We start from the raw sequence: 72,089 nt of genomic DNA, 5'->3' as shown, positions 1-72,089 counted from the left end.
AAACACTGAAAACTCATGCGATCGCATGAGCTACAGTAAATCGAAAAGTAATATAAATATGCCAGTTTTCTCGACGAACAACACACATATTTTTTTTTTTCTTCTTCTGTAACATATTTATATTTATATTATAAATATAATTTTAATTTTAAATTTAAGTTTAATAATAATAAGGTATATACGAGGGTGTTTTTAATTCGGGTTTCAAACCGCTTTAAGCTAAGGAAATATTGAGTATTATTTGGGGTATTGTTCTTGAATCCAAGGCCAACCATACAGTCGTCTACCATCATTACGTCTACGCAATTTGCCTACAATATTGAATCGCAATATTGAACTGTGAGTTTATAGTCTCCCTTTTTATATACTTTAAATATTTTTGGGCTGAGAATACATGCAATTTATTTTAAACGCGATAAGACACAAGTACATACTAAATTCTACACTGAGTTAAACTGAAAATCCCTTAGCTTTGGTAACTCGTAGCTGCCAGTACATAGGATATGGACTGGTGGGCGCGAATAATTGTATATGGATCCATAGGGCTTGACATCCCCGTCTGAGCTAGAGCGCTAGCCTTTTAACGGACGTATGTTATTTGAGTTTAAGACACGTTGGTTTACGTGTATTAAAACGAATAGGGTAATTATCACTATAGCGTTAAGTTTAGTTACCAGGGTGCTCTGTTACGTAGAATCTATTATAAACTTTTGATGAAATCTTGTGGTCTATCTTTATATATGTTTATGACTCGAGCAATTAAACCTATAACTCACCAACATTCGTGTTGACTTTTTAGCATGTTTTATTCTCAGGTCCTTAGAATGCTTCCGCTGTGATGTGCTTGTTGCCTGCATGGAGTCTCTCATGCTTTGTACAAAGTTTATTGCATTCAAAATAAAACTGCATTGTGTAATAAATAATTGGACTGTGATGTCAACCTGTAAATTAAAGACTTATGTATTTCGGGGTTTTGCTTATACCTAAGCACTCGCCCACATGTTTATAACTTTCTATGTTTAGAAATTCACTTATTTTAATGAATGCAATATTTTATCAAAACGTATCATATAGAGGTCAAAACCTCACTGTGGAATCAATGATTAACGTGCCGCGTCAATAGCGATTTTGACGGGTCGTTACAATGGACAACTTAATTTAGCACAAAAATCTCTACTCATATAGCTTCTATCCGCACCCGAATCAAATAAAACGTAAGCAGATTTATTGTCAATAAGAAACGTACCTGTAACAAGCTCCGGGTCTTCCTGTGCCTCTGCCGCATTAATATTGAAAACTCTTCCGTGGCCTTGTCCATTCGTGTTCTCCTGGTTCGGGCAATTTCTAATAATGTGGCCCGGTTTTCCACATTTATAACAAACTACATTGGCATAACTTGCTCCGACACTACTTGCTCCGCCATTACTCGTTCTGACACCATTTTTTCCTTTCGTTCTGTTAACCCCTTGTCCGTAGACCTCATACTTCGCCGCGCTATGACCATTTCTTTTACACTTGTTGCAAAATTTGGTGTAGAACTCCGAGTGATACTTTTCACACCTTTGGCATAGCTGCTTCTGATTGTTGTTGTTGCGGTTGTTATTGTTGTAGTTGTTGTTGTTGTTGTGCCGTTTGTTGTAGTTGCGATTGATGTTGCGATTGTTGGGATAGTTGTTGTTGTTTTGGTGACTCTTATCACCGTTTTCCTCCCACTTTCTTTTGACTAGCTTCAGGTTGGCCTCTTCGGCCGCCTGTTCTTTAATTCTTCCCTCAATATGGTTCACTAGTTTGTGAGCCATTCTACATGCCTTTTGTATGGAGGCAGGCTCGTGTGAACTTATATCTTCTTGAATTCTCTCCGGTAACCCTTTCACAAACGCGTCGATCTTCTCTTCCTCATCTTCGAACGCTCTCGGACACAATAGGCACAATTCTGTGAATCATCTTTCGTACGAAGTAATATCGAATCCCTGTGTTCGTAACCCTCTAAGTTCTGACTTGAGCTTATTGACCTCGGTTCTGGGACGGTACTTCTTGTTCATCAAGTGCTTGAATGCTGACCACGGTAGCGCGTAAGCAGCATCTTGGCCTACTTGCTCTAGATAGGTATTCCACCATGTTAACGCAATACCTGTGAAGGTATGCGTAGCGTACTTCACTTTGTCTCGTTCAGCACACTTAATTATGGCAAACACCGATTCAACTTTCTCGGTCCACCGTTTCAATCCGATTGGTCCTTCGGTCCCATCAAATTCTGAAGGTTTGCAGGCAGTGAATTTCTTGTAGGAGCATCCTACACGATTTCTTGCGCCGTTCGCTGTATTGCTAGATTCAGAGTTATTGTTGGTATGTAGCGTGGCCTGTACTGCGGCTATGTTTGAAGCAAGAAAGGCACGAAATTCCTCTTCGCTCATATTCAAGGTGTGTCGAGTAGTCGGTGCCATTTCCTTCAAAATAGTCAAATGAAACAAGTTAATCATACAGAATATTAAGAGTAGTCAATAGTATCTCGTAGCATAATATGAACTCATTTATAAAAGCTTTTTCTTCATATTAGCGTTTTATAAGTTTAAATTCGGGTACTACCTACCCGTTAAGTTCATACTTAGTAGCTAATATACAATTCAACTACTACAATTCCATATGAAAAACTGATTATAATAATATATCACATACAAATATTCTTCAAACTTACAACTTCGCTATATTACATATAACATGAAATATAGTACACTATGATACATGATAGTTTTGAAGATAAATCTAGTTAATATGCAAGTTGTTCAGCAAAGGAAATAAAGACACGTAATTCATAAGTCCAGAAACAAGTCATGCATTCTGGTTTTACTGAGACGACTTCCCATCCTTGGTCTTGTGGAAAATAACCGTTATGACCATTGGCTAGGCAGCATGATGTAATGTCGTCAAAAGGACGAGGGTTTCGTAATGTCCAACAGCCCCGTAATAATCTAAAAACCTTGTTTCTCACCCCAACTACTGAATCCGTAACTTGTGGGAAAGTTTTATTTAAAAGCTGCAATCCGATGTTCTTTTTCTCACTTTGGTAAGAAGCGAACATCACTAACCCGTAAGCATAACATGCTTCTTTATGTTGCATGTTAGAAGCTCTTTCTAATTCACGAAATCCTATGTTGGGATATGTTGAGTCAAAATAGGTTCTTAACCCGTAGCGTAAAATTGCATTTGGGTTCCCCGCATTTAACGCTTTAAATAAAACACGGCGTAACTTAAAGTCTCCCCAATGTGATATACCCCACCTATCAAAGGAAAGCCTTTTATAAACTAAGGCATTTCTGGAAAGTCTTTCAAATATTTGACAAGTTAATTTCGCCATAACTAAATGTGCTGATGAATTCTGACCGACTCTAGACAAGATTTCCTCAATCATATCCTCTGGTAGGTCTTCTAAAATATTCGGTTGTCTACCCTTAACGTCCATTTTGTTTCTATACTGTAAAATAGACAAGGATTAGATTCGTAATAACAAACAATACAAGCAATTTTTACATAGAACATAAAAGTACAAGTACACTACAATACATTTATTACACAACATGCTACACCCCTCTAATCTGAATCACTGGTTTCTTCTTCTTCGGACTTGGTTCTTTTTCCTAATCTTCTAGGGAAATATGATGTTCCTCTAATACGAGTCGTCATTTTCCACATTGGTTTAGAAAAACCTGGTGGTTTAGAGATTCCCGGGTTATTGTCACGATATTGAAAATACTGGTGTTGACGGTACATATAAAGTTCATCGGGGTCGGAATCAGATTTCCCTATTTTGATGCATTTTCCCTTATTATTTTCTTTTGCCTCATTAAATTGGGTCGGGGTAATTTCTATAACATCATCGGAATCCTCATCAGGATCCGATTCATCGGAAAATTGGTAATTTTCCCAATATTTTGCTTCCTTAGCGGAAACACCATTGACCATTATTAACTTTGGTCCATTGGTTGAGGATTTTCTTTTATTTGACCGGTTTTCTGTGGTTCCTACTATTCCCCCTCCGGAACCTCTTCTTCTTCCGGTTCCGTTTCCTCTTCTTCCGGTTCTTCGGGAACTTGTGAATCTTGCCAATATATATTCAACTCTTCGTTATTATTAGGTGAGTCAATGGGATTTGTGCTAGAGGTAGACATCTATCACACAATATCAAATATGTTAAGAGATTAATATATCACATAATATTTACATGTTAATAATATATAGTTTCCAAACATGGACTCCAAATCATGTCCTTATTTTAGTATGCAACAGCGGAAGCTCTTAGTATTCACCTGAGAATAAACATGCTTTAAACGTCAACAAAAATGTTGGTGAGTTATAGGTTTAACCTATGTATATCAAATCGTAACAATAGACCACAAGATTTCATATTTCAATACACATCCCATACATAGAGATAAAAATCATTCATATGGTGAACACCTGGTAACCGACATTAACAAGATGCATATATAAGAATATCCCCATCATTCCGGGACACCCTTCGGATATGATATAAATTTCGAAGTACTAAAGCATCCGGTACTTTGGATGGGGTTTGTTAGGCCCAATAGATCTATCTTTAGGATTCGCGTCAATTAGGGTGTCTGTTCCCTAATTCTTAGATTACCAGACTTAATAAAAAGGGGCATATTCGATTTCGATAATTCAACCACAGAATGTAGTTTCACGTACTTGTGTCTATTTTGTAAATCATTTATAAAACCTGCATGTATTCTCATCCCAAAAATATTAGATTTTAAAAGTGGGACTATAACTCACTTTCACAGATATTTCCTTCCTCGAAAATAAGATTTGGCCACGGATCGATTCACGAACCTATACAAATATGTACATATATATCAAAGTATGATCAAAATATAATTACAACCATTTTTATTATGTTTTAAATATTTGAGTGTATTAAGTCAGCTGTCCTCGTTAGTAACCTACAACTAGTTGTCCACAATTAGATGTACAGAAATAAATCGATATATATTATCTTGAATCAATCCACGACCGAGTGTATACACGTCTCAGGCTAAATCACAACTCAAAGTATATATATTTTTGGAATCAACCTCAACCCTGTATAGCTAACTCCAACATTATTGCATATAGAGTGTCTATGGTTGTTCCAAATAATATATATACATGGGTCGATATGATATGTCAAAACATTTGCATACGTGTCTATGGTATCCCAAGATTACATAATATATTAGAATACATGTATAATACAATATAAGTTAGCTAGGATATGATTTGTATAGATTTGTTAAACATTTCCCGTAGTTAAAAAGATCAAAAATATCCAATCTTGTTTTACCCATAACTTCTTCATTTTAAATCCGTTTTGAGTGAATCAAATTGCTATGGTTTCATATTGAACTCTAATTGAAGAATCCAAAAAGAAAAATTATAGGTTTATAGTCGGAAATTTAAGTTACATGTCCATTACTAAAGAGGTAGTCATTTCCGTCGAAAGAACGACATCTTGATGACCATTTTGAAAAACATACTTTCACTTTGAGTTTAACCAAGATTTTTGGATATAGTTTCATGTTCATATGAAAAATCATTTTCCCAGAAGAACAACTTTTAAATCAAAGTTTATCATAGTTTTTAATTATCCAAACCAAAACAGCCCCCGGTTTCACTACGACGGCGTATATCCGATTTTATGGTGTTCATCGTGTTTCTAGGTTTTAAATCATTAAGTTAGCATATCATATAGATATATAACATGTGTTTAGTTGATTTTAAAAGTCAAGTTAGAAGGATTAACTTTTGTTTGCGAACAAGTTTAGAATTAACTAAACTATGTTCTAGTGATTACAAGTTTAAACCTTCGAATAAGATAGCTTTATATGTATGAATCGAATGATGTTATGAACATCATTACTACCTCAAGTTTTCTGGATAAAACTACTGGAAATGAGAAAAATGGATCTAGCTTCAAAGGATCCTTGGATGGCTTGAAAGTTCTTGAAGCAGAATCATGACACGAAAACAGTTCAAGTAAGATTTTCACTCGAAATAAGATTGTTATAGTTGTAGAAATTGAATCAAAGTTTGAATATGAATATTACCTTGAATTAGAAAGATAACCTACTGTAAATAACAAAGGTTCCTTGATCTTAGATGATTACTTGGAATGGATTAGAAAGCTTGGAAGTAGACTTGCAAACTTGGAAGTATTCTTGATTTTTATGAAACTATACTTATGGAATTTATAAAGAACACTTAGAACTTGAAGATGGAACTTAAGAGAGATCAATTAGATGAAGAAAATTGAAGAATGAAAGTGTTTGTAGGTGTTTTTGGTCGTTGATATATGGATTAGATATAAAGGATATGTAATTTTGTTTTCATGTAAATAAGTCATGAATGATTACTAATATTTTTGTAATTTTATGAGATATTTCATGCTAGTTGCCAAATGATGGTTCCCACATGTGTTAGGTGACTCACATGGGCTGCTAAGAGCTAATCATTGGAGTGTATATACCAATATTACATACATCTAAAAGCTGTGTATTGTACGAGTACGAATACGGGTGCATACGAGTAGAATTGTTGATGAAACTGAACGAGGATGTAATTGTAAGCATTTTTGTTAAGTAGAAGTACTTTGATATGTGTCTTGAAGTCTTTCAAAAGTGTAAGAATACATATCAAAACACAACATGTATATACATTCTAATGGAGTCGTTAAGTCTTCGTTAGTCGTTACATGTAAGTGTTGTTTTGAAACCTTTAAGTTAACGATCTCAATTAATGTTGTTAACCCAATGTTTATTATATCAAATGAAATGTTAAATTATTATATTATCATGATATTATGATGTATGAATATCTCTTAATATGATATATATACATTAAAATATCGTTACAACGATAATCGTTACATATAAGTCTCGTTTCGTAATTCTTGGGTTAGTAGTCTTGTTTTTACATATGTAGTTCATTGTTAACACACTTAATGATATATTTAAATATCATTTTATCATGTTAAATATAGTGTATCAATATCTTAATATGATACATATGTATTTAGTAGACGTTATCATAACGATAATCGTTATATATATCATTTCGAGTTTCTTAACTTAGTAATCTCATTTCTTATGTATATCACACATTGTTAATATACTTAGTGCGATACTTACTCATCATAATCTTATGTCAACCATATATATATATATATATATATATATATATATATATATATATATATATATATATATATATATATATATATATATATATATATATATATATATATATATATATATATATATATATATATATATATATATGTCTATATATACCACAACATGTAGTTTTTACAATTTTGTAACGTTCGTGAATCGCCGGTCAACATGGGTGATCAATTGTCTATATGAAACTTGTTTCATTTAATCAAGTCTTAACAAGTTTGATTGCTTAACATGTTGGAAACATTTAGTCATGTAAATATCAATCTCAATTAATATATATAAACATGGAAGTTCGGGTCACTACAAAAGGATCCTTGGATGGCTTGAAAGTTCTTGAAGCATAATCATGACACGAAAACAAGTTCAAGTAAGATTTTCACTCGAAATAAGATTGTTATAGTTATAGAAATTGAATCAAAGTTTGAATATGAGTATTACCTTGTATTAGAAAGATATCTTACTGTAAATAAGAAAGATTTCTTGAGGTTGGATGATCACTTTACAAGATTGGAAGTAAGCTAGCAAACTTGGAAGTATTCTTGATTTTATGAAACTAGAACTTATAGAATTTATGAAGAACACTTAGAACTTGAAGACAGAACTTGAGAGAGATCAATTAGATGAAGAAAATTGAAGAATGAAAGTGTTTGTAGGTGTTTTTGGTCGTTGGTATATGGATTAGATATAAAGGATGTGTAATTTTGTTTACATGTAAATAAGTCATGAATGATTACTAATATTTTTGTAATTTTATGAGATATTTCATGCTAGTTGCCAAATGATGGTTCCCACATGTGTTAGGTGACTCACATGGGCTGCTAAGAGCTGATCATTGGAGTGTATATACCAATAGTACATACATCTAAAAGCTGTGTATTGTACGAATACGAATACGGGTGCATACGAGTAGAATTGTTGATGAAACTGAACGAGGATGTAATTGTAAGCATTTTTTTAAGCAGAAGTATTTTGATAAGTGTCTTGAAGTCTTTCAAAAGTGTATGAATACATATTAAAACACTACATGTATATACATTTTAACTGAGTCGTTAAGTCATCGTTAGTCGTTACATGTAAATGTTGTTTTGAAACCTTTAGGTTAACGATCTTGTTAAATGTTGTTAACCCATTGTTTATTATATCTAAAGAGATGTTAAATTATTACATTATCATGATATTATGATATATTAATATATCTTAGTATGATATATATACAGTTAAATGTTGTTACAATGATAATCGTTCCATATATGTCTCGTTTCGAAATCATTAAATTAGTAGTCTTGTTTTTACATATGTAGTTCATTGTTAATACACTTAATGACATGTTTACTTATCATTTATCATGATTAAACATAGTGTAACAATATCTTAATATGATTCATATGTATTTAGTAAGACGTTGTTATAACGATAATTGTTATATATATCGTTTCGAGTTTCTTAGTTCAATAAACTCAATTTTATGTATATAACTCATTGTTAAAATACCTAATGAGATACTTACTTATCATAATATCATGTTAACTATATATATAATCATATATATATATATATATATATATATATATATATATATATATATATATATATATATATATATATATATATATATATATATATATATATATATATGTCATCATATAGTTTTTACAAGTTTTAAAGTTCGTGAATCACCGGTCAACTTGGGTGGTCAATTGTCTATATGAAACCTATTTCAATTAATCAAGTCTTAACAAGTTTGATTGCTTAACATGTTGGAAACACTTAATCATGTAAATAACAATTTCATTTAATATATATAAACATGGAAAAGTTCGGGTCACTACAGATCAACTGGTGGTTAATGGTTTGGCCGAGCCGCCAGAGTCTCTGTAGACGGCATTTGGGTGATGTTTATGTGTTAGACTATGTGACATGATTAGTATGACAATTCCTGTATACTATTGCCTGTAGTTAGTTGTACTTACTTAGCTTCGTGCTAATTCCCCTCCATCCTCTCCCTGCAGGTCGTTAGCTTTTGTAAGTGATGCATTTTGTGGAAAAGACGGGCATGATGATGTTATGTTTGACAGAAGTTAACTCTGACGTGGTCTTGCTTTGTTTAAACAGTGATTTTTGTAAACATATTGTAAATACGTCTTCTCCGTATAAACATGTATTTTGTTGAAATGACACGTGACACTGGTCGTATTGTATGATCAATATTTAAAGTGTGTTCTGTAATTAATGAATAAATGCTTCCGCCACGTATTAAAAAAAGAAAATTTAGCAGTGTCACAACGCAGGACTTCTGTCACACATCTTCGAGAGTTGTGTGTCAAACATAGTGAGATCACACGTACCACTGTTATCCTGGACGATCATGTATATATGGTTCATGCTTTGATTAAGACTTTTATCGACTGCTTTTTGTATATTTGTATGCTCTAAACTACAGGAATTTAATTTTGTTATATGTGGTAAAGTGCTAATAGTTTTTGATAACAATGGATGGTTTCAACATTACTGTTTTCTTTGAGAAAAAACTTGTGGATACATACAATGTTGAGTTGAAAAATCCATCTTGTGGTGTGCATTTTGTGATGTTGAAATGCAGTGGGTTCCTAGGTAAATATAAAGGTTTTCTTCATATTTTTTTACACATTACTCAACAAACTATGTTTTTCAATATATACTACACAGCATCCGAACTACCAAGATCGTGTTGTTGACTTGTGGACCGACTATACAAATAAATAAGTAGGTCAGATATATATATGATTACTTGACATATTTGATGAATAAGTATGTTACATATGTTGGAAAATCGTGTGTACTTTTACCAAAACAGATTAACGCAGCGGATAGTTAAAATAATAATCTTTTATTATTTTATGAACAAAATTTAACAAGATTAAATTTTCACTTATTTAATGAAACATGCACATGATTAACGATCCCAAAAATCCAGTTACACCATAATAATTGTCATGAATATAAATCATAAGATGAGTAAACGATATACCTTTCTTGAAGAAACTGATTGAAGGAGAGAAACCTTTCTTGAAGAACCTGATTGAAGGAGAGAAACCTACGATCAAAAATATGACCGTCTCTTTGGATAGTCCACACTACACTTCAAACAACGTCAATGGATGCTAGTCCAAACCCAAGTAATAATCAATCAACCTTTGATTAATATTATGAACCCAAAATATGTAATATGTGTTTTTCCTTTTAGTTCATCGAAAGCATTAGAATGATTTAAAAATTACTTCGTAATATGATACACATATATGAATATATAATATATCCCATTTGTTTGGTAGCATAAAGTAAATCAAAAGAAATCAAGATTCGTTTGTTTGATAGCAAAAAGCAAATCAAAAGAAATCAAGATCATTTTCAAATACAATGCTATATTTTAAAAAGTCGTATTTCTCAAATACTTTAGGGGTAGTTTATGAAACTTATAATTAATAATTTCTATCATGTCACTTTCATGTGAATAGTAAATTAATTAATTTCATTTCATTTACTATTCACATGAATAGTAAATGAATTAATTTCGATTTACTATTTTGTTACTTGAGTAATATATATACATCATATATATATTTTATTTGACGTCTCGGTGTATATGTGTGTGACCCCGAAGGCTCAAATGAGGTTGGCCATATAGTTATATGTTGTACCTTGCACATTAATCCTACAGACTCCCACTTGTGCATGGCACAACACCAAGTAACTATACAAACAATGATAAGCGTCTAGCAACACGTCATTGTCCCCAAATTCACGTGAGGATAGTTTCTCGAAACTGTTTATGGTAAGTGTTAAATGTCATTCGTCCTTTTGTTTCAGATACTTTAGTTAAACTTGAGATATGGATCATCGGTCATTCTCATTTGTTTAACAATTTTATTTATCGATCTTAGAACTGAATTATATCACCAAATTAATTAAGTATTATCTTAATTACATCTGGGTGCGGCCACACAAATATCTTATTCATTCATCGAGGAGCTCAAAAAGTATCTAACTCCAAACATTTTAGAGGAACAAATCCTATATTGCATACACGTGTCTATCACGAGCTTTACATTATACCCAATAATGGCCTTTATAACAGCCTTATTCAGGACAGCGTTTAACCATATCAAAATACAATGCTACACTCATCAAGACGGGCGTGCATCTCAAGTCTAAGGACACAAAGACATAATCACTAAAAGATTCACTACTGACTACGATCCATGTAGTGACATCTCATGGTTGGGTCATTCCAATATTCATCATCAATGAATACATATGAATTTTGGTCTCAACAAGTTAACTATTCATCATCAATGAATATAACCAAAATTTCACATTAATCTTAATTCATGTTATTCCCATAACATGACCGATTATGGAGATTTTGAATAATCAACAATTATTCATGGATTAAACATGCTAATATAGAACACAGTGATATAAATGAAAACGACCATATCAAGTATGTCAGTTCATTAATATAAAACTGCTTAATGTTCCAAAAATATCCAAATATTAAATTACAAATGAAAAAGATCAGCAGCATAACGAAGTCCAATATTACTAGCATGATCATCATGCTTGTTGTGCATCATGGGCTTCGTGAACGGGTCAGCACATTATCATTTGTATGAACCTTTAAGAATACTAATATCATTCCTCTTAATGACTTAATGAATGTAGTCAAACTTTTGAAGAATGTGCCAGATACTTTTATGTACATGTGATTCTTTCAAAAGTATATTAACACTCAAACTATCACAGTACATATTATAGAAGGTTAAATGTTGTGTACTACTCTGAGTATAACAACAAACTTCCTTATCCAGACAGCTTTCTGAGCAGCTTCTCAATCAACAATGTATTCTGCTTTTGTTGTAGATTGTTCAATAGTGCTCTTCCTAGAGCTCTTCCAATCAACTGTCTTGCCCATCATGACAAAGAAACAACGTGACTGGATCGAGAATCATCTTGATCAGTTTGGAAACTAGAATCAGTATAAAAACTTAATACTTAACTCTTCTTCCAAACCACCGTAAACCAAGAACATATCATTAGTACTCTACAAATACTAAAGAATATTCTTAACAACAATCCAATGTACTTCACCCGGATTATGTTGACAATGACTCGTCAAACTCAAAACTAACGAAACATCGAGTATAGTACATATCATGGCATACATAATGGATCATATAGCCGAAGCATATGTGATACATTTCATTTGTCTCATCTCATCTACTGTGATAGGACTTTTGAGACTTTCTCAAGGTTATGCCCTTTTGCATTGGCAAAGCTCCATGCTTGGAGTTTTGCATGCTAAATCTCTGCAAGATAATGTATGTACTTTGATTCAAACCAATAAGCCAATTGGATCTATTGTATAGATCCTCATTCTAATAATATAAGTAGCTTCATCAAGATCCTTTATGGAAATACATTTTCCAAGCCAAGACTTGACATCTTGCAAGTTGGAATGTTATTTCTAATAAGTAATATGTCATCAACATATAAGATCAAGAAGACTACTCTGCTCCCACTAGCTCTAATGTAAACTCAGAGCTTATCTTGGTTTTGAGAATTGATTTTCTCATTAAACTTAAGATTCTAGCTCCTGGATGCTTGCTTTTATCCATAAATGGATTTTAGAAGCTTGCATACTTTATTAGGATGCTTAGGATTCATAAACCCTTCCGGCTGAACCATATATACGTCCTCGCTTAGGTCGCCATTTAGGAAAGCGGTTTTGACATCCATTAGCCATATTTTATTATCATGAAAAGTAACCATGGCAATAAGTATCCTAATTGTTTTAGGGCTCACGACTGGTGAAAAACTTTCATCATAACCTTTTGTCACCAATAGAGCTTTAAAAGTGTTTACATTACCGTCCATATCAGTCTTCCTTTGAAGACCCATTTTTACCTCATTGTCTTACAATTGGGTAGAAGATCAATCAAGTCTCATACTTGATTATCCTTCATGGACTGCATATCTGTATTCATAGAATCTAGTCATTTTCAGATTCAGAATCTGATATGGCCTCACACAGCTAGAGGGTTCATCATAATCCCTTAGTTGAGGTTTATCTGAATTAATCAGATAATTAAACCTCATAAGCCGATGAGCTCTACTAGATCTATAAAGTGCAGGTGTAACACGTTCTGGCTTACCAACAGTGTGCTCAGTTTCAACGTGTGGATTGCTAGTGCTTATTGAAGGTATGTTACTTTAAAGTACTTGAATTTCTTCAAGATCTACTTTACTCCCACTGACTTTTTGTAAGAGAAGATCTCTTTCTAGGAATTCAGCAGACCGAGCAGAAAACACGTTGTCTTCAGCTTGGTAGTAAAAGTAGTAACCTGTTGTTTCCTTTATGTATCGTACAAAGTAACATTGGATAGTTCTGGGTACTAATTTGTTTGAAGTGTCATGCTTCACATACGCTTCACAACCCCAGAATTTGAGATAAGACAACTTGGGATTCTTCCCATGCCATAACTCATATGGTGTCTTTTCTACCTTCATAGTTGGAATCACATTGAGTATGCCTGCAGCAGACTCTCATACATATCCCTAAAAGACGGTAGTAGAGAAATCAGACTCATCATAAATCAAACTATATCAAGTAAAGTTGATTCCTCTTACTCAGACACACCATCGTGTTGTGGTGTGTAAGGTAGAGTGAACCATGAGACAATCCCACAATTCTTTAGGTGGTCCAAAAACTCTTGACTCATAAACTCACTTACTCCATCGGAGCGAAGTGCTTTAATGGTCTTTCCAAGCTGATTATCTACTTCATTTTGGAATACTTTTGAATGGTAAAATAGTTGTATGTTTATGTTTCAGCAAGTGAACATAATCATAGCTACTATACTCATCAGTAAATGTAATGAAGTAAAATTAACTAAATCTATACATTGTTCTTAAAGGGCTACATACAACAGTATGTATTAGTCCTAAAAGATCTTTAGCTCTTTTACCTAAATCGGAGAAAGAAGCATTTGTCATCTTTTCACATAAACATGACTCGCATACATCAAATGACTCAGAGCCAATTGATTCCAAAAGTCCATTAGACTGGAGTTTTGAAATGCATTGTTTGTTTATATGACTCATATGACAATGTCATAGATAGGTCTTATTCAAGTCTTGCTTGAAGACTTTGGCGATGTAGGTATACACAGAATTCTCATTTGAAATTACACTATGCATATCAATTTCAAAAATACCATCACGTGGATAGGTATTAAGATAAATATATTATCCTTAGAAACTGAAATATCTAAGTGTGTAAATGCAAGTTCAAAACTAGCATCTTTCAAACTATGTCGCTCGCAGTATTGAGAGCATAATGCTATTGTTCCAACAAAACAATAAGACCACTTAGAGAAGTAAGTTCAGAGGTACCAATAGCTTTAACAAAAGCTTGATCCCCCTTGCCTACTTGCAAATCCAGTGTGCCTTTCTTTAGTCTATTACTTCTTCTCATTCCCTTCATATTGTTACAGGTGTGAAGGCCACAACCAGTTAACAAAGATATAGGAATCACTAGAAGAAGTATATAACTATTTATGGAATATACCTGATTTGCTAGTCTCACCAGCGTTGCCTTTTCTCAGCTCAGATTGGAAGATAGGACAACTTCCTTCTCCAATTGCCAACCTTTCCACAATGGAAACATTCGGCGTCTTTTGTTGGGCTTTCCTTCTTGGAAGGTGGAATATTTTTCCTAGCAAATGATTTGTCATTTTCCTTCCACAAAATATTCGGCTTATTCTTTTTCACCCTTCAATCATATTTCTTCCTGATCATCGAACAACATCCGATAGAAATTTTGCTGAGCAGCAGCAACTGCCACAACAGGAAGTATGAATAAGGGTTCTAAATTTTGTTCAACTTCCATGTATGCTTGAGAACAATTCTCAGGTTGCAGTGTCAGTCTAGGAAGTTTGAACATTGAGTTTATCCTTCTCCAACAAAGAAGGAAGTGTGTTTTGGTTTACGTCTTGATTATTTGACATCTACAATAGATATAAGATTTAATTTAGTATTTTCGATATTGAGCTTTAATAAATTAACTACCCAAGTTTTTATAATATTATAAAAAAAACAATTAATTTACGAAAGCCTAAGATCCACATAGAGGTTCCATAGCCACATCTGTTGATCAGCTAGCAGTTATGGAGTCTATTGGTAGGTAACGGGTACCAATTGCATTACAAGTGCAACTCTTAGATCTTTATGAGACCTTGAGATATGTGTAGTTCAACAAACCACTATTATCTACTAACATGTTTGTCTCATCCTTGCCTCGAACTCAGGTCTCACCGTGAATACGATTAAGTCGTCCAATTTGAAAACAGTGGAAATTCACGCTAGTCTCACTAGATCGAAAAATCCACCTCGTGGCTATAATTCAGCCTAGTCTCACTAGATCAGAAAAATAACGAGGAGTGTTTGCAAGCTCATTGGATGGCATGACTTAAATTTGACGGGTATTTTGTAAAAAGTTTGTGTCAACGAATAATGCATGCACACAAGATTCGCTACACTACTAGTTAAAAAAACATTTTAACCAATTGTATATGTCGATTATGTTTGTGATCTAATTTGTTATTTAATTTATAGGATATAAAAATAACAAATACACAAACGTGTATCGTTTTAAAACAGTTTTAAAAGATGTCGTCCATATATTTTATTTGACTTTCAAAATCATTTATCATTAAACTCGTTAGAGTTTAACTTATTTTAAAATCATCAATTTTAATCTTTGAAACTCGTTTAGAGTTTTAGTTAATGTTTTCATCAAAAAACATATATATATAATTTGAGTCTCAAAATTATTTAACTTTAAACTCGTTAGAATTTAACCTTTTAAAATCATCAATTTTAATATTTGAAACTCGTTACCGGTTTTATTTAATGTTTTCATCAAAAACATTTAGCATATATTATAATCAACCATTAAATATAAATGCGTAAAATAAAACACAACCATGCATCACACACACATAGCCTAGCCCAAAAAATCCTATGCTTAATCCCATGAGCCGACATGGGATCAAGAGGTCAAACTAAGGGTAATATCGTAGCTCCCACTTAATTCAAGAATCAAGTGAAAACTTGACAAACGCCATCGTTGTCTACTTGACCTGTTCGCCATCTTCTAAGTCAAACTTCGTGTTGCATCTTTATCTTCAATTTTCATCTTGTTACATTTATTTAAATTTGAAAATACAACTAAACTAGTACTTTTACAAATTAAAATAAACTGAAATACAATACTATGAAAATGAAAAATAAATACAATACAACTTTGGCTTCAAAATGGCCTTTCTAATAAAATAAATAATCAACATGATATAATATTGCCGTAATCAACAATCACATAGGTCGGGGCATTACGGGCTATGTATGCAATCACAATTTTAATAACTACATTATTAAAACCTATATATGGCTTGTCCATGGTTACAATGCATGTGTATAACCATGGAATATAACAATCAACAATTATAATAAATATTCAAGCCATAACAATTAAATCTACAATTTAAAATAGTGATATTCTTTCAATCATATTTGTGCGTCATGAGGTTATGTCTAAATCAACCGCGTTGACTTTAAAAACCAAAAAGGTTTCGACTTTTACCAATTCACCACAAAGCTAAATTTAAAGAAAATCACGCGACAATTAAGATGGTGTAAAAGCGGCTCGGATACCACTGTTGGAAAATCGTGTGTACTTTTACCAAAACAGATTAACGCAGCGGATAGTTAAAATAATAATCTTTTATTATTTTATGAACAAAATTTAACAAGATTAAATTTTCACTTATTTAATGAAACATGCACATGATTAACGATCCCAAAAATCCAGTTACACCATAATAATTGTCATGAATATAAATCATAAGATGAGTAAACGATATACCTTTCTTGAAGAAACTGATTGAAGGAGAGAAACCTTTCTTGAAGAACCTGATTGAAGGAGAGAAACCTACGATCAAAAATATGACCGTCTCTTTGGATAGTCCACACTACACTTCAAACAACGTCAATGGATGCTAGTCCAAACCCAAGTAATAATCAATCAACCTTTGATTAATATTATGAACCCAAAATATGTAATATGTGTTTTTCCTTTTAGTTCATCGAAAGCATTAGAATGATTTAAAAATTACTTCGTAATATGATACACATATATGAATATATAATATATCCCATTTGTTTGGTAGCATAAAGTAAATCAAAAGAAATCAAGATTCGTTTGTTTGATAGCAAAAAGCAAATCAAAAGAAATCAAGATCATTTTCAAATACAATGCTATATTTTAAAAAGTCGTATTTCTCAAATACTTTAGGGGTAGTTTATGAAACTTATAATTAATAATTTCTATCATGTCACTTTCATGTGAATAGTAAATTAATTAATTTCATTTCATTTACTATTCACATGAATAGTAAATGAATTAATTTCGATTTACTATTTTGTTACTTGAGTAATATATATACATCATATATATATTTTATTTGACGTCTCGGTGTATATGTGTGTGACCCCGAAGGCTCAAATGAGGTTGACCATATAGTTATATGTTGTACCTTGCACATTAATCCTACAACATATAATGAATTGTTACCATCCCAATCCTTGAGCATGCAATTATGGATCAGAGCTACGATTGAAGTGTTATCCACTGCATATTTATTCGCCAAATCAAGCAATTTGATGGTATGTTCTCCCCACAAAGCACATCGTATAGGCCTCCCACTTTAAGATTATATCAACAATAGTGTAATTGATGTATTAACATACTTAAAAATGCTATGTATATATGAATCAAGTTAATAAAGATGCAGTTGATATGATTCAAAAGTTAACATATTCAGTAACAAAAGCACATATATTTGACAATATTACCTATGACTAAGCAGTTGAAATTCCAAAATCTTCCTATCTCCAGTCTTTTCTTTGATTTGATTGTGCGAAACTTTGCCACGTTAACCACCCTTCCAGTTACATCTGTATTTATTAATCTTATTGTAAGTTATGATTTATAATATGTAAATTGATTGTTCAAAAAATTGTAACAGAGTAACTAACCCAATATTTCATCAGCTTTTAAGAACTATTGATTGATTGACTTGATCATACGTCACCACTCGATAAATGTCAGTTCCGATTTTAAAATCAGAACACTTCTGTACCTTAAGGGATTTATAAATCATAATCTTGAATAGAATAATGATAAACTAGTTATGGAGTACTCGCTTCGCGCCGGGGGCTCCGTTTTGAATGCGAGTTATAAAAAAAAGTCTTGATCTATTTTGTAAAAAGAATTTTTTTCGACATCTAACATTGAAGGGTTGTTCCTTTTGTGAAAGTTACTTCTTTTAGCGTTCGTTTATTTTTTCTTTTAAAGTTAGTTAATCTATTTTGTAAAAAAGAATGTTTTTCGACATCTTTTGATAGCATTGAAGGGTTTTTCCTTTTATGAAAGTTGTCTCCTTTATCGTTGAGGGAAAAAAAAAGTTAGTTGATTTTTTTGGTGAAAAAGAATTTTTTTCGACATCTTTTGGTAACATTGAAGAGTTGGTTTTATGAGAGTTGCTTCTTTTATCGTTGGAGACAAAAAAAAAGGTGAAATGACAAAAATACCCCTAATTACTAAGTGAAATGACAAAAATACCCCTGATTACTATTAACAAAAAAAATAGTGTATCTAAGATATATAGATAATTTGATGTAATCGTCTGTTGAATCGATGACCTTGAACCTAGTAAGGTATAAAAACAACGTCCCTCTTTAAAAGTGGCTTCATAATAATTGATTACAAAATGTGATGTAAATGCAGGTTTTTCTTCCGATTTCAGGAGACGTTTCCACCAACCTTTCTCATCTTTCTGAGCAGTGCACAGTATATTCCTCAAACCCAATTGAGTTTTGCAGCTCTGTCTCAAAAGAAGATCGATAATAAGAGGCAGTACACCTCAAGATCAAGCATCATAAGTGGATTAAAGAGTAGATACCAAAATTGATGTGCGAAGCTTCAAAACATAAGTCGGATTCACCGAATTTAAACATCCCATTAGAAATCAACTCGCCATCTGAAGGAAGAATCCGTTCTCGATTTTGATGTTAGGGGTGTGTTTTTTGAGAGGAAATTAGGGTTTATTTTTCCTGTTGTTTGATCGTGAATGAGTTTTATTTTGAAAATCCCAATTTTTTCATTTTGGTCCCGTATTTTTTTTAATCTTGAGGGTATTATAGTCTCGTTATTACTAAATATTGGGATTATGAGATCATAATCATGACATGAATTTTTAAAGCGTACAGATTTAGTAGATATAGCTAGGATTAAAAGTTAGAGATTTAGATAATCTATTTTTAACTTTGTTATTATAATATTGGTCGAACCAAAAATGTCTTATTCGAGTGCAAGTGAATTAAAAGGAGAGTTTAACCTTTGGAAGGGGTTCCTTCGGTTAAATGGGGTATGGATGTGGTGTCGTTGTTTGTATTTTGCCGAGCCTCCAAGGTAAGCTTTAAGAGAAGATTAGTGTGTGCGAGTTAATTAGCCTGAAAAGTGAGGCTTAGGAGCACTATTTATAGATAGATAATCGGCGGTTATACATGATAACCGCTATGTTAGTGCCCACTATCAATAACTGCCACTAGAATATTCTAATCATGCCTATAACCTACTTCACGTTCTCCATGTTCCTGAAATGTAGGGTTATAGTCCAGTTCAGCAACACCAAGTCAACTCCGTGGGTACGTCACGCTACCAGTCGCGTGAGGTTGACTTGAATACACAAGCCTAACCGTTTAGCTGGACATCACGTTGTTTCATGTGACGCAGCCTTAGGTTCCACAGGCTCGTGTACCGGACGTCATGTGTTACACATGACTACATGACTAGACACGTGACGGTGCATGGCGTGACCAGGGGCGTAAATGTTAAGGGGCAGAGGGGGGCAGTCGCCCCCAGTGAATTTGCAATTTTTAGTGCAAAAAATTTGAATTTTCGATTTTGCCCCCGGTGGAATATTTTTTTTGCCCCGAATAGTTTGTATTTTGCCCTAAAACCTTCATATTTTGCCCCCAAAACCTCCATATTTTGCTAAAAACTTCCAAATTTTGCCCAAAAACCTCCAAATTTTGTCCAAAAACCTCTATGTTTTGCCCCAAAGGCTCCATAATTCGCCCAAAAAAAAATTGATACCCTTTAACAAAATTTTCGCCCCTAGTGAAAAAAATTCCTGTATTCGCCACTGGGCGTGACGTACGTCATTAAATATAAACAGATAAAGAGATTGTTCCATCACGAAGGATGAACCCTTAAATTCATTATTGAAAGGGTCATCGTAATGCCGATAAGTCAATTATCATTTAATCAAATAAAAATGTGTTTTAAACCACACAATTTCATTTGTAGTGATAAATATTAAACAAAGTATCGTGTTAATTGTATAGAGTAACAACAATTACACCAAATTTTACGATATGACAAAGGAAGATATCATGTAATTATTGCTACTTAGTTTTGATTGTATTCTTTTTTGTGTGATTTTTTTTTTTTTTAAATATAGAGATATTGAAATTTTTTGTTGGAATTCACGGCTTTAAAAAATTTAGTAATCGTCTTTTATCGTCTTGTTAGGTAGTTTTTTTGTTGTTATAGAATATCATCGTCAATAAAAATAAAATAAAATATAGTGGACGTTCCCTTTATTAATTAGTAATAAAAAGGGTCTTTATCACTGTTAGTATATGGCCAAATGTTTTAAATCATTCATACAAAGTTACATTCTTATCCCTATGAATTTTATCATTAGCATATGGTACGATCAATTACCCCATATAAATAGAGTATGGTAGAGAGAGATCTAAAAGGTAACAAAAAAAATGGGTTTTAGTGAAAAACAAGAAGCCTTGGTTAAGGACTCGTGGGAGATTATGAGGGAAGACATTCCTGCCCTCAGTCTATATTTTTTTACACTAAGTTTTTCATGATAATATATGTTAGTAATTATTACTTGCCTGGTTTTGGTATGTTTTATATTTTAAAATATGTTGCATATGATCAATAAATGTAGTAATAGGAGTGTTAGTTCATCCATATCTTTCTAGATAAGTTTATCCATATTCAAGTTATATGAGGATTACGTATATTTTTAGTACACGTTCTAACAATTATTTTGTGATCATTCTTAACTATTTTCCTGATCATCTCAAGAGACGTTAATTACTAGGCTAATGATTAATTAACAAAGTATTGTTATTAATGATAAAAAGGGTAATTGTTCATGCATATTTTTTCCAAGGGAAAACCTACACACGAACAGCAATGCGAAAGGGTTTTTTTTAGGCGCCAACGTCGTTGATCTCCGGTCCGGTTACCGTGAATAACCCGTACCCGAGATGATGATCTCGGGAGGGTGGCCAACGAATTGCCCGCCGGTCGATAGTCGGACCCTATCGACGGCAAAGGGAGAAAAAACCCTACAAGACCCGTAGGTAAAAACCCTAGTGTTGCGATCGTGAAGACGATCGTGGAGAAGATCCGGCGAGAACTGCCGTATGCGTTGCGGACTTGCGGTGGTGGAGGAGTTGCGGTGTGATCGAATGACCGTATGAGATGTATGCGATTGGGAGCTTGTGAACTTGATGTAGGTTTTGCCCCATATTTATAGATGGGAATTAGGGTTAATTGACTTGGGGCCCAAGTTAATTGTGTAGACCCTAATTGGGCCAAACCCTACGTCATCAAGTCCCCCAAGTTCGGTATGATATTTTTGTCAAGTATCGTATCGAACTTCTCATTATGTTGCGGAAAATAAGTTCACAGGAGCCTGCGCAAACAACTGTGAGTAAACCCGCGAACATATGCGCAAAAAACCGCATGCAGAATGCGTGGGAAACCGCATGAACTAGCATGCGTAAAACCGCACGAAAATTGCGTCTAAAGTCGCGGACAACTGTGCGCAAAGCGTGCGTAACCTGGACAAAAGCGTGTGGACAGTTGCGCAAACGCGCGAACTTCTGCGCTAAATATTCATGTACTTAAACCGCATATAACTAATTAAAAGCTCAATAAGAAAAGACAAACCTTCTCAAACCGAACGATAGACGGTAGAAACACGAGACATAATGCATCGTGCCCCACGGTGGGCGCCAATTGTTCATGCATATTTTTTCCAAGGGAAAACCTACACACGAACAGCAATGCGAAAGGGTTTTTTTTAGGCGTCAACGTCGTTGATCTCCGGTCCGGTTACCGTGAATAACCCGTACCCGAGATGATGATCTCGGGAGGGTGGCCAACGAATTGCCCGCCGGTCGATAGTCGGACCCTATCGACGGCAAAGGGAGAAAAAACCCTACAAGACCCGTAGGTAAAAACCCTAGTGTTGCGATCGTGAAGACGATCGTGGAGAAGATCCGGCGAGAACTGCCGTATGCGTTGCGGACTTGCGGTGGTGAAGGAGTTGCGGTGTGATCGAATGACCGTATGAGATGTATGCGATTGGGAGCTTGTGAACTTGATGTAGGTTTTGCCCCATATTTATAGATGGGAATTAGGGTTAATTGACTTGGGGCCCAAGTTAATTGTGTAGACCCTAATTGGGCCAAACCCTACGTCATCAAATAGAGATGCAACCGACAGCAAAGAGATTGTTTTTGTTTATGAAGGATACAGATGAAGTTCCTCAAAATAATCCAAGAGTCAAGTCTCATGCTATCAAAGTTTTCAAGATGGTGAGAATATTCATATGAGAATTTTTTTTTTTTTTTTTTTTTTTGATTATGATAACAAAATAATATAACTATAATACGAATTTAATTATAATTTTAAATATAATTATAATTATAAAATAATTAAACATATAAATATAAATGTGATTGTATTGAAGACATGTGAGGCAGCAATTCAGCTAAGGGAAAAAGGAAAAGTTGTGGTCTCTGGTTCTACACTCAAGTATCTGGGATCTGTTCATTTTCAGAAAGGAATTGCTGATCGTCATTTTGTGGTATATTTTATTTATTTATTGGGGATGATATTTTAAAAACTTTTATAAAATCAAATTTTAAATTTTAGCAACTTATTTTTTTATAACAATAAAAAATTAATTTATAACTTACAACATCGCAGAATCAAAAAATTAACAATTACTGTACTAATAGTTATAATAATAAAATAAAATAAAAATAGCTGAATAGTTAATTGCCAAACAATGGTTCAAATTCAAATTAGATATTATATTATATCTATATCTATATATCTAAAAGACATATTGAAAATGAATAGTAACTTTTATAATTTTTACAAACCTACCTCAAACTTTTTATTTTTTTTATAATTCACACACTCTTTCTAATATTTAAGTTTATAATTTTTATAAACTTACCACAAACTTTTCTTATTTTATAAGTTAACCATTAAACTTCTCATTTATTATAAATCGATCACATAATTTTTCCTATCTAATAATCATTTATTATTATTATTATTATTATTATTATTATTATTATTATTATTATTATTACTCTATATACCTAAAAGACATAAGAGAAATGAATAGTGAACTTCATAAGGTTCACAAACTTACAACAATTTTTTTTTTTTAAATTCAACCACACCCTTTAAAATAGTTAACTTTAGAGCTTTTATAAACTTACCACAAAATTTTCACATTTTATAATTTAACCATAAAACCTCTCATTCATTATAAATCGACCACATAATTATACCTATATACTAAAATGTAAGACCTTATAAATAGTGAACTTTATGGTTTCTATAATTTTAAAACAAACTTTCAATCTTCCGTAATTCAACCACAATAATTATTATAGTTTAACTTTACGTTTATTAGAAATCAAACACATAACATTCCATTTACTAAGAATCAACCACATAACTTTTCACTTATTACAAATCGTTAATGTTGCTACTATTAATATAATTGTTATTGTTATGTTATTGTTATTATTTGATTTTTTTTTACTTTGAGTTTTTTTACACATTTCAGTTTATGTCATTTGCTTCTATTTTTTTTTTTTTTACTTTTCATAATCGAATTTAGCTAACGTTCTTCCGCCGCATCGCGAGGGCGCCACAACTAGTTGAAATTCAAATTAATAGGTGATTTAAACAGAGCAATGATATGACATCATGATACGAATCAAAAGTTGACCGTTATAATATTATTATATAGCCTTTAAAATAAAAATAAATAAATAAAATCATTATATATAATATTTTAAAGAAAATGATATAAAACTTATGAAAGTTATATATATATATATATATATATATATATATATATATATATATATATATATATATATATATATATATATATATATATATATATATATATATATATATATATATATATATATACTAGGTTTTAGAGCTCGTGCATTGCACGAGTGGATAAAATATCGTGCAAAAATTGATTTTTATAAAACAATTAGGTTTTAGAGTCCGTGCGATGTACGGTGGGTAAAATAATCGTGCAAAATTAATTGGTTTTTTTAAATAATTATTTTTTGAGTTTAAGAGCCATGGTGACAAATTTTAAAAGTGGTTTTGGGTGGTGTTAATAACTTAACTACTACAATTCTTATATTTCTCACCATTAATATCTTGTTAATTATATAAGAATTATATACTACGCAATATTTAGAGAAAATATGAGTTTATTGAAAATTTGTCATGAAAAGTTTCAAATGAAAACACTTTGGTAAGTATAAGTTATATTTGTTATGTGTTACTATTATATAATATAAATTCTCGATCATTACACGTATCATACCCCGAATTGCTGAAATTGTAAATCTCGATCAGATTGCATAGATTGTCAACCTCCCCGCTGGTCCTACCAGACGGTTACCTCGTCCAGTTGCTCGATAACCTGGGACCTGCATCAGTAAGTTCGACCCGTTCCCTTATTGCGGCTTCTTTATCTGCTTCCAGTCGAAAGAGACGCGGTCAAAGATCCGATTGTTTTGAACCTGTTACCCACTTCGATTTCCAGAAAGAAAGTTCCAAATTGCAGCTCACAATCTTCGAGAATGATTCTTTGAAGTTGATGTCAAGATCTTGAATATGCGTACATGTCAAGATAATGTTCCTCCAAGTAGTTGGTTTCAAAGAACGAATTGCTTCATTCTCCAATTCCAGACCACCACAAGGACCATATATACTACGAATAACGTTAGCCCAAAGTGACTCGACTTCGGTATTGAACCTCCACCAACACTTTCCCAATAAAGCGAGATTTTTTACTTTTTAAAAGCCCGATGTTTAACCCCCCATTTTCATAAGATGAAACAACCTTTTCCCATTTGACCCAAGGGATTTTAGAGTTTAAATCCGACCCGCTCCAAAAAACTCTCGTCTCACACTCTCAAGTATTTTTAACACACTAGACGGGAAACGAAAGATCGAGAAATAATACAATGGAAGGCTACTTAGGACCGATTTTATGAGGACCATTCTTCCCCCAAAAGACATCGACTGCATTTTCCACAAAGATAATCTTCCTTTAATCTTGTCGATAACCGAATTCTAACTACGTGATTTGTTCATTTTTGCACCAACCAGGAGATCAAGATATGTAAAAGGGAAGGACCCGACTTGACATCCCATACGACTAGCAAAGCATGATGTTTCGTTCTCACTTACCCCAATCCCATAAAGGCAACTTTTATGAAAGTTGACTGATGCCAACTCAAAGCACTTTAGGAGATGTTTTAAATTTTGTAAGTTTTCTCTACTCCATTCTCCCAAGAAGGATTGTCTACATCTCACCTCCCCCATACACCACTCATGTGGTATTGGGTTTGTTGTTGTTGTTGTTGTTGTTGTTGTATTCTCCCAAGAAGATAGTGTCATCCGCATATTGAAGATGCGAGATTTTCACATTGTCTTTTCCAATTTTCACCCCCTTAAAAAGCCCCTTTTCGGTTGCGCTTTCACTAAAATGTTAAGACCCTCCGCGACAAGGATAAAAAGAAAAGGAGATAACGGATCGCCTTGACATATACCTCGTTCCAATGTAAACTCACTTATGGGTAACCCATTAACAAGTATATAGATATTTGCCGATTTAAGACATGTAAGTATCCACTTTCTCCATTTTGAACCAAAACCCATACTATCCATGACTTCCAAAAGAAAGTTCCAATTTAGGCAATCAAAGGCTTTCTCAAATTCAACTTTAAAAAGAATACCTTTGCGTTTTGTAGTGACCCGAACTTTTCCATGTTTATATATATATTAAATAAAATTGTTATTTACATGATTAAGTGTTTCCAACATGTTAAGCAATCAAACTTGTTAAGACTTGATTAATTGAAATAGGTTTCATATAGACAATTGACCACCCAAGTTGACCGGTGATTCACGAACGTTAAAACTTGTAAAAACTATATGATGATATATATATGGATATATATATATAGTTAACATGATATTATGATAAGTAAACATATCATTAAGTATATTAACAATGAACTACATATGTAAAAACAAGACTACTAACTTAATGATTTTGAAACGAGACATATATGTAACGATTATCGTTGTAACGACATTTAATGTATATATATCATATTAAGAGATATTTATACATCATAATATAATAATAATATAATAATTTAAAATCTCATTTGATATTATAAACATTGGGTTAACAACACTTAACAAGATCGTTAACCTAAAGGTTTCAAAACAACACTTACATGTAACGACTAACGATGACTTAACGACTCAGTTAAAATGTATATACATGTAGTGTTTTAATATGTATTCATATACTTTTGAAAGACTTCAAGACACTTATCAAAATACTTCTACTTAACAAAAATGCTTACAATTACATCCTCGTTCAGTTTCATCAACAATTCTACTCGTATGCACCCGTATTCGTACTCGTACAATACACAGCTTTTAGATGTATGTACTATTGGTATATACACTCCAATGATCAGCTCTTAGCAGCTCATGTGAGTCACCTAACATATGTGGGAACCATCATTTGGAAACTAGCATGAAATATCTCATAAAATTACAAAAATATGAGTAATCATTCATGACTTATTTACATGAAAACAAAATTACATATCATTTATATCTAATCCATACACCAACGACCAAAAACACCTACAAACACTTTCATTCTTCAATTTTCTTCATCTAATTGATCTCTCTCAAGTTCTATCTTCAAGTTCTAAGTGTTCTTCATAAATTCCAAAAGTTCTAGTTTCATAAAATCAAGAATACTTCTAAGATTGCAAGTTTACTTCCAAGTTTTCTAAATCCATTCCAAGTAATCATCCAAGATCAAGAAACCTTTGCTACTTACAGTAGGTTATCTTTCTAATACAAGGTAATAATCATATTCAAACTTTAATTTAATTTCTATAACTATAACAATCTTATTTCGAGTGGAAATCTTACTTGAAATTGTTTTCGTGTCATGATTCTGCTTCAAGAACTTTCAAGCCATCCAAGGATCCTTTGAAGCTAGATCCATTTTTCTCATTTCCAGTAGGTTTATCCAAGGAACTTGAGGTAGTAATGATGTTCATAACATCATTCGATTCATATATAAAAAGCTGTCTTATTCAACGTTATAAACTTGTAATCACTAGAACATAGTTTAGTTAATTCTAAACTTGTTCGCAAATAAAGTTAATCCTTCTAACTAGACTTTTAAAATCAACTAAACACATGTTCTATATCTATATGATATGCTAACTTAATGATTTAAAACCCGAAAACACGATAAACACCATAAAACTGGATATACGCCGTCGTAGTAAAACCGGGGGCTGTTTTGGGTGGGATAATTAAAAGCTAAGAAGAACTTTGATTTAAAAGCTATAATTCTGGAAAAATGATTTTTCTTATGAACATGAAACTATATCCAAAAAGCATGGTTAAACTCAAAGTGAAAGTATGTTTTTCAAAATGGTCATCAAGATGTCGTTCTTTCGACGGAAATGACTACCTCTTTCAAAAACGACTTGTAACTTGTATTTCCGACTATAAACTTATACTTTTTCTATTTAAATTCATAAAGTTAAGTTCAATACGAAACCGTGGCCACTGGAATCACTCAAAATGGATTAGAAACGAAGAAATGGCGAGTAAAACAAGATTGATAAAAACTACTCATTTTACCTACGTGAAAGTTAGTAATAAATCTATTCCAACCATAACCTAATCAACTTATATTGTATATTATGTAATCTTGAGATACCATAGACACGTATACAATGTTTCGACCTATCATGTCGACCCATCTATATATATATATTGCGGAACAACCATAGACACTCTATATGTGAATGTTGGAGTTAGCTATACAGGGTTGAGGTTGATTCCAAAATATATATAGTTTGATTTGTGATCAATACTGAGATACGTATACACTGGGTCGTGGATTGATTCAAGATAATATTTATCGATTTATTTCTGTACATCTAACTGTGGACAGCTAGTTGTAGGTTACTAACGAGGACAGCTGACTTAATAAACTTAAAACATCAAAATGTATTAAAAGTATTGTAAATATATTTTGAACATACTTTGATATATATGTATATATTGTTATAGGTTCGTGAATTAACCAGTGGCCAACTCTTACTTTCCGACGAAGTAAAAATCTGTGAAAGTGAGTTATAGTCCCACTTTTAAAATATAATATTTTTGGGATGAGAATACATGCAGGTTTTATAAATGATTTACAAAATAGACACAAGTACGTGAAACTACATTCTATGGTTGAATTATCGAAATCGAATATGCCCCTTTTTATTAAGTCTGGTAATCTAAGAATTAGGGAACAGACACCCTAATTGACGCGAATCCTAAAGATAGATCTATTGGGCCTAACAAACCCCATCCAAAGTACCGGATGCTTTAGTACTTCAAAATTTATATCATATCCGAAGGGTGTCCCGGAATGATGGGGATATTCTTATATATGCATCTTGTTAATGTCGGTTACCAGGTGTTCACCATATGAATGATTTTTATCTCTATGTATGGGATGTGTATTGAAATATGAAATCTTGTGGTCTATTGTTACGATTTGATATATATAGGTTAAACCTATAACTCACCAACATTTTTGTTGACGTTTAAAGCATGTTTATTCTCAGGTGAATACTAAGAGCTTCCGCTGTTGCATACTAAAATAAGGACAAGATTTGGAGTCCATGTTTGTATGATATTGTGTAAAAACTGCATTCAAGAAACTGATTTCGATGTAACATATTTGTATTGTAAACCATTATGTAATGGTCATGTGTAAACATGATATTTTAGATTATCATTATTTGATAATCTACGTAAAGCTTTTTAAACCTTTATTTATGAAATAAAGGTTATGGTTTGTTTTAAAATGAATGCAGTCTTTGAAAAACGTCTCATATAGAGGTCAAAACCTCGCAACGAAATCAATTAATATGGAACGTTTTTAATCAATAAGAACGGGACATTTCAGTTGGTATCCGAGCGTTGGTCTTAGAGAACCAGAAAATTTGTATTAGTGTGTCTTATCGAGTTTGTTAGGATGCATTAGTGAGTCTGGACTTCGACCGTGTTTTCTTTAAAAATGATTGCTTAACATTTTTGTTGGAAACTATATATTATTAACATATATATATTATGTGATATATTAATCTCTTAACATGTTTGATATTGTGTGATAGATGTCTACCTCTAGCACAAATCCCATTGACTCCCCTAATAATAACGAAGAGTCGAATATATATTGGACTGATTCACAAGTTCCCGAAGAGGAACCGGAAGAAGAATCAGAACCGGAAGAAGAATCAGAACCGGAAGAGGAGGAACCAGAGGAAGAAATAGAACCGGTGGGGGAAATAATAAAACGGTTAAGTAAAAGAAAATCCTCAACCAACCGACCAAGGTTAATTATGATCAATGGTGTTTCCGCCAAGGAAGCAAAATATTGGGAGGATTACCAATTCTCCGATGAATCGGATTCCGACGAGAATTCCGATGATGTTATAGAAATTACCCCAACTGAATTTAAAAAGGCAAAAGAAAATAATAAGGAAAAGGGCATAAAAATAGAGAAATCTAAATCCAACCCCGATGAACTTTATATGTATCGTCAACCCCCGAAGTCCTTAAGTTGTAACAATGACCCGGGAACCTCTAAACCACCAGGTTTTTCTAAACCGTTGTGGAAAACGACAGCTAGTATTAGGGGAACATCATATATCCCTAGAAACTTGGCAAAACGAACCAAAACCGAAGAAGAAGAAACGAGCGAGTCGGAATAAGATAGTTGTATTCGTATGGTGTAATATATGTAATATAGTGTGCTTATGCTTTATGATATATGTAAAAATTGCTTGTATTAATAAGTATTTTTTTTTATGAATTTAACTCTTGTCTATTTTACAGTATAAAAACACAAAATGGGCAGACAACCCAATATTTTAAGAGACCTACCCGGAGACATGATTGATGAAATCTTGTCTAGAGTCGGTCAGAATTCTTCGGCACAACTATTTACGGCGAAATCAGTTTGTAAGACATTCGAAGAACGTTCCAAGAATGCCTTGGTTTATAAGAGACTTTCGTTTGAAAGATGGGGGATATCACATTGGGAAACCCATAAGTTACGATGTGTTTACTTTGACGCATATATTGCGGGGAACCCAAGCGCTATTTTACGCAACGGGTTAAGAAATTATTTTGACTCAATGTATCCGAACATAGGACTTCATGATTTAGAAAAAGCGGCTAACATGCAACATAAAGAAGCATGTTATGATTACGGGTTAGTAATGTTCGCTTCTCACCAAAGTGAGAACAAGAACATCGGGCTACAACTATTAAACAAAACATTTCCACAAGTAACGGACTCAGTAGTTGTAACGACCCGTCAAAATCGCTATTGACGCGGCACGTTAATCATTGATTCCACAGTGAGGTTTTGACCTCTATATGATACGTTTTGATAAAATATTGCATTCATTAAAATAAGTGACTTTCTAAACATAGAAAGTTATAAACATGTGGGCAAGTGCTTAGGTATAAGCAAAACCCCGAAATACATAAGTCTTTAATTTACAGGTTGACATCACAGTCCAATTATTTATTACACAACGCAGTTTTATTTTGAATGCAATAAACTTTGTACAAAGCATGAGAGACTCCATGCAGGCAACAAGCACATCACAGCGGAAGCATTCTAAGGACCTGAGAATAAAACATGCTAAAAAGTCAACACGAATGTTGGTGAGTTATAGGTTTAATTGCTCGAGTCATAAACATGTATAAAGATAGACCACAAGATTTCATCAAAAGTTTATCAATAGATTCTACGTAACAGAGCACCCTGGTAACTAAACTTAATGCTATAGTGATAATTACCCCATTCGTTTTAATACACGCAAACCAACGTGTCTTAAACTCAAATAACATACGTCCGTTAAAAGGCTAGCGCTCTAGCTCGGACGGGGATGTCAAGCCCTATGGATCCATATACAATTATTCGCGCCCACCAGTCCATATCCTATGTACTGGCAGCTACTAGTTACCAAAGCTAAGGGATTTTCGGTTTAACTCAGTGTAGAATTTTGTATGTACTTGTGTCTTATTGCGTTTAAAATAAATTGCATGTATTCTCAGCCCAAAAATATTTAAAGTATTTAAAAAGGGAGACTATAACTCACAGTTCAATATTGCGATTCAATATTGTAGGCAAATTGCGTAGACGTAATGATGGTAGACGACTGTATGGTTGGTCTTGGATTCAAGAACAATACCCCGAACAATACCCAAAATTTCCTTATTTTAAAACGGTTTGAAACCCGAATTAAAAATACCCTCGAATATACTTTATTATTATTAAACTTAAAATTAAAATTATAATTATAATTATAAATATAAAATTTTACGTAAAGAAATTATTATGAAAAATTCGTCGAGCAAAACTGACCTTTTATAGTACTTTTCGATTTACTGTAGCTCATGCGATCGCATGAGTTTTCAGTGTTTTTGCCATGCGATCGCATGGCCGCCTTTTCTTTTTTTGTTTGCTAGTTCGTCGACATCAAATAGTGTTTTACTGTAGCAAATAGTGTGTACTGTAGCAAATAGTGTTTTACTCTAGCAAATAGTGTTTTACTGTAGCAAATAGTGTTTCACTGTAGCAAATCACTGTAGCAAACTCGTTTTCACTGTAGTACTGTAGCAAAATACGGTTTCACTGTAGCAAATAGTGTTTTACTGTAGCAAATTGTGTTTTACTGTAGCAAAGTAATTTTTACTATAGCAAATAGGGTTTTACTGTAGGAAAGTCGTTTTTACTTGTACATATATATATACATACATATAATTGTTCATGAATCGTCGAGAGTAATCAAAGGTAATTGTATATATGAAACAGTTCTAAAATTTTGAGACTCAATCTAACAGACTTTGTTTAGTGTGTTAAAATAATAAATCGTATAGAGAATTGGTTTAAATAAGTCAAAAATTTTCGGGTCATCACAGTACCTCCCCCTTAAAGAAAATTTCGTCCCGAAATTTTGAGTAGTACCTGTTTCATGAGCGATATCAGTGAACAAATGTGGATACTTTTGCTTCATCTGATCTTCACGTTCCCAAGTAAACTCGGGTCCTCGTCTAGCGTTCCAACGAACTCTAACTATCGGTATTTTGCTTTGTTTTAATTGTTTGACCTCACGGTCCATGATTTCAACAGGTTCTTCGACAAAATGGAGTTTATCATTGATTCGTATTTCATCAAGAGGAATTACGACATCCTCTTCAGCTAAACATTTCTTCAAATTTGACACGTGAAATGTGTCGTGAACACTACTAAGTTCTTGTGGTAGCTTTAATCGATAAGCAACTGCTCCAATTCTTTCGGTGATTTCAAAGGGTCCTACATACCTAGGACTTAGCTTTCCTCGTTTACCGAATCGTACAACGCCTTTCCAGGGTGACACTTTCAACATGACTTTGTCGCCCACTTGTAATTCAAGCGGTTTTCTTCTTACATCAGCATAACTCTTTTGGCGACTCATGGCCGTTTTCAATCGCTGTTGTATTTGAATGATCTTTTCGGTGGTTTCATGAATAATTTCTGGTCCAGTAAGTTGTCTTTCTCCTACTTCACTCCAACAGATAGGAAATCTGCACTTTCTACCGTAAAGTGCTTCAAATGGTGCTGCGTTGATGCTCGTATGATAGCTGTTATTGTATGAAAATTCTGCCAACGGTAAGTGTCGATCCCAACTGGTTCCAAAGTCAATCACGCATGCCCGTAACATGTCTTCCAATGTTTGTATTGTTCTTTCACTTTGACCATCTGTCTGTGGGTGATAAGCGGTGCTCATATCTAATCGAGTTCCCAATGCTTTTTGTAATGATTGCCAAAAACGTGATGTGAATCGGGTGTCGCGATCAGATATGATGGAGATGGGTACACCATGCCTGGAAACTACTTCCTTCAAATATAGGCGTGCTAATTTCTCCATACTGTCTGTCTCCTTTATTGGTAAGAAGTGAGCTGATTTAGTTAGACGATCAACTATCACCCAAATAGTATCATGACTACTTGCAGTCCTTGGCAATTTCGTAATGAAATCCATGGTTATTCTTTCCCATTTCCACTGCGGAATTTCTGGTTGTTGCAGTAATCCTGACGGCTTTTGGTGCTCAGCTTTGACCTTTGCACACGTCAAACATTTGCTTACATAAGTAGCAATTTCTGTCTTCATATTAGGCCACCAATAAAACTTCTTGAGATCGTGGTACATTTTCCCGTTTCCTGGGTGAATTGAGTACCTCGTTTTGTGTGCTTCATCCAGTACTAGTTGCCTTAGGTTACCATGTTTTGGTACCCATATCCTACCAGCAAAATACAGGGTTCCATCGGCTTTTACTTCAAATTGTTTTTCTAACCCTTTGCTCATTTCGCCTTTTTCGTTTTCTTCTTTTAAAGCTTCTAACTGTGCTGCTTGAATTTGCTTTGTGAGATCAGTACGAATTGTAATATTCAAAGCTCGAACCCTAAGAGGTTTTACTCTTTCTTTTCGACTTAAGGCATCAGCTACAACATTAGCCTTTCTGGGGTGGTAACGGATTTCACAATCGTAATCGTTTAAGAACTCTACCCAGCGACGTTGCCTCATATTGAGTTGTTTTTGATCAAAAATATGCTGAAGACTCTTATGGTCAGTGTACACTGTACACTTGGTGCCATATAAATAGTGTCTCCATATTTTGAGTGCAAAAACTACTGCTCCAAGTTCTAAATCATGCGTCGTATAGTTCTTTTCATGAATTTTTAGTTGTCGTGAGGCATATGCGATGACTTTTGTGCGTTGCATTAATACACATCCTAAACCTTGGCGTGAAGCATCACAATAGATCACGAAATCATCATTTCCTTCCGGTAATGACAAAATGGGTGCAGACGTTAACTTCTTCTTTAATAACTGGAATGAGGATTCCTGTTCTGTGGACCAATCATACTTCTTTCCCTTTTGAGTCAATGCAGTTAAGGGTTTGGCGATTCTAGAGAAATCTTGAATGAATCTTCGGTAGTAACCAGCAAGACCTAAGAATTGGCGAGTTTGTGTTGGAGTCTTCGGGATTTCCCATTTACTAATGGCTTCGATCTTGGCGGGGTCAACTTTAATTCCATGTTTACTGACAACATGGCCCAAAAATTGTACTTCTTGTAACCAGAAATCACACTTCGAAAATTTTGCGTACAATTCTTCTTTCTTGAGTATCTCTAGTACCAGTCTTAAGTGTTGCTCATGTTCTTCCTTGTTCTTCGAGTAAATCAATATGTCGTCGATAAAAACAATAACAAATTTGTCTAAATACGGTCTACAGATGCGATTCATTAGATCCATGAATACTGCTGGAGCATTAGTTAATCCAAAAGGCATGACTAGGAACTCATAGTGACCGTAACGGGTTCTGAACGCGGTTTTAGGAACATCTTCTTCCTTCACTCTCAGTTGATGATATCCGGAGCGTAGATCAATCTTAGAATAAACACTTGATCCTTGCAATTGATCAAACAAATCATCAATCCTCGGTAATGGGTACCGATTCTTGATCGTTAATTTGTTTAATTCTCTGTAATCTATGCACATTCTCATAGATCCATCCTTCTTCTTGACGAACAGAATAGGAGCACCCCAAGGTGAAAAACTAGGACGAATAAATCCACGGTCCGATAATTCTTGCAACTGGTCTTGTAATTCTTGCATTTCTGAAGGTGCAAGTCTATATGGAGATCGGGCTACAGGTGCAGCTCCTGGTATGAGATCAATCTGGAATTCTACACATCTGTGTGGAGGTAGCCCCGGTAATTCTTCTGGAAATACTCCGGGATATTCTCTTACAACCGGCATGTCATTAATGCTTCTTTCTTCAGTATCAATCTTCTTTACATGTGCCAGAATAGCATAACAACCTTTTCTTATAAGTTTCTGGGCCTTCATACAGCTGATAAAGTTCAGCTTTGAGTTGCTCTTCTCCCCATAAATCATTAATGACGTTTCATCCTTACGAGGGATGCGGATTGCTTTCTCAGCGCAAACAACTTCCGCTCTTGTTTTGGACATCCAGTCCATGCCAACGATTACGTCAAAACTTCCTAATTCTACGGGTATCAAATCGATTTTGAAGGTTTCACCAGCGAGATTCATTTCGCAACCATGGCAAATTTTATCGGCTTTTATCAGTTTACCATTAGCTAATTCAATAGTATATTTATCGTCTAGAGGTAATGATGCACATTTTAGTTTAAAACTAAAGTCTTTACACATATAACTTCTATCAGCACCCGTATCAAACATAATAGAAGCTAGTTGATTATTAACGGTAAACGTACCCGTGACAAGATTAGGATCCTCTCGTGCTTTACTGGCACTAACATTAAATGCCCTCCCTCGTGCGGGTTCTTTGTTCTTCTCCTTATCAGGGCATTGATTTATAAAGTGACCAGACTTCCCGCATCCATAACATTTCTTGACATCGGTCAATTTTGTCTTTACTTCAGAAACGGTGGCATAACAATCTTTCGCCACATGTCCTTTCTTGTTGCACTTATCACAGACCACTTGGCAATAGCCTGCATGATGTGTGTAACACCTTTTGCAGAACGGATGAGGTCCCTTATAGTTAGGACTTGCAGTTGCCCCATCTTGTTTACCTTTAAAAGTTTCTTGTTTCTTCAGGTGAGTACTTTTGCCCTTATAGTCTTCCCATTTCCTCTTTCCTTCAGTTGTCTTGACTTCGGTAATTGGTGCCTTAATCGAACTCTCTGTGATCTGGTCCATGAGTTGGTGTGCCATTGTCATGGCTTCCTGCATCGTATTCGGTTTGGACGATGTAACATTTCCTTTGATATTGATCGATAAACCGTCAATATACATTTCTATCTTTCGTTTCTCGTTTGGCACCAATTCGGGACACAACAAGGCTAGTTCCATGAAACGCTTTTCATAGTTATTGAGATTCGCGCCGATAACCTTCAGATTACGTAACTCAGATTCCATTTTTCTGATCTCGTTTCGAGGACAGTACTCCTCGATTAGCATCTTTTTCAGTTCTTCCCAAGAGATATCATATGCCGTATCTATTCCTTCTGCTTTAGCATAATTGTTCCACCAAGTAAGTGCACCATCTTGCAATGTGCACGAAGCATACTTTGACTTGTCTCCGTTCGCACAATTACTGATTTTGAAAACGGACTCCATCTTTTCAAACCATCGGGTTAGACCGACTGGTCCCTCGGTTCCACTAAACGTCTGTGGTTTGCATCCTTGAAAAGTTTTGTATGAGCATCCGTTTCGTGAGTTTGTGTTTACGGCTGCTGCTTTGGCTGCTGCTTCGGCTGTTGCTTTTGCTGCCTCGGCTGCAGCAATTCTTTCATTCACACGTTTCTCGACTAGTTGCTCAAACTCAGCATCCGACATTTGAGACATGTTTCTTCAATAAACACAACAGATATAATTTAATCATATAGAATATTATAGGTAAAATGAGTTGTCAATAGTTAATCGTAGCATATTAATAATATGAACCGATTATTATAAAAGCCTTTTCTTCTTATTAGCATTTTATAATTATTTCTAGGGTATTACCTACCCATTAAGTTCATACATAATAGCTAGTACAAGGAATTAACTACTAAAATCCTAATAATATTCCACTATGAAAAATTATAGCGAGTTATTACATTATTATGTAATAATAATAATAAGAAATAGTAATAATACAAATAATCATTCCATGCATTTATTATTAATAAACCAAAATAATACAATACCATACAATACCGATATTTTACATAGGCATATTTTACATAACAAGATAGAGTAGCACACATAAGCAATAAAATAGCGCATGGAAGATTTATGGTTGCGAGGTCGTTTATTCAGAACTATCATAAACTTCTTCCCATTTGGTTCTCTCTGCCAATTGTTTGTGTGCACATGGTCCGACAGACATTCTGACAGTGTATTTTATTTTTAGTTGGGGTTTTGAGGTACCCGTTGCCTCAGTGGGTTTAATACAATAAGGGTGGTTACGGATCGAATGGTCCTGTTCTTTTTTAATAATTAAGGACATTTTATTATTGTGGTTGTTTTTATTATCTATAGCAAGTTGGAATTTCTCCTTAGTGATCTCTTTTATTTCATTAGCGAAATCCTCCTCCTTACTGATCTCGTCTGATGACGAACTGTCTGAGTCATGTGTAGGAGAATATGATGACGAACTGCAAGAATATGTACCGGTGGTCATGAACCGAAATCTGCCAGGCGTAATCGACACAACCCGCCCGTCGGCGGTATATCTGGACCAATGTCCATATTTGTTTAGAAATGGGCGATCCTCGTTTACTCCAGGGATCATGGGTCCATGCCAACGATACTGTGGCTCCGGAAAACTAAAGCTGGGTGGAGCTGGAACCTCCTCTGGGTTTACCGGGAGTTGAGATTCCCCGGCTAACACAATTTCTTCTTTAATAGGTATTGGAACGCCCTTTTCAGTTGTGGATAGAATAGATTCAGTGTCCGATTCCGAGTCATACAAAATGATAGGATTAGAGGAAGTCATCTATCACATAATTGAAACAACAATTACGTTAGCATATAAATATATCACATATAATGTTTTTGACCAAATAATAAGCAAAAATCAGTAAAAACAGATATGGTCATAGTCCAGACTCGCTAATGCATCCTAACAATTACCAGTTAAATACACTAATGTAATTTCTGGTTCCCTATGACCTCAAGCTCGGATACCAACTGTAACGACCCGTCAAAATCGCTATTGACGCGGCACGTTAATCATTGATTCCACAGTGAGGTTTTGACCTCTATATGATACGTTTTGATAAAATATTGCATTCATTAAAATAAGTGACTTTCTAAACATAGAAAGTTATAAACATGTGGGCAAGTGCTTAGGTATAAGCAAAACCCCAAAATACATAAGTCTTTAATTTACAGGTTGACATCACAGTCCAATTATTTATTACACAACGCAGTTTTATTTTGAATGCAATAAACTTTGTACAAAGCATGAGAGACTCCATGCAGGCAACAAGCACATCACAGCGGAAGCATTCTAAGGACCTGAGAATAAAACATGCTAAAAAGTCAACACGAATGTTGGTGAGTTATAGGTTTAATTGCTCGAGTCATAAACATGTATAAAGATAGACCACAAGATTTCATCAAAAGTTTATCAATAGATTCTACGTAACAGAGCACCCTGGTAACTAAACTTAACGCTATAGTGATAATTACCCCATTCGTTTTAATACACGCAAACCAACGTGTCTTAAACTCAAATAACATACGTCCGTTAAAAGGCTAGCGCTCTAGCTCGGACGGGGATGTCAAGCCCTATGGATCCATATACAATTATTCGCGCCCACCAGTCCATATCCTATGTACTGGCAGCTACTAGTTACCAAAGCTAAGGGATTTTCGGTTTAACTCAGTGTAGAATTTTGTATGTACTTGTGTCTTATTGCGTTTAAAATAAATTGCATGTATTCTCAGCCCAAAAATATTTAAAGTATTTAAAAAGGGAGACTATAACTCACAGTTCAATATTGCGATTCAATATTGTAGGCAAATTGCGTAGACGTAATGATGGTAGACGACTGTATGGTTGGTCTTGGATTCAAGAACAATACCCCGAACAATACCCAAAATTTCCTTATTTTAAAACGGTTTGAAACCCGAATTAAAAATACCCTCGAATATACTTTATTATTATTAAACTTAAAATTAAAATTATAATTATAATTATAATTATAAAATTTTACGTAAAGAAATTATTATGAAAAATTCGTCGAGCAAAACTGACCTTTTATAGTACTTTTCGATTTACTGTAGCTCATGCGATCGCATGAGTTTTCAGTGTTTTTGTCATGCGATCGCATGGCCGCCTTTTCTGTTTTTGTTTGCTAGTTCGTCGACATCAAATAGTGTTTTACTGTAGCAAATAGTGTGTACTGTAGCAAATAGTGTTTACTGTAGCAAATAGTGGTTCACTGTAGCAAATAGTGTTTCACTGTAGCACTGTAGCAAAATACGGTTTCACTGTAGCAAATAGTGTTTTACTGTAGCAAATTGTGTTTTACTGTAGCAAAGTAATTTTTACTATAGCAAATAGGGTTTTACTGTAGGAAAGTCGTTTTTACTTGTACATATATATATACATACATATAATTGTTCATGAATCGTCGAGAGTAATCAAAGGTAATTGTATATATGAAACAGTTCTAAAATTTTGAGACTCAATCTAACAGACTTTGTTTAGCGTGTTAAAATAATAAATCGTATAGAGAATTGGTTTAAATAAGTCAAAAATTTTCGGGTCATCACAGTAGTTGGGGTGAGAAACAAGGTTTTTAGATTGTTACTGGACTGTTGGACATTACGTAACCCTCGTCCCTTTGACGACGTTACAACACGCTGTCTTATCAACGGCCATAACGGTTATGTTCCACAAGACCAAGGATGAGAAGTAGTCCTAGTAAAACCAGAATGCATGACTTGTTTCTGGACGTATGAATTACGTATCTTTATTGACTTTGCTGAACGACTTGTGTACTAGCTAGAATTATCTTCACAACTATCTTGTATCAAAGTTATTGTGTGCTATATTTCATGCTTTATGTAAAATAAGCGGTATTGTAAGTTTGTAAAATATTGTATAAAAGTTTGAACGCGAAATATTATTATAATCAGTTTTTCATATAGAATTGTAGTAGTTGAATTGTATATTAGCTACTAAGTATGAACTTAACGGGTAGGTACTACCCGAATTTAAACTTATAAAACGCTAATATGAAGAAAAAGCTTTTATAAATGAGTTCATATTATGCTACGAAATACTATTAACTACTCTTAATATTCTGTATGATTAACTTGTTCCATTTGACTATTTTGAAGGAAATGGCACTGACTACTCGACACACCGTAAATATGAATGAAGAGGAATTCCGTACTTTTCTAGCTTCAAACATAGCCGCAGTACAGGCTGCGCTACATACCAACAATAACCTTGGATTGTAACACCCCAGGTAAAACGTTCCCCGTAGCATGATATTGTCCGCTTTGCAGAGATAGGGACGTACCCTTGTCTCCCCCGTAGGTTGCTCACGGATTTTTCTTGGCGACCAAACACGATGAGCACTTTCCCAGGAGGTCACCCATCCTGGTAGTGCTCTCGCCTAAGCACGCTTAACTGCAGAGTTCTCATGGGATCTGCTGCGCTTGTGGTCCCAAAACGCATCATGCTAGGAAAGGTCTCCACACCCTTATAAGGCATGCTTCGTTCCCCTCTCCAACCGATGTGGGACGGATGTAACACGGATGTTACAATCCTCCCCCCTAATGGGACACAGCGTCCTCGCTGTGCACGTTTGGTCGGGGGCCTGGCTCTGATACCATTATGTAACACCCCAGGTAAAACGTTCCCCGTAGCATGATATTGTCCGCTGTGCAGAGATAGGGACGTACCCTTGTCTCCCCCGTAGGTTGCTCACGGATTTTTCTTGGCGACCAAACACGATGAGCACTTTCCCAGGAGGTCACCCATCCTGGTAGTGCTCTCGCCTAAGCACGCTTAACTGCAGAGTTCTCATGGGATCTGCTGCGCTTGTGGTCCCAAAACGCGTCATGCTAGGAAAGGTCTCCACACCCTTATAAGGCATGCTTCGTTCCCCTCTCCAACCGATGTGGGACGGATGTAACACGGATGTTACATGGATCTAGCAGTACAGGAAATCGTGTAGGATGCACCTACAAAGAATTCACTGCCTGCAAACCTTTGGAATTTGATGGAACCGAAGGACCGATCGGATTGAAACGGCGGACCGAGAAGGTCGAATCTGTGTTTGCCATAAGTAAGTGTACTGAAGAGGACAAAGTGAAGTACGCTACGCATACCTTCACAGGTTATGCGTTAACATGGTGGAATACCTATCTAGAGCAAGTGGGACAAGATGATGCTTACGCACTACCGTGGTCAGCATTCAAGCACTTGATGAACGAGAAGTACCGTCCCAGAACCGAGGTCAATAAGCTCAAGACAGAACTTAGAGGTCTACGAACCCAAGGATTTGATATTACCACGTACGAAAGACGATTCACAGAATTATGCCTATTGTGTCCGGGAGCGTTCGAAGATGAGGAAGAGAAGATCGACGCGTTTGTGAAAGGATTACCGGAAAGAATCCAAGAAGATATAAGTTCACACGAGCCCACCTCCATACAACAGGCATGTAGAATGGCTCACAAACTAGTGAACCAGATTGAAGAAAGAATTAAAGAACAGACTGCTGAAGAGGCCAATGTGAAGCAAGTCAAAAGAAAGTGGGAGGAAAACGGTGATAAGAATCACCAATACAACAACAACAGCAATTACAACAATAATCGCAACAATTATCCCAACAATCGCAACATCAATCGCAACTACAACAAACGGCCCAACAATAACAACATCAACTACAACAATCATCCCAACAACAATAACAACCGCAACAACAACAACAATCAGAAGCAGCTATGCCAAAGGTGTGAAAAATATCACTCGGGGTTCTGCACCAAATTTTGCAACAAGTGTAAAAGAAATGGTCATAGCGCGGCGAAGTGTGAGGTCTACGGACCAGGGGTTAACAGAACGAAAGGAACAAATGGTGTCGAAACGAGTAATGGTGGAGCAAGTAGTGTCGGAGCAAGTTATGCCAATGTAGTTTGTTATAAATGTGGAAAACCGGGCCACATCATTAGAAATTTCCCGAACCAGGAGAACATGAATGGACAAGGCCGCGGAAGAGTTTTAAATATTAATGCGGCAGAGGCACAGGAAAACCCGGAGCTTGTTACGGGTACGTTTCTAATTGACAATAAATCTGCTTACGTTTTATTTGATTCGGGTGCGGATAGAAGCTATTTGAGTAGAGATTTTTGTGCTAAATTAAGTTGTCCATTGACGCCGTTGGATAGTAAATTTTTACTCGAATTAGCAAACTGTAAATTAATTTCAGCAGATAATATATGCCGGAATCGAGAAATTAAACTGGGTAGCGAAATATTTAAGATTGACTTGATACCAGTAGAGTTAGGGAGTTTTGATGTGATAATCGGTATGGACTGGTTGAAAGAAGTGAAAGCAGAGATCGTTTGTTACAAAAATGCAATTCGCATTATACGAGAAAAAGGAAAGCCCTTAATGGTGTACGGAGAAAAGGGCAACACGAAGCTACATCTTATTAGTAATTTGAAGGCACAAAAACTAATAAGAAAAGGTTGCTATACTGTTCTAGCACACGTCGAGAAAGTACAAACTGAAGAAAAGAGCATCAATGATGTTCCCGTTGCAAAAGAATTTCCCGATGTATTTCCGAAAGAATTACCGGGATTACCCCCACATCGATCCGTTGAATTTCAAATAGATCTTTTACCAGGAGCTGCACCAATAGCTCGTGCTCCTTACAGACTCGCACCCAGCGAGATGAAAGAACTGCAAAGCCAATTATAAGAACTTTTAGAGCATGGTTTCATTCGACCAAGCACATCACCGTGGGGAGCTCCTATTTTGTTTGTCAAGAAGAAAGATGGTACATTCAGGTTGTGTATCGACTACCGAGAGTTGAACAAACTTACCATCAAGAACCGCTACCCACTACCGAGAATCGACGACTTATTTGATCAACTACAAGGCTCGTCTGTTTATTCAAATATTGACTTACGTTCCGGGTATCATCAAATGCGGGTGAAAGAAGATGATATTCCAAAGACTGCTTTCAGAAAACGTTACGGTCATTACGAGTTTATGGTCATGCCGTTTGGTTTAACTAATGCACCAGCTGTGTTCATGGACCTTATGAACCGAGTGTGTGGACCATACCTTGACAAGTTTGTCATTGTTTTCATTGATGACATACTTATTTACTCAAAGAATGACCAAGAACACGGTGAACATTTGAGAAAGGTGTTAGAAGTATTGAGGAAGGAAGAATTGTACGCTAAATTTTCAAAGTGTGCATTTTGGTTGGAAGAAGTTCAATTCCTCGGTCACATAGTGAACAAAGAAGGTATTAAGGTGGATCCGGCAAAGATAGAAATTGTTGAAAAGTGGGAAACCCCGAAAACTCCTAAACACATACGCCAGTTTTTAGGACTAGCTGGTTACTACAGAAGGTTCATCCAAGACTTTTCCAGAATAGCAAAACCCTTGACTGCATTAACGCATAAAGGGAAGAAATTTGAATGGAAGGATGAACAAGAGAAAGCGTTTCAGTTATTGAAGAAAAAGCTAACTACGGCACCTATATTGTCATTGCCTGAAGGGAATGATGATTTTGTGATTTATTGTGACGCATCAAAGCAAGGTCTCGGTTGTGTATTAATGCAACGAACGAAGGTGATTGCTTATGCGTCTAGACAATTGAAGATTCACGAACAAAATTATACGACGCATGATTTGGAATTAGGCGCGGTTGTTTTTGCATTAAAGACTTGGAGGCACTACTTATATGGGGTCAAAAGTATTATATATACCGACCACAAAAGTCTTCAGCACATATTTAATCAGAAACAACTGAATATGAGGCAGCGTAGGTGGATTGACTTGTTGAATGATTACGACTTTGAGATTCGTTACCACCCGGGGAAGGCAAATGTGGTAGCCGACGCCTTGAGCAGGAAGGACAGAGAACCCATTCGAGTAAAATCTATGAATATAATGATTCACAATAACCTTACTACTCAAATAAAGGAGGCGCAACAAGGAGTTTTAAAAGAGGGAAATTTAAAGGATGAAATACCCAAAGGATCGGAGAAGCATCTTAATATTCAGGAAGACGGAACCCGGTATAGGGCTGAAAGGATTTGGGTACCAAAATTTGGAGATATGAGAGAAATGGTACTTAGAGAAGCTCATAAAACCAGATACGCAATACATCCTGGAACGGGGAAGATGTACAAGGATCTCAAGAAACATTTTTGGTGGCCGGGTATGAAATCCGATGTTGCTAAATACGTAGGAGAATGTTTGACGTGTTCTAAGGTCAAAGCTGAGCATCAGAAACCATCAGGTCTACTTCAACAACCCGAAATCCCGGAATGGAAATGGGAAAACATTACCATGGATTTCATCACTAAATTGCCAAGGACTGCAAGTGGTTTTGATACTATTTGGGTAATAGTTGATCGTCTCACCAAATCAGCACACTTCCTGCCAATAAGAGAAGATGACAAGATGGAGAAGTTAGCACGACTGTATTTGAAGGAAGTCGTCTCCAGACATGGAATACCAATTTCTATTATCTCTGATAGGGATGGCAGATTTATTTCAAGATTCTGGCAGACATTACATCAAGCATTAGGAACTCGTCTAGACATGAGTACTGCCTATCATCCACAAACTGATGGGCAGAGCGAAAGGACGATACAAACGCTTGAAGACATGCTACGAGCATGTGTTATTGATTTTGAAAACAGTTGGGATCGACATCTACCGTTAGTAGAATTTTCCTACAACAACAGCTACCATTCAAGCATTGAGATGGCGCCGTTTGAAGCACTTTATGGTAGAAAGTGCAGGTCTCCGATTTGTTGGATTGAAGTGGGGGATAGACAGATTACGGGTCCGGAGATAATACAAGAAACTACCGAGAAGATCATCCAAATTCAACAACGGTTGAAAACCGCCCAAAGTCGACAAAAGAGCTACGCTGACATTAAAAGAAAAGATATAGAATTTGAAATTGGAGAGATGGTCATGCTTAAAGTTGCACCTTGGAAAGGTGTTGTTCGATTTGGTAAACAAGGGAAATTAAATCCAAGGTATATTGGACCATTCAAGATTATTGATCGTGTCGGACCAGTAGCTTACCGACTTGAATTACCTCAACAACTCGCGGCTGTACATAACACTTTTCACGTCTCGAATTTGAAGAAATGTTTTGCTAAAGAAGATCTCACTATTCCATTAGATGAAATCCAAATCAACGAAAAACTTCAATTCATCGAAGAACCCGTCGAAATAATGGATCGTGAGGTTAAAAGACTTAAGAAAAACAAGATACCAATTGTTAAGGTTCGATGGAATGCTCGTAGAGGACCCGAGTTCACCTGGGAACGAGAAGATCAGATGAAGAAGAAATACCCGCATTTATTTCCAGAAGATACGTCAACACCTCCAACTGCTTAAAATTTCAGGACGAAATTTATTTAACGGGTAGGTACTGTAGTGACCCGAACTTTTCCATGTTTATATATATATATTAAATGAAATTGTTATTTACATGATTAAGTGTTTCCAATATGTTAAGCAATCAAACTTGTTAAGACTTGATTAATTGAAATAGGTTTCATATAGACAATTGACCACCCAAGTTGACCGGTGATTCACGAACGTTAAAACTTGTAAAAACTATATGATGACATATATATGGATATATATATATAGTTAACATGATATTATGATAAGTAAACATATCATTAAGTATATTAACAATGAACTACATATGTAAAAACAAGACTACTAACTTAATGATTTTGAAACGAGACATATATGTAACGATTATCGTTGTAACGACATTTAATGTATATATATCATATTAAGAGATATTTATACATCATAATATAATGATAATATAATAATTTAAAATCTCATTTGATATTATAAACATTGGGTTAACAACACTTAACAAGATCGTTAACCTAAAGGTTTCAAAACAACACTTACATGTAACGACTAACGATGTCTTAACGACTCCGTTAAAATGTATATACATGTAGTGTTTTAATATGTATTCATATACTTTTGAAAGACTTCAAGACACTTATCAAAATACTTCTACTTAACAAAAATTCTTACAATTACATCCTCGTTCAGTTTCATCAACAATTCTACTCGTATGCACCCGTATTCGTACTCGTACAATACACAGCTTTTAGATGTATGTACTATTGGTATATACACTCCAATGATCAGCTCTTAGCAGCCCATGTGAGTCACCTAATACATGTGCGAACCATCATTTGGCAACTAGCATGAAATATCTCATAAAATTACAAAAATATGAGTAATCATTCATGACTTATTTACATGAAAACAAAATTACATATCCTTTATATCTAATCCATACACCAACGACCAAAAACACCTACAAACACTTTCATTCTTCAATTTTATTCATCTAATTGATCTCTCTCAAGTTCTATCTTCAAGTTCTAAGTGTTCTTCATAAATTCCAAAAGTTCTAGTTTCATAAAATCAAGAATACTTCCAAGATTGCAAGTTTACTTCCAAGTTTTCTAAATCCATTCCAAGTAATCATCCAAGAGCAAGAAACCTTTGCTACTTACAGTAGGTTATCTTTCTAATACAAGGTAATAATCATATTCAAACTTTAATTCAATTTCTATAACTATAACAATCTTATTTCGAGTGGAAATCTTACTTGAAATTGTTTTCGTGTCATGATTCTGCTTCAAGAACTTTCAAGCCATCCAAGGATCCTTTGAAGCTAGATCCATTTTTCTCATTTCTAGTAGATTTATCCAAGGAACTTGAGGTAGTAATGATGTTCATAACATCATTCGATTCATACATAAAAAGCTGTCTTATTCAACGTTATAAACTTGTAATCACTAGAACATAGTTTAGTTAATTCTAAACTTGTTCACAAATAAAGTTAATCCTTCTAACTAGACTTTTAAAATCAACTAAACACATGTTCTATATCTATATGATATGCTAACTTAATGATTTAAAACCCGAAAACACGATAAACACCATAAAACTGGATATACGCCGTCGTAGTAAAACCGGTGGCTGTTTTGGTTGGGATAATTAAAAGCTAAGAAGAACTTTGATTTAAAAGCTATACTTCTGGAAAAATGATTTTTATTATGAACATGAAACTATATCCAAAAATCATAGTTAAACTCAAAGTGAAAGTATGTTTTTCAAAATGGTCATCAAGATGTCGTTCTTTCGACGGAAATGACTACCTCTTTCAAAAACGACTTGTAACTTGTATTTCCGACTATAAACTTATACTTTTTCTATTTAGATTCATAAAGTTAAGTTCAATACGAAACCGTGGCCACTGGAATCACTCAAAACGGATTAGAAACGAAGAAATGGCGAGTAAAACAAGATTGATAAAAACTACTCATTTTACCTACGTGAAAGTTAGTAATAAATCTATTCCAACCATAACCTAATCAACTTATATTGTATATTATGTAATCTTGAGATACCATAGACACGTATACAATGTTTCGACCTATCATGTCGACCCATCTATATATATATATATATATATATATATATATATATATATATATATATTGCGGAACAACCATAGACACTCTATATGTGAATGTTGGAGTTAGCTATATAGGGTTGAGGTTGATTCCAAAATATATATAGTTTGAGTTGTGATCAATACTGAGATACGTATACACTGGGTCGTGGATTGATTCAAGATAATATTTATCGATTTATTTCTGTACATCTAACTGTGGACAACTAGTTGTAGGTTATTAACGAGGACAGCTGACTTAATAAACTTAAAACATCAAAATGTATTAAAAGTATTGTAAATATATTTTGAACATACTTTGATATATATGTATATATTGTTATAGGTTCGTGAATCAACCAGTGGCCAAGTCTTACTTCCCGACGAAGTAAAAATCTGTGAAAGTGAGTTATAGTCCCACTTTTAAAATATAATATTTTTGGGATGAGAATACATGCAGGTTTTATAAATGATTTACAAAATAGACACAAGTACGTGAAACTACATTCTATAGTTGAATTATCGAAATCGAATATGCCCCTTTTTATTAAGTCTGGTAATCTAAGAATTAGGGAACAGACACCCTAATTGACGCGAATCCTAAAGATAGATCTATTGGGCCTAACAAACCCCGTCCAAAGTACCGGATGCTTTAGTACTTCGAAATTTATATCATATCCGAAGGGTGTCCCGGAATGATGGGGATATTCTTATATATGCATCTTGTTAATGTCGGTTACCAGGTGTTCACCTTATGAATGATTTTTATCTCTATGTATGGGATGTGTATTGAAATATGAAATCTTGTGGTCTATTGTTACGATTTGATATATATAGGTTAAACCTATAACTCACCAACATTTTTGTTGACGTTTAAAGCATGTTTATTCTCAGGTGAATACTAAGAGCTTCCGCTGTTGCATACTAAAATAAGGACAAGATTTGAAGTCCATGTTTGTATGATATTGTGTAAAAACTGCATTCAAGAAACTGATTTCGATGTAACATATTTGTATTGTAAACCATTATGTAATGGTCGTGTGTAAACAGGATATTTTAGATTATCATTATTTGATAATCTACGTAAATCTTTTTAAACCTTTATTTATGAAATAAAGGTTATGGTTTGTTTTAAAATGAATGCAGTCTTTGAAAAACGTCTCATATAGAGGTCAAAACCTCGCAATGAAATCAATTAATATGGAACGTTTTTAATCAATAAGAACGGGACATTTCACGTTTCACGTCTCTAAGATAATCAATACTTTCATTAACAATTAACGCACCGTCTAAGATAAATATACCTTTTATGAATGCACTTTGCTCCGAGATAAATCTACCTTTTATGTCGGCTCTAGTTATTGAGTCGACAGCAAGCGTCGGTTTATTGGCGACTTGACTGACTCTTAGAGCCTAAAGTAAATTTCAGGCAGGATTTAAAATCCATGGAAATTTGATTTTACCATTTTCATGGCGTCTCAATTTTATTTTTAATTTAATTTTATTTTTTTAAAAGATTTTTCCTACTTATTGGCCGGAGGTCCACTCGGAATCAATCTCTCTATCCGTCGAGTAGAGAAGGATGACTTTCTCTACTTTTGAGAGTGTTTTCACTCTGGGTGGAGAAAAGACTTGTCTATATTCTCGGATAGGGGAAGGATTGTCTACATCTCACCTCCCCCATACACCACTTATGTGGTATTGGGTTTTGTTGTTGTTTTTGTTGTTGTTGTTGTTGTTGTTTGCTCCGAGCCAACTAAATGGGGGATAACCTTCCGAAGCCGATTTGATAGAATTTTTGCGATGACTTTATAGTAGCTACCAATGAGACTTATAGGCCGAAAATCACCAAGTCCAATGGGATCGGACTTCCTTGGGACTAAAGTGACAAAAGAAGCATTGCAACCTCACGAAATTTCCCTTTTTTCCCAAAACCAACCGATTGCATTCACGAGATCATCCTTAATTGTTTCCCAATACTTCTTATAAAATCGCATATTGAAACCATCGGGGCCCCGTGCTTTGGAACTACCACACTTAAAAACGGCATCTTTTATTTCTTGCTTGCTAAAAGGTAATTCAAGTGCCTCAACCTTATTCGAGGATAGACAAGGGTAAACTAAGTCTTCCAAACTTGGTCTTTCCATATCTAGTTCTTGAAAGATGTGCCTGAAGTGGTTGAAAATATCACCCTTGATTGCTTCGGGTGAGTCATTCCATACGCCATTGATGTTCAACCCTCTCATGTTACTCTTGTTTTTTTCCAGTTGATGATATAGTGAAAGAACTTAGTATTTTCATCACCTTCCAAAATTCACTTTACCCGAGCTTTTTGATTCAACATCTTTGTCTTTACCTTCTCCTGGTCTAACCATTTCTTCTTACATTCTAACCATTCAATCCTTTCATTATCGGTAAGCAAATTGCTCTTGGTCCTTAGTTCATAGTTTAGTGTCATAGACTTTAAAGTTTCTATCTCACCATCAAGACCACCAAATTTATTCACACTCCATTCTTTAAGTGCATTTTTAACGTTTTTCAATTTATTTCGGAACATACAATCTTTTCGGTTAATGTTTGGTACATCTAGAGCCCACGAATTGTTAACGACATCATCTACACCAACTTCATCAAACCAAGCATCGAACACCTTAAACGGTTTTGGACCGAAGTTCTTTTCTTCATCATTCAACATGATCGGAAAATTTTCTATCTAGGGCAATTGCCGAGATATTCTTCCACATGTTGTAGAAATTTTCGGATACAAGGAAACGATCTTACTAAAGTTTAGTCCATCATCACTAATTCGCGTAAAGTTTCTACCTCCCAACGGAATCTCCATCAATCGGTTTTTAGATATAAACTCATTAAATCTTCTTGCCCTATATTCAACGAATTCGCAATTAAGTCTATCCGCTTGTTCTCTAACCTCGTTAAAATCCCCACATAAAACCCAAGCATCATCATTACTTTCTAAAAGACCCGACAAGCTCTCCCACAATCTAATTTTACCTATATCTTCGTGTGGCCCATGAATGTTTACGAAGTTGATTACACTATTTAACTCCTTCCAAATCCCACGAACTCCAATAAAATTATCACCCAAAATAATATCCTTAGGTTCAAAAAAGTCACTATCCCAAATTACTAACTGCCCACCTGCTAACCCTACTCTTTCTTTTTGGATGAAATCACAGTTAGAGGAGCCCCAAAGTGATTGGATCCAATTGAATTCAATCTGTTTCAATCTCGTCTCTTGTACAGCAAGGAACGAGGGTTTTTCTTTTATCATTAACTTACGTACCCACCCAAACTTATCTTTCGAATTCCCACAACCAAATCCTCTAATGTTTATAGAAATAATCTTCATTTATAACAGGATTAAACGATTAAGGAAGGACTTACTTACAGAGGAGTCTTCTTCTCCCTCCATTTTAATCCCAATTTCGTACCATACTCCCTAACCTCCGCAGATTCTGGAACAGTTGAAATTTTACTTTGGGCATAATCTTGCGAATTGGTATGCCCGCTGGTACTTCTGGCACATGATGTGCACTTCGAACGTATTGGCAGATCGTCTTCCTTCATATTCCTTGCAGTGTTCTTTATGTTCATCATTCTTGAAGATGATTTCCACTTACCTAAACACGACCAACACCTTTTCTTTTTTATTCCACTTGCAACAGAGAACTAATGAGTTTTTTTCTTTTGCCGATCTTTGGATACATCTTTGTTTAAGGACTTAATTCGGTTGAGCCCATGGGAAGTGGTTGGCCTTTTACATTGTGTCGCAGATGGGCCCATGTTGTGTCTAGATGTTCTTGGATTAACCGACCCAGTTACTTTATTTTTAGAATTATACACCTTATTCCTGGTTACTTCATCTACATCCTTTGAGCCCATGGTTTTATCAAGCCTAACTGGACAAGTTGGCCCAGTACTATTTGGTGAACGGCACACAGAATCTTTAACCCTACATGGGCTTGGGAAAACACAGTCATCATCCACATCATTAGGGTTTTTACTTTCCCCATGATTTTGAGCCTCGCAATCATTAGTGTTATTTTCTCTTTCATGCACATTTGGTTGATTATTGCATTCTCCAACATTGATATCATCAAAAAGATCAGGAATACCAATGTCTCCGGACCCTTCATCTTCATCCAGAGCCGTTTGGTCATGATGGCCGTCACCGTTACAGCTCCGGCTGCCGGAATCTTGGTGCTTTGTCGGATATCTTGCCATATTTTAGGAGGCAATGATGTCCTTAAGAACAATTTCGTCATCATAATTAGTGGAATTAAGGCTTTCATTATCATCATCTAAGCTTCCAAAATAGTCGTATATGAACTCGTCTTCATCTGCATCTTTCTTTTTGTTCACCATATTGTTGATATTATTGCTTGTTTGATTAGGAACATTTCCTACTTCTTCTTCCTCAACATTGACTTCTTGCTCACAAACATCTTCACCTAAGTTGAGAGCTACAGTTTCATGGGTGTCTTCAAATACGTGAGCTGTGATGATATGATTCCCGACTGATAGCATAACCTTCTCATCAATATGTCTCTTTTCACTTGTGTTGATTAGGACTTGACCATATACCATATTCTGATTACCTTGTTCAATGGAACAATTCTACATTTCAAGGACTGCACCCCATAATTTTGCAATTCTACCAAATACCACCTCGTTCCAACAGACCACCAGAACATTACTGATGTTCATACGCACAATACGATCCTTGCAAGCATGACAATCATCTAGGATTTTAATGTTATTACACCACTTGTGTATAGCGTGATCCGAATTTTCGATGACCTGCTTTGCTTCGAAGGAAGAATAAAACAACCGCAGAATCTCCAAACCCCCTAGATATTTAACATCATAATTACACATCCCTTCTGCCATACTCAACGCACATATTTGAGGTATTAAGTTCCAGTCCTTAATCACCCCTAACGGTGATCTTTTTTTTTTGACATGATTAGACAAATGTGTAGGTTTAACATTTTCTTTAGAACCGGTTCATTTTTGTTCTTTCTATCTTTTTTCTCGTTAAGCTTCTCCCTAAGATCCAGTTTGTGAAGCTTTGAACGAAGGTCATATGCGTGATTATCAATCACATCTCTGTAATTGTGGTGATCCCGGATTGCATTGCCGGGGACCCCATTGAGATTATCATTTGCTCTAGCAGGTACACTTTTTTGGATTGGATCATTTACCTTCCGATCGAAAGCTTTAAAAATCCTAATTGGTCTTCCATTGAACATGACGTTCTTTAATGACGTCAATAAGGCCTCCGCATCTTTCACAACAGCACAAAAGCAAACCTCTCGCCGCCTTTGAGCTTTTTTCCGGCCATATACACATCACGTATGTCACCATATGGTTTGAAAACTCTCCAAAGATCCAAAACATTCCAAGAATTAGGGAAGTTAAAAAACATGAACGATGTTAATTGGACTCCGAATAGCCATCGTAATCGATCTCCGTAGCCACCATTGTATCGGTCTCTCTCAGTCGTGCCCGTCCGATTTTGTGTAATCTCTCTCCTCGCTCTCTCTCTCCTCTCTTTCTCTCTCACACACCCCACTTTTGTAGGCATTTGAAAATTATATATATATTAATAAGTAATATTACATATGAATTCTTCTTTAATTAAAGTCTATGTGTAATATAAAGTTTGTGATTATTCAAATAAGAACATGTTTTATTTTACTTATGAACTTACTAGAATTGTTAATTGACTCTAGTCTTCGTTTTTTATATTCGTTCTTTAAATTCAAAACTCTATAAATAAATATAAAATATAAAATTTAAATTAATTTAAATTAATAAGAAACTAGAAATTATAAAAAAAAAAAATATGATAACTTCAATAACGGACCTTAAAAACAACTATTAAATATCAAAAACTCAATTTCAGTTAGCACGACTTCATGATATAAAATTCATGACATAAAAGAAAATTTCAATTACCACGTTTCCACGCTACAGATTACGACCTAAAAGAAATTCCAATCAAAACACTAAACAATTACCATGAATACTACAACAAACTAACAAGTGGCCTCTCATCCAAATCAATATTACACATGACCACTTAAGCGCAATCACCCGATAGAAAGCATGAAAAAACTGGTGAAAATCAATACCATCACAATGACACATACACGACAAACCCGCTAATTGGTTTATAACATTCGTTAAGTTGCATTTAGAGTTGTCGTAATCATTTCTTCTCATTGATTAAATGATATTAAGTATATGTCATTAGAGAATGAGTTTTTTTTCATGTAAAGGGTATTTTAATGTTTCTACTCCATTATGATATTTACTCCTTAAGTGTGTTCTGGTTTTTAACAATGGAAAGATGATTTAATGAAGGTGGTTAAGAAAGGAGTGCTGAGAACAGTGCAGAAAGGAGTGGGGGAGAAATGGAGTGAAGAGATGAAGGGTGCTTGGAGTGAAGCTTATGATCAACTTGCTGCTGCCATTCTAGATAAGATGAAAAAAGAAGCTGCAAAAACAAACTCTTGATTCATTTACAATAAACATATGATTTGAATGAAACAAACCCTTGTTATCTATTTGGCTCGCTCCTTGCGTGCTATGTTTTGTAATATTACATTTTTGCTTTGGTAATAAACTTCCCCACTGAAAGAAAACAAGTTAAGTAGCCCGCGCTTCGCAGCGTAACTTCAAAACGGGCCCTAATAAAAAACTAAGTGTTTGGAAAAAGAAAAAAAAACAATGTGCACGAAAGGTGGCCCAAACCATTTAGCGTTTTTTTAAAAGACATTTGTTTTGTGAGTAGTTAGTTGCGTTGTGTTCGTAAAATTATTTCGAGTTCAACGGTATTGTTGGGAAAATTTAACTCGCGGGCGAGCAAGAATATATGGCCCGTTGTAGATTTGGGTGAAGTTTATTTAAGATTTTTTATGGAAATTCTGGTTGGGGGTCGATTTGTATTTTGACCAAAGTTGGGGGGACATTTATGAAAATTCTGATTGGGGGTCGATTTGTATATTGATCAAAGTTGGAGGGTTATTTTTTAAAAAAATAAATTTTGATAATATAATAATGTTAGAAATAGTAAATTTATACTTTCTATTGAATATATATTAATTGCCTCATAGTACTTATTAATGTTACAAGACTTTTACATGTTTGGTCCTGATCAATCAAAAAGATCATGGGTCAAACATTCAAACGTCTTTGACTTTGATCTTTTTAATGACCCAAAGTCAAAAACGTTTGAATGGCGTTTGCATGACATTAATGGCTCGTTAATCCGAATAACATTGTGGGTACAAACACGTCTAGAATTGTAATAGGTTGGCGAGTCTGTTCTTGTGTTCTTTTCTCCTTCGTGCTGGTGCTACATGATGTGGTATATATATGTAATGTATAGTGCATGCCTTTTTTGGGGCTACAGGTGATATGATGCATGGAAGTTCCATGTTCATTGTACTTTTATAATTTTAGTTATATACAATCTGCTTGGCTTCACCAAAAAAAAAAAAAAAAAAAAAAAAAAAAAAAAAAAAAAAAAACTTTATTTAGTGATTATATGACGGCTATATTTTTATGTTTACATTTTAAGAGTATAATAAAATAGAATACAACTAGTTGATGAACCCTCCCGTTGGGTCGGGATGGTCATCGGTATTTTCTAGTGTAATATATCTATTGTCACAAAATAATAAGTAGCGCTCGAAAATTTGTAAACGATTATGCTAAGAAGTAATGTCATAGTTTCAGTTACGACTAAAACGTAATTATCTTGCACAATACATGACACACTATATTTGAGTTGAGTAAATACTATATCATACTATAAGTTATATGAAATCAGAGTACCGTGCATTTGAACAATGTGTATGTAGCACTAAGGAAATAACTGATATACATGGTCGATGATATTTGTAATTATATGTTCGTGTGCATACTGATCGGCCCAAGATGATGAACCACCATTATATTGTTGTCCTATATTCATTACCCCAGCCCTTCTTTCGAGACTAAACTTCGTTAACCTCAATGATCAATGTCCCACAATTCATCTTTGAAACAAATTGGAGGAATTTTGAGATAGACATATCATGAAGTATATCATCAGCAATAATTTCAAAGAAGCAACAACAACAAAGGTAAGATGAACTTCATTAGAAGATAACCTGAGCTAAAGTTTGTGCCAGTATTCGAGTCTCCTCCATGGTAGCCAACGATGGTATATTTGAACTTGCCTTCATGTGATGTTGCTTCTAAAATAAATATTGAAACTAAATACTTAATAATAAGAATAAGAATAAGAATAAAAATAACATGCTCAAATTTTCAAAGTCCATGAAAATATCCAATAGAACTAACCAAAAAGGATATGTACATCTACAACAAAACACCCGATAAGATGTTCAAAACATCCCAAACACTTACAATGATACCTCTAAAATTACTATTAAAATACCAACATATTATAGAATACTCTAACTAACTAAATCTATATCAAAATTGACCATTTCACTTTTTAGAAGTCAAATTACAAAAAGAAAAAAAAACCAAAGAAAAAAAGATACCTCTGTTAACCTGTTTCTGATCCTAGTCTGCCATCAAAGTGTTCAAAAACATCCGCATCATCATTATAAATCTTCATTTCAATACCATCTTCATGCTGTTTATTACTCATATCCATATCAAAAACAGTTTGACCTTCCAAAGTCAAACTGTTAAGCCAAACATCAGCGTTCACACTCGTCATTAAATTCCGCAATAAGTATATCAATATTATCCACATTATCCAAGTTACTAGAAGCTGTCCTTACCGAAAAATAACTAATTTGACCAATAATAGTCAAACTGTCAATATCACTATCCAAATTTTCAAATCGCCCACCTAAAGTAAGTGCACCATAAATCTTCAAATTCAATGTTCTCTCTTTCAATCCAAAACAAATCCATTTTTTAGATATAAAGTTTCTTGATTCAAATTGATCTCATTTTTTCTTTCATTTCTTAAAACTCGTTGTTTCTCGCCTTATAACAAATACTGCTTTATTATTATTTATGAGTTTAGAAAACCTAGATGAACAACCTATTGGCACTAAATACCATAAGTATATTGAAGCTCATAAATAAATACTACACAGATAACAACTTCTTAAAGATGACTAACACACACTACATAATACAAAACACAATCAAATGTCAATATAGGAGTTATATCAAATCTCATGAAATTAACAATTTGTTGTGTGGATGTAAAACATAATATAAATGAACAACCTATTGACAGTCATCTCTTATAAAAGATGAAGAACTTCTTAGCATTCACAGACTATATATGCACATACTTCTAAGATGATTAACAGCAAACATACCATAAGATGGCACACATGGGGATATAATAGAAATGGCAACCTGATGTGTAGTTACTCGATCACGATTCACGAACTGCATATTTTAGACACAACCAATTAAACAACAACTGCAAAAATATAACAAAAAAAAAAAAATCTATAACAGGTGACTCACATTGAGTTGCTGAGAGTAGGTGATCTTCAATATTAAATTGGTAAGAAACACACAACAAATAAAAAAATTATATGAAAATTAACAGAAAACTACTTTAAAACTAAAATATACTATCGTTACCAAAAAAACACATGAATAGCAAAGTGGGAACTGGATGAAAATAAAAGATACAACCCGAAAAGAACAAAGAGATAAGGAATTGTAACAAAACCGTTGACAACAACACGCACAAAGACATTCAACAATCTAATTTGTTCCAAAAGAACCCTAAACTTTCAGACTCATCGAGTGCTTCAGGTGGCTAAAATCGCTTGATAACTGACCCAAAGAAATTCTGCAACAAATGGACCATAACTACTATTACCAATTTTTCTTTGCCCTTTATCATTTGACTTTTTTATCAAACAATAACTTTATATCATTAAGCGAATACATAAAAAAAACACTTACAACTAAACGGAAAACAATCAATAGAAATCATCTATTCAAAAATTCGACAACATATACAAAGGCTACATTAGATAGGATTAGTTCACATTGACTATCTTCAACAAACATACAATTTAAGGGAAGTAATAGTTGATGATTATCAACGGAAATAAAACATTAATGTACCTTGCCGTTTTTTGCATCCACAACAGTCGACACCTGCAAACGGGGCTAGTAATCTAAAACAAACACATGAAAACAGTCAATCGAAGAATTGAGGGGGTTAAATCAACGATAAAATGAAAGAATTAGACACCAATGACCTTAGCAATTGTAAAGTAAGTAAAGAAATACCGCTGAAGACGACGAAACAAATTTGGCCTGAGAAATCAACGGCACCCAAAACTACGTTCAGAAGGTATAACTGATCCATTTAGTTGTCGGCTTAAGTCCACTGCAAAGTCGCACATATCAATAACTTCCTGCGAAATAAAATATTGTCAGTACTTATTAGTTTTAATATCGGTAACATCTTACACATTTGTTTGTAAGACAATTTTTTACTTTGCATAAACTTGAATTGAATACCACAATAAGCAAAGAGTTTGGATCAATCGCATGCGTATAGTCCAATTATTAAGTTAAGATTAAAATCAGAAGGAAAAAAATCACGGTCAGAATAATTAACGGTAATTAGCTAAACCTAGTAAGGAATTAAAGTTGAGTACTGCTTGAGAGTAATTTGATTAAGCACATCAGAGAACTTCAAAATCGAACAAAATAAATAGCGATTAAGAAAATATAATGGTTGAAAACAATATTAAATTACCAAGTACGTGACGAGGGTGACGACGTTATACAATTGACGGTGAGGGTGAGCGACGATGGTGACCGTTAGTGAGGGCGACGGTGGTGATTGCCTTGACAGTGGTGGCGGTAAGTAGCGTAGATTCTGGTGACGATGGATGCCAACGTTGAAATCGGCGGTGGTGGTGTTGATGACGGTCAAGGCGGTGGTGTTGATGGCGACGACGGCGGTAGGTATTGATGGCGGTGACGGCGGTGGGTGCCGATGGCTGATGACAGTGATGGTAAATGTCGCTGGCGTTATGTAAAAAACAACGTTGAAATCGGCGGTGGTGGTGTTGATGACGGTCAAGGCGGTGGTGTTGATGGCGGCGACGGCGGTAGGTATTGATGGCGGTGACTGCGGTGGGTGCCGATGGCTGATGACAGTGATGGTAAATGTCGCTGCTGTTATGTAAAAAAAAAAAAAGGAAAAAAAAAAAATGAAATAACAAAAATGACTCTGGTTACTATTGATGAATAGTAAAATATAGTATATTATATATTATATATATAGAAATAAGAATAAAAAACTAATTTGTTTTTTAATAGAATAATAATAATAGAAATAAAAACTAGTTAATAAGCGGATATAAATACATTATCATCCCTTCGAATCATCAACTTCAACTATTAGATAATAAAACATAGTTTTATTATTAACCCATTTTATTTTATATTTTTAGTAGAACCTATACTAGTTAAGGCCTAACAAATACGGAGTACTTACCAAAGTCAATTTCATTGAATTCGTATTTAAATTTTTTTTTTTTTTTAATGATAAACACACCAACTCAATTATATTGTTGTCTTGTTAATCGATATGCAACACAAATAATACAAATAATACAAGGAATGCGATATAAACAGTAAAGAAACACACAAGGTTTATGTTGAAACCTCCCAAATTAATGGAAGTAAAACCACGGACAACTAGTAACGTTCCACTATATAAAACATGATTACAATGGAACCAATAGTAGTTTGTCTATTGGTATAGCAGCATGACAGAAAGCAATTTGATATGTGTATGTGAATGTATTCGTAAATTGGACTGGGGAACGCATATTTATATGCATACTATGGTTAAAGAATTGTAAAGTAATAAGGAAAGATATCTATGGCTCGTTATTTGCATCCATGTGTTCGGTTATCCAGGCTTCTATGTTTGAGTGATACCACTAAGTCAAGACAATGCTTGAACTTAGTTGGTGGTAGGACCTTTGTAAAAATGGTCAGACGCTCTCCCCGAAGGGCTTCTATGTCTGACGCTCTGATACCAGCTTTTGAAAAAATGGTCTCACTAATTCCCAACACACGATCAATGAAAAACAGTAAAGAAATAAAGACACAAGAATTCAACGTGAACACTCCAAAATCGAAGAAAAACCACCAGCCCCCAAAGGACACAGATCACTCTCTTAAGCCAACTACACTCTCCAAAGATTTGACTAATACAACTCTCAAACAAGAGTAAAAAAGAAAGAGATAATCAAACACTTAAAGTGTATTGATTGCAAGTTGGAAGTATGAACATGACTTCCTTCTATAACCAATTAAGTCATCCGCAATTTCTTCTACCTACCTAATGGTGTATCCTAGGGGATACACGCATAAAAACACCATTTTTATACAGAAAAATGAATCAAACAACACAAAAGATAACAAAATTTGGCGGTTTTCGTTATTTGCCGCCCAGCGTTCAGCAGGCCGCCCAGCGTCAATCGTAAGCCCTGCAGGCAGCTTCAATGCATAAGCCCTTTAGCTCAGCGCGTGAACGGCACGCAGCCATGTCAGCACACGCCACCGACCTTCCGGATATTTCGTGTAACAGAACCACTCAGTAATTGACATGTGTATCCCGAGAATTTCGGACATTCTACGCCTATAAATAGACCCCCTGGGTCACCACATTTCACATCATTCTAATCTGAACTTCAGTCAGAGAGAAGTACACTTTCTCTCTCACACAGTTCTTTCTCACTCTAAATGCACATTAGCCGCTTAGCAGCATTACGCTATACGGATCAATTTCAAATTGATCCTCAGATTGATTGAGACCACCCCACGGATCATCCATCTGTGTTCCGGGTCTGCAGAGATTATGTCTCGAGGGCAAACAACAATCAACATTATACGCCACACGCTGAGCAACTATTGTCTTGTACTGGTACCTTACAGTCGCTATACGAAAAATCGTACCAACAAATGGCGCCATCCGTCTCAAAGACCAGCAAAAACACCAAGAGCATGAAGGCAACTAAAACAACCTCAACAAAAACAGCACTCGAACCAGTCGATGAAAACATCATTGAGAATATACCAGTGGATCAGCTAACTTTGGAAGAAACTTCAATGGAGGAAGAGGACCAATTGCACACTGGTAACACAGATGACCAAGTGCACGAAACCATACCACGATTGAGAAAACTATTGATGGAAAGTTCTAATGGAGGAATGTGGAAAGCCAGGCGAGGAACGCACAATGTTTCTTTTAAGAAAACATCTGATATGAATGTTAAGCACAACAGCAAAGGAAAGTCAATTTCAAAATCACAATTATTCAAGTTATTCAATCAGTTGAATACTTTGGTTGATGATACTGAGAATCAACACAATGATGAAGGTTTTGTGGAAGATGATTGGAATTTTAGAGAAGAAGATGAGCAGTTCTTTATGACTGAGGAGATGGCAGGAAAGTTACTAGACGAAATTTTGACCAAGACGGCACCATCAAGATATAAGCAGAAATTAGCACAGCCCACCATCCGTGCAACGGCTGTGGATAATTTGTTTGCTTTGATTACTGGAGATGAAGCTATCAAACCGCCAACAATGGCAGATTCAACACAGTGTTTTATCCTTCGAATTGCAGATTATCCATTAACAAGAAATTTGGGAATTCCATCTATCGATATTTATGATGGCACAACAGATCCAAAGGATTTTCTCACCATGTTTGAAGGTGTTATGATATTACAGCATTGGAAAGACGAAACTGCGTGCCATATGTTTCCAATGGTACTGCAGAAAATGGCGAGAGAGTGGTTTGCTAGTTTGCCATCAAGGAGTATTACCAGTTTCCTTGATTTAAGGGCAAAATTTGTGATGCAATATCAAATCCTACGAAGCTGTACGTTGTCACACCTTGATGCACATGAGATAACAATGCACCAGAATGAATCACCGAGTGATTTCATGAAGCGTTATACCATTGAATGTCAAAAGATATCAGACATACTAGAATCTCAGCTTGTTTCAGGGTTTATATTTTGTCTTGATCAGCGACGTTTTGCCAGATTAGTTCACGCGTTATGTTATGATGTACCAAAAACATTGCATCAGGCATTGGTTATTGCTCAGAAGCACTTGCGAGCAGGAGAAATGGGATATCCAAGAATGGATAATTATCAACGAAACTTCAGGCAGCAAGGCGGAGAACGGAACAGGAATGACAATTATCAGAGATAGCGTGGGTATGAAAACAATTATCAGAAGCAGCAACACGGTTGGAAGGGAAATAATCATCCAAATGACAATTATCACCAGCGAAAACCATTAGACAGACACCCACTCATCATGGCTTTAACCAAAACTCCAAAAGAAATCTTTTTCACAGAACCTGTTAAGGAAACCTTTCACCCTCCACCACCAATGGAAGAGCGTTAGGGACCACAGAGTGACAAGTGGTGTGATTTCCATGAAGCATATGGACACGACACTGATAACTGTAAGTCGTTGATGAGGGAAATCATCACAAAGATTAAAGCTGGAGAGTTAAACCATCTTTTACCAGAAAAAAATTATCGGAGAAATGATCCAAACAAACGTTTTGCTTGACAAGGAAAAGTGCGTCACAGTGGACGGCGTGATTGGAACAGGAGAGAAGAAAGAAATGATGAAAGGGATCCAACCCCTGAAATGCACATCAAGGTTATATGGAATGAGCTGGAGGAAAATGAAATAGATGGAGAACGCAGGACGGAGAACTGGATGTATGCTCCAATCATATTTCACGCCATTCCAAATTGGCGTCTTTCAGAGGAGCCTGTGGTTATCTCAGCTGTAATTGCAAACAGAAATATCACTCGAATCTATACTGACACAGGTAGTGAAGAAGATAGTTTATATTTGCATTGTTTTAAAGATTATCCATTCAGCGTGAAGGATAGGCTTCGCTACACGAACTTGAAGATTGCTGGCATCACGGGCAAATCAATGAGAGCAGTTGGTAAAGTGAAACTGGATGTCACATTGGGAACACACCCTTTAGTCCGAACAGATATTGTGGACTTTACAGTTCTTGATGGCAGATCAAGATTTAATGCATTGTTTGGTAGGCGAACTCTTCGCAAATTTGGAGCAATTACTTCTACACCGTATGTAGAATAGCGGTTCCCAACACCAAATGGTGTAGCAGTAGTACACTCTGAATACGTTGGATCAGCAAGAGAAAGATCTGTTGTGTATGAAGCTCAAGGGAATTTTGTTCAAGGAGGACCGTCGAGACAATTGTTTAACAGAAATGATATGAATGGGTATTTCAAACCTGTGACACCGCTATTTTTTTTTTATAATAAATACGTGGCGGAAGCATAATATTAATTAAATACGATATCGACATTTGTACAAACCGATGTCACGTGTCATTAAAACAATTTACATATTAACAGGAAGAGACGTAAATACGTTCTGTTTTCAAAAGTACACGGTTCATATTCTAAAAGACCACATCAGAGTTAACCCTGTCAAACATAACATCATCATGCCCGTCTTCTCCCAAAAGCACTATCTACAAAGCTAATAACCTGCAGGGAGGAGATGGAGGGGAATTAGCACGAAGCTAAGTGAGTACGACTAACTACAGGCCATAGCATACATAAGTGTTATACTAATCATGTCACAATAGTCTAACACACAAACATCACCCAAGTGCCGTCTACAGAGACTCTGACGGCTCGGCCAAACCATTAACCACCAGCTGATCGGACTGTGGCTTACCAGAAGTTTCTCCACCACCGTATGTATATACATAATCCACACACGATGAACGCGTCATTCACATATATATACACCACGGCTGTCTAGGCTACCACAGAGGAACCCAACCCGCAGGTTGATCTCTCCTACCGAGGCTACCACACAATAGGGACGCACCGGGCTCCAGAAGACAATCATCAACTAACATGCAGTCATCACAAGTACTAACTAACCACAATAATAAGTATATCTAACAAGCATGAAAATCATAATATAACATGCTTCTATATACTATATTCTCCAGTTAGTCCCACTCACCAAATACCAGCAAACGAGAAGGTATTCAGCTATCTAATCACTGAACCTTCTCTTTCTCCTTTTCTCCTGAGAAAAACATATACACAAGTTAGTTTCTATTCGTTAACATAAAATAACACAATATATATATTTTTGTATCAAAAATTGTCCGCTAAAAATTTTTGCTTAACACTTATGTACTTTCAAAATGCACTTTCAAAATTTACATCAAAAACATCAAAATACAAAAGGGCAGCATAACGGCTAAAAATCAACACTTAGGTAAAATATTCTGCCCTGGACACTCAGTCGGTCGACTGACTCTTACAGTCGGTCGACTGTCGACACAACCGGTCGACTGACCTTCCCAGTCGGTCGATTCATTTGGTATAACATCAATCGGCCGAAGGTAAATCTCAGTCGGTCGGTTCACTCAACAGTCGGTCGGTTATCTTCATCAATCGGCCGGTTCAACCTTCAGTCGGTCGACTGTCGACCGACAGTCGGCCGAGTGTGTTCATCTTCCTCAGAAACTGAACAAAGTCTACGGACTTCACGATAAAATCCTTAAATCTCGATCTATAGCTCGTTTTAAACACCAAAATCGACCACAACTTGTTCACTACTTGTTATAGACTCAAAATCCACAACAATTTGACCATAACAACACTTAAATCACTTGTTTTGACCCAAATTCAAGCTTTTTACAAAACTCACACAAAACTATGAATTTAACAACGAATTTAACACAAAAACACATGTTACTTACCTTGATAGACTCAGTAAACGATAACAAACACGATTCTAACACCAATTTGAGCTCAAAATCAATGTTTAAGGATTAGGGTTTGATTGGTGGAGAAGATGAAGAACGGGTTTGGTTTGGGAAGAGTCTGGAAAATGCAAGAAAGAGACAGCACTAGTCACTTAATTGGGTTTAATTCCCACACTGCGCGATACACGGGTATTTATCAGTTATCTGATATCTTTTGTACAACATTTGACAACCCAAACGAAGTCCAAATTAAATAAATAAACCTGTTCTGTGACCCTTGTCACAAACTGGTCCTAACCACATCATTATTTAATAATAAATATTAAATAAAATAAAAGCATATAATAACGCAATACAAACTTAAGGGCAATCGAGTAATCTTACATCTAGGCCCGATTGAGGATGTTACAAAACCGCCCAAAAAGTGAGAACTTAAAAGCAAGACGCAACACGCTGCACGGAGAACAGCATGCTAGCATTAACCGTGCAGAGCAGTTTGTTTATCATGTTTTTTATTTTCCATCAGTTCAGACAAAGCACAGTACACTTTTTGTAGTTTTTTAATTGGGATTGATCACCCCATATGAAGATGTTGCACGAAATGTTGTATGTGCGGCAATAGAATATCAATAAAATTTTAATTTTTCTCACGCAAAGCGTTTCGCGTTACGAATGTAAAGCATAGCATTCATACCTACCCACATAAGGCAAGGCATTTTTATGCCCCCGATGGTAGAAGCTCTTGTGTCAACATTATAGACACAAGGGATCGGCTAGCGTAAAGTATTTACTTCGCTAGAGGGCACCGAGGCAAAAATAAAGATCTCATAATGTCATGACATACATAATGGTTTATCACAACGGCATAAATCTATTTATATTTTTGAAAGCAGAAAAATTAAATACAAGTATATTTTATAAGCCGCAAAATACCTGAGCGCAACACGCTAAACGGAACATGACTCATTCTATAAACATAATTTTTTCCAACAGATTTATCACTTTTTTATGACATATAAAAAGCATAAAAACACTATCATTGATTCATATCGTACTTCAGCAGTTATTTGAGAATTCTCAATTTTTCTTTACAAAACAAATGCTCTAATGCAGAACGGAGAACGGATAAATTGTTTGATATATTCTATACAATAACAAAATTATACGCGTTTTGCTGAACGAAGATAAAAAAAATAGATATACAATTTTAACCTGTATACATCACACCATTTAAGTAGCAGTGCAACTCTGATTCCTAAAGAGATATCATGTAATGATGCATTACGGAAAACGGATGATGGATAACAGATCAATACATGTATCATGTCAAAAATCAGTTTAAGGCAAAAATCATTTCATATGATAATATATGAAATCCAAGTTTTCTATAGCTGGCAATGCTTAAACACATATGACAGATGTATGTTTATCATGAAAAGCAACAATCATGGAAAAATCAACTATAACAGCAAAATATAGATACACATGAATAGTATACAGAAACAGAAGTTACATGTTGATTACAGATTCATTGAAAATAGGTACATCTAAAATATCCTTCACAGACACATTCTCCCTGCCACAAATCTCTTCCAGTGTGGCAATCTTCAGAGAAGACACCTCCTTTATGGCCACCTGCAACTTGGTATCCGCATCTGGTTTCATATGTTTCGAAATTGCAGCTGGTAGGGGGTCATGTTTTACAAGAAGAGCATCCAAAATTTCCTTCATAGCGTCTGCAAGGTCACTCTCTATAGATGCCACCAGATATCTATGAAATGTTTGACCAATAAGAGGAGAGCCTAATACCCTTTCCACAAGAGCAGGGAGACCAGCCTTTAAATTCAGAAAATTCTTCTTAGCATCAGCAGCAGCAGCAATGTTTTCTTCAATCATTTGATTCTTGTCCTCTAACATCTTCTTTAATCCCTCATTTTACTTCAGCAGTTTATCATTCTCCTCCATAAATTTTTCTTTCTCTACTCTCTCTGAAACACATTTTGTTTCTACTACCTGCAACAGCTCATCCTTCTTCTTTGCTGCATCCACTGCAATTCTCAGTTTCGAACTTACATCTTTTAAATCACCTTCCAGTTTCTTTATTTTGGTGACATTATGTGCAGCATTTGAAATAATGGCCTTTTGAGCCTCTTGCATCTTAAAATCGTGGATCACATGCTGATTTAGAAGTACTAAAGCTGCAGCAGTGGATTGGCAACTTTGTTTGTGTGTCATAGTAGATAGGGAAGAAGACAGATCAACAAGTGTATTTGCCTGCATTGAATACACTAACTATAATAAGAAAATAATTACCAGTGAAATGGTGTTATTATATCATAAAACTTATAAGGATTACCTTCAGAAATTCAGCAAAACTATCAGATTTATTGCTGGGATCATCAAGAAAAGCCTGTAGACCGCCTAGCGGTACGGGTGGTGGTTGGGTAGATGCAGAGAATTGTGTTGTGTCAGTTCCTCTGGGAGTACGCAGAGTATTGAATGGATGAGTCTCAAAAGATTCATCATCTTGAGTTTCTTCATCATCATCATCACTGTCATCTTCAACATCAACGGCCTTATTGCTCTCAGGATCTTTCCAAGTAGTAGTGTCAACAACATCATCTTGAAGAAGCAATCCTATAAAATGAAGAAACATATAAATATGCATCAGAACACGAACACAAGTGGACAATTTACTTACAAAGATACAGATATGATACATAATTCTCTTTTTCGGTTTTTCAGCAGCTTCACTCGCTGGACGCTTTCCCTCACGTTTAGAGCACCTTGCAGACTTATTGGTGCTAGACGGTTGAGGGGTAGTTTCGATAATTTCAACATCAGGAGATGGCTGAACAATACCACCATCTCCACCATCAACCGGCCGCTCTGGGCTCTTCAGTTGTTGTTCAAATTCAACATCTTTGGCTTTATTGGCCTCAATTTCAGCAGGGGTTTTGGGCCGTTCAGAAACAATCAAGGGATCTAGATTGGTTTTCTTAAAAGTTCTGTAAACCTGCATCTCTTCTTCTGTAATTAGATAACATGCAAACAAACAGAAACATATATAAGAGCATGTACAACTCATGGCAACATAACAATGGGCAACATATATCAATAAAGGTGCCTACCACAGCCTTCCTAGCGTAGCACCGGCATATATTCAGCACGCCAATTATTACTCATTTTATAGAGAACTAATATGGCTTCATAATCATTATATGACCTTTGTGGAAATTGGAATGTCTTCAAAGTGTCAAGAATAAAATTTTCATCATCAGATAAAGTGATGGACTTGCTAACTCCTATGGTAGTTTTTCTCCATCCACGAACACACGCCCAGGCATCCTGAACAACCCATTCATTGACAAAGAAATAGGGATCTTTCCAATTTTTTAAGGACGTTTCCTTCACTCCAGTAAAAGCCTTATTTGGCTTACAGTCAAATGTATACCAGAATCTGCTAACTATTCTAGTCCTAAACAATTCATGAAAAATATTTACATTTGGGACTTCACCTACAGCATTACAGTACATTTCAAAAAGAATAATTTTTTGTAACCCTAATGGATGAATTTGACTAAGACCTATTCCATAATGGGCAAGAATCTGTTGAAGAAAAGAAGAGAGAGGAATACGGAGGTTTCCTACGGTTAATTGAAGCTTATATAGAGTAATCATCTTCTTAGGAGGTTTATTAGCTCTGTCGCTAGGTGAAGGAACAATAGGATTTAACAATCTAAGACTTCTGTGCTTTCTACATAATTGTTCTATATCGGCTTCAGTAATAGTGGAGGGGATGGTGTTAACATCACGATTATCTATTTGGGAAGAAGTGCTGCTGGATTCGGCCATGGTAGTATGAAAATAACAATTCAAGCAGCAAAGAAAGATGAACAATCACTGACCTTGCACTTAACAGATTGTTAAAATGAATAATTGCAGTTATTTTCACAGCAAATAATCAGTTTTCGGAAAGAAAAAAGGAAAGGGGGACGGATTATTTATAGTCAAACAAATGGATAATCAATGGATGAGATTAAGACGCGTGTATGGACCAGATTCATTGGACAACAATTTAAATTTTGAAAATAAATCAAAAAGATTTTGGGGGTTACTTCAGATTGCTAATGTGACGTCAGAACAGAAAATCAGACGGCTACTTCAGTTTTGTGTCTTCGAGGAAAAAGGCATCTTTTATTTTTAGTTTAATGACTTTATTATTTACAAAAATAAAGACATTAAACTGTGGGGACTTAATGGTGTATACTAGGGGATACGCGCATAAAAACACCATTTTTATACAGAAAAATGGATCAAACAACACAAAAGATAACAACATTTGGCGGTTTTCGTTATTTGTCGCCCAGCGTTCAGCAGGCCGCCCAGCGTCAAGCGTAAGCCCTGCAGGCAGCTTCAATGCATAAGCCTTTTAGCTCAGCACGTGAACGGCACGCAACCACGTCACCACACGCCACCGACCTTCCGGATATTTCGTGTAACAGAACCACTCAGTAATTGACACGTGTATCCCGAGAATTTCGGACATTCTACGCCTATAAATAGACCCCCTGGGTCACCACATTTCACATCATTCTGATCTGAACTTCAGTCAGAGAGAAGTACACTTTCTCTCTCACACAGTTCTTTCTCACTCTAAATGCACATTAGCCGCTTAGCAGCATTACGCTATACAGATCAATTTCATACAGATCAATTTCAGATTGATCCTCAGATTGATTGAGGCCACCCCACGGATCATCCATCCGTGTTCCGGGTCTGCACAGATTATTTCTCGAGGGCAAACAACAATCAACATTATATGCCACACGCTGAGCAGCTATTGTCTTGTACTGGTACCTTACAGCCGCTATACGGAAAATCGTACCAACACTACCAATGTGGTATAAACATATTTTATACTCAAATAGTTCACCCCACATTTCTTTCATTCACCAATGTGGGACAAGTAACCTCAACTTTATTCTAGCAAAAATATACTGTAACTAACAGTTAGGTGGTGTTTGTTTTTCTTGTTGAAGACCTTATTATGTATTATGTCTGCGGGAGGGCAGACGTTTTCATTTCAGACGGTTTGTTTTTTCGAAGACATAAGATAAAAAAAGAGCTTCAAACATCTTCCATTTTGCAGCTCTAAATTATAGCTTCCAACTTTAGAAGAATTTTTTAAGCGTCTTTTATAACATTATCTCATTCACTTCCAACCTTCCCCACCTACCAACCATCTTCATCAGCACATGTACCACCACCACCTCCGTCGACGGCATCACCTCCGACGACGGCACCGCCATCTCTGGTTGAACTACCTCCGAACACCACCTCCTGCAGGCAGCATCACCATCCCCAACTGCACTGCCGCTGGCCGATGCATCTCTCTAATCAAAATTAGTATTTTTTTCAGCACATTCTGATCTCTTTTAAGGTTGTTTCGGGTTTAATTTCATCTTTAAAATGACCATCTATCTCTATGTTTATGTTTTGGTGTAACCATATTTTTTGATTAAGATGAAAAGAATGGGTCTCATTTGGCAACTTTGAGTAGCTATTTAAAAATGAGAGAATTTTGTAACTAGCAATCTACACTAATCTGTGACTATTTTGTAACTAACGATGAAGATGAAGATGAAGATTTTGACTTGAAAACCCATTTTGTAACTAGCTATGAAGATGAATACACTGACTTCACCCCTTTATTCTCTTTGAATAGTCAACTATTGTGTGGTTCTGTTTTGAACACATTATTCCATTTCCATTCGGTTTTTATGGCATGGCTCCCCAACTTAGTCCATTTTCTATTAGTTATTGCAATGTTAAAATAAGATATTTAATTTTCTATATTAGTCACTGGAATTTTCTTTTTGTGTACAATAACAAAGTTATAGAAAAGTTATAAAAAAGTTATGAATTTTGGTTATACAATTTTAATATTCTGGAGAAAAGTTAAAAATTATAATAATTCAGAATTTTAAAAAAATCTTTAGCAGAAATAAAAACAAACAGTCTTCAAAGCTCAACCAACAGACCTTCAGGCCACATCTTCTCTATAGATCTGGTTTACAGATCTTCAGACTAAAACATCTTAAAAAACAAACAGCACCTTAGATGTTATTCTTTTGTTACTTTCGATTCTCTTTGTTGTTGCCTTCAGTTTGTTTTGTTTAGTACGGGGTTTTGTTTTGTTTCCCATTGTTGCTTAGTAGGCTAGGCTAGACTCGGACGCTCGGTCGTAGTTAGCGTTAGCTCAGTTCATAGGGTTGTTATATCATTATGGAGGCTGCCGTGTCATTTATATTATTATTTTTTTGTCTCTTTCATCTTCCGATTAACGATGAAATGACTAAATTATTTATATAGTTTTCGTTAGTGTCCAAGTACACGTCTTCTTGAAAAATAATTTCCTAGCTCCGGTACTGATTTTGACACGTACGTACGTTGTAAGTGTTTCAAATTTTTTTTTATCGAAAAGTGATAATGTGATGGAGGCAGGGGTGAATTAACATGTGTAGTTGTGTGAACATAAAGACAAATGTTGACGTTTGTATTGTTAGAAGACTAGTGGAACAATCACTTTAGTGAAGTGATTATGATGATTATGCATGAACAGCCACAAGAAAAGAGATATACCTTAGCTAGAAAGCACCACAACAACTAACCCAATAGCACTATATTGGCACCACCACTATCTTCCTATCTCAAATCAAACACGTATTTTCACTCTTCCATTAATTGGAACCTACTAGAAAACTAGGATGTAGTCAAAATTTGAAAAGCATATGAGCTTTGCAATGCCTATAAATAGCAAAGGCCTCTTGCTATTGATTGTACCACACAACTCGTGATATTGTATATATAGAGGTCACAAGTTATAGTACATTGCTCTAAAACATAAATACATATATATACGTCGAGTATTGTAGTTTTAAGGGAGTTAGAAATGGCTAACTCAAAGATCATAGCTATTGCATTTTTGGTGTTGTTGGTTGTGGACTTGTCCCTTGGTGCTAGGTCCTCTAAGAAGACTGGTGGTCAAGGTGGTGGTGGACAAGGAGGTGG

General features: G+C 35.1%; 2 protein-coding genes and 1 long non-coding RNA gene across 3 annotated transcripts in view; 2 read left to right on the top strand and 1 right to left on the bottom strand.

Moving 5' to 3' along the window:
- Positions 1 to 17,891: 17,891 nt before the first annotated feature.
- Positions 17,892 to 18,511, bottom strand: LOC139861552 (uncharacterized). Its single transcript, XR_011763805.1, has 3 exons — positions 18,369 to 18,511; positions 18,186 to 18,287; positions 17,892 to 18,035 (listed from the first exon to the last, which is right to left on the bottom strand). It is a non-coding gene; the product is annotated as an uncharacterized lncRNA (long non-coding RNA).
- Positions 18,512 to 22,921: 4,410 nt separating this feature from the next.
- LOC139862596 (anaerobic nitrite reductase HB2-like) lies at positions 22,922 to 54,804 on the top strand. The gene is made up of 3 exons (XM_071851213.1): positions 22,922 to 23,027; positions 23,183 to 23,299; positions 54,542 to 54,804. Exons 1-3 carry the CDS (start codon positions 22,923 to 22,925, stop codon positions 54,692 to 54,694), a joined length of 375 nt encoding a protein of 124 aa, XP_071707314.1. The 5' UTR covers position 22,922; the 3' UTR covers positions 54,695 to 54,804.
- A 16,942-nt stretch (positions 54,805 to 71,746) lies between these two features.
- The window catches only part of LOC139863078 (uncharacterized), a 1,710-nt gene continuing 1,367 nt past the window's right edge, over positions 71,747 to 72,089 (top strand). The window contains exon 1 of the mRNA XM_071851721.1: positions 71,747 to 72,089. This exon is cut by the window's right edge and continues 1,367 nt beyond it. Within this exon, the coding sequence (XP_071707822.1) occupies positions 71,971 to 72,089 (119 nt within the window). The 5' untranslated portion in view covers positions 71,747 to 71,970.

The sequence above is a fragment of the Rutidosis leptorrhynchoides genome, chromosome 8 (assembly GCF_046630445.1).
Source record: "Rutidosis leptorrhynchoides isolate AG116_Rl617_1_P2 chromosome 8, CSIRO_AGI_Rlap_v1, whole genome shotgun sequence".
In the NCBI taxonomy this organism is placed as follows: Eukaryota; Viridiplantae; Streptophyta; class Magnoliopsida; order Asterales; family Asteraceae; genus Rutidosis; species Rutidosis leptorrhynchoides.
Note: the sequence above shows the minus strand (reverse complement) of the source record. Positions and strands in the feature narration are given on the sequence as shown.

Bases quoted from the DNA above. Each gene is read 5' to 3' on its own strand.
- LOC139862596 (XM_071851213.1), top strand. From the start codon at position 22,923: ATGCAACCGACAGCAAAGAGATTGTTTTTGTTTATGAAGGATACAGAT. The intron at 23,028-23,182 runs GTGAGAATATTC...ATTGTATTGAAG, and splicing joins CTATCAAAGTTTTCAAGATG to ACATGTGAGGCAGCAATTCA. The intron at 23,300-54,541 runs GTATATTTTATT...GATTTAATGAAG, and splicing joins TTGCTGATCGTCATTTTGTG to GTGGTTAAGAAAGGAGTGCT.